Source organism: Choloepus didactylus, chromosome 2, assembly GCF_015220235.1.
Source record: "Choloepus didactylus isolate mChoDid1 chromosome 2, mChoDid1.pri, whole genome shotgun sequence".
Lineage (NCBI taxonomy): Eukaryota > Metazoa > Chordata > Mammalia > Pilosa > Megalonychidae > Choloepus > Choloepus didactylus.
In genome coordinates, this window is record NC_051308.1 from 117,196,359 (window position 1) to 117,268,447 (window position 72,089).

Below are 72,089 nucleotides of genomic sequence, written 5' to 3' on the forward strand. Positions count from 1 at the left end.
CACAAGATTTCTCCTTGACACTGATGTTTTCCTCATACCCCTGCACCCAATTGGTCAGAAATTCGTGTTTTCTTGTCTGCCAAGTGTAGACGTTGGTCCATAAAATCCTTCCCTTTCGTGATCTCTGCATTTGAGCAAATGACTCTTCTGACAAAGGCGGGGAGGTCAATTAAACTCGCAACCTTCGACTCGCTCAGAATTTGGGGCTTGAGAAAATTAATTTCAGATGCTGGGTTTGGTTCATCATTGCCGCTGCCACTCAGAATCGGCTCTTCCTTGTCTGTCATTGAGGCCCAGGAGCATGGCTGAGACCCCCTTGGTGCGGCTCCTCTCGTCGAATCAGGTAGCAGAGAAGCTTTGGGCAGGATTTTATTGCATTTGCCAGACACCGATGAGTCGCAGGTGGCGCGGGGTTCTAGGGCTCACACGGAGAGTTGCAGGTCCCGTGATGCTGCCTGCCCTTTCCGCTCCTGTAGGAGAAGGATAATTGCCCCCTTTGTCCTATCAAGGAGGGGCCCTAAAGGGTCCTGACCCGATAGAAAGGTGGTGAAACCTCTTACTCTGGGTGGTCAGGGTAGGCGGGAGAGAAGACACAAGAGAGAAGGAGTGGGGGATTGGGGGTGGGAAGAGTCGTGAAATTTTCTGATCTAAAGCTACCAGAAGTCCGCTTGGCCTTGAGCTGGGCGCTCCATCGCTGGGGAAGTTACCTTAGTCCAGTAGCGCCCAGGTCTCCAGTTTGAGCCAAAGCGGGACATGCCGAACCCCGCGATAGTTTCCAGTGAGCAGGCGGCCTGCGCCTTCTCCAGAGGGGGAGCCCTTGAACTTCGGGTGTGAATGAAGCACCGTAGCCACTGCACAAGAAAAGATAGTGTTTGAAGAATATGGCATAATCTTTCCCAAACTCTAACTTTACGTCAAAAAGAAAAGACATTAAAAACCTTTCAGCAAAAGGAAACTCTTCACCTTGGCCTTTTGCTGTGAGTCCTTAATGTAAACACCCCTCCAGACACTTTTTCAGAAAACCACTCTTACATCTTTATTAAAATTTGCACTCCGTGACATGTTGAGCAGTAAAATTTGGAAAAAAACAGAAAAAGAAAAAGAAAAGGAGTTTCAGAAGTTGTAAAAGGTAAAATAAAGTCGCCCTTCAGATAATATTGCATGACAGTTGGGGAAAAATAGAAGGATGGTGGGAACTGCATGGACTGTTCCTGGGTCCTCCACCAGGTGGTGGTGGTGATACCACTGGTTTATACGGGGCCTCATGTCTGTCTTCAAATGAATTCAACAGAGACCACCTAGGAGGGGCCTGGCCTCGCCTGTGTTGGATGTTTGATATTTTGAAACAGACAAATGCCCTAAGTTATTTGTGTTTGCTATGGTACCAGCTAAAACATACAGCTGTGATTAAAGATTGGACTTAAATTGAGTCAGACAGAACAAGTCAAGCAGGGTTGAGAGTTTATCCAAAGAGGATAGTAACAGGAAGGATGATGGTGGTGATGGTAAATGTACTAACTAGGCAGGGGTTAGGAATAAGTTAGGGGTGTTGTTTTATTGATCAACTGAAACATTCAAAACAGTGCTCTACTCTTTGGGAGATGCAGTTCTTGGATCTGATCATAAAGTGTTGATATAGAGAGTGGTGTGTGAAGCTGACAGGGAAATCACTGTGACATTGAGATTTAGCATTCATAACTCAGAGATGCCTACAAGGCATTTGGCTGGTAAATTAGGAGTTATGAGTTGGAAATGCAGGTTTGTAGTTGAGAAACGTATGTGGGGATAAATGTAGGTCTAGCTTGATGGAGAAGGTATGATGGCGAGAGATGGTTTATGTCTTGGATGTTGAGCAGGGGCTAGATAGAGCCAAAGCTATGCAAGGTCAAAATGATGGTTGAGTTCCTTATCAAGATCATGTTTATGACTCAGCCAGGCTTCTCAGCAAGAGAGGCATCATTGCATATACTCAATTCCTGTCTTTCAAAAAGTCATAATGGGGCGGGGCAAGATGGCAGACTGGTGAGCTGTAAGTTTTAGTTACTCCTCCAGGAAAGTAGGTAAAAAGCCAGGAACTGCGTGGACTGGACACCACAGAGCAATCTGACTTTGGGCATACTTCATACAACACTCATGAAAACGTGGAACTGCTGAGATCAGCGAAATCTGTAAGTTTTTGCGGCCAGGGGACCCGCGCCCCTCCCTGCCAGGCTCAGTCCCGTGGGAGGAGGGGCTGTCAGCTCCGGGAAGGAGAAGGGAGAAGTGCAGTGGCTGCTCTTATCGGAAACTCATTCTACTGATTCAAACTCCAACCATAGATAGACTGAGACCAGACACCAGAGAATCTGAGAGCAGCCAGCCCAGCAGAGAGGAGACAGGCATAGAAAAAAAACAACACGAAAAACTCCAAAATAAAAGCGGAAGTTTTTTGGAGTTCTGGTGAACATAGAAGGGGGAAGCGCAGAGCTCAAGCCCCAGCTCAGGCCCTGAGGCGCATATGCAAATCCCGAAGAAAAGCTGATCTCTCTGCCCTATGGACCTTTCCTTAATGACCCTGGTTGCTTCGTCTATTAGCATTTCAATAACCCATTAGATCTCTGAGGAGGGCCGTTTTTTTTTTTTTTTTTTTTTTTAAATCCTTTTTTCTTTTTCTAAAACAATTACTCTAAGAAGCCCAATACAGAAAGCTTCAAAGAATTGCAATTTGGGCACGTCAAGTCAAGAGCAGAACTAAGAGAGCTCTGAGACAAAAGGCAATAATCCAGTGGCTGAGAAAATTCAATAAACAACAAAACTTCCCAAGAAAAGGGGGGTGTCCGCTCACAGCCACCATCCTGGTGGACAGGAAACACTCCTGCCCATCGCCAGCCCCATAGCCCAGAGCTGCCCCAGACAACCCAGTGTGACGGAAGTGCTGCAAATAACAGGCACACACCACAAAACTGGGCGTGGACATTAGCCTTCCCTGCAACCTCAGCTGAATGTCCCAGAACTGGGAAGGTGGAGCAGTGTGAATTAACAAAGCCCCATTCAGCCATCATTTCAGCAGACTGAGAGCCTCCCTACACAGCCCAGCAGCCCAGAACTGCCCTGGGGGGACGGCACTCACCTGTGACATAGCACAGTCATCCCTTAACAGAGGACCCGGGGTGCACAGCCTGGAAGAGGGGCCCACTTGCAAGTCTCAGGAGCCATACGCCAATACCAAAGACTTGTGGGTCAGTGGCAGAGACAAACTGTGGCAGGACTGAACTGAAGGATTAGACTATTGCAGCACCTTTAAAACTCTAGGATCATCAGGGAGATTTGATTGTTAGGGCCACCCCCCCTCCCCGACTGCCCAGAAACACGACCCACATACAGGGCAGGCAACACCAACTACACACGCAAGCTTGGTACACCAATTGGGCCCCACAAGACTCACTCCCCCACTCACCAAAAAAGCTGAGCAGGGGAGAACTGGCTTGTGGAGAACAGGTGGCTCGTGGATGCCACCTGCTGGTTAGTTAGAGAAAGTCTACTCCACAAAGCTGTAGATCTGATAAATTAGAGATAAGGACTTCAGTAGGTCTACAAACCCTAAAAGAACCCTATCAAGTTCAGCAAATGCCACGAGGCCAAAAACAACAGAAAATTATAAAGCATATGAAAAAACCAGACGATATGGATAACCCAAGCCCAAGCACCCAAATCAAAAGACCAGAAGACACACAGCACCTAGAGCAGCTACTCAAAGAACTAAAGATGAACAATGAGACCATAGTACGGGATATGAAGGAAATCAAGAAGACCCTAGAAGAGCATAAAGAAGACATTGCAAGACTAAATAAAAAAATGGATGATCTTATGGAAATTAAAGAAACTGTTGACCAAATTAAAAAGATTCTGGACACTCATAGTACAACACTAGAGGAAGTTGAACAACGAATCAGTGACCTGGAAGATGACAGAATGGAAAATGAAAGCATAAAAGAAAGAATGGGGAAAAAAATTGAAAAAATCGAAATGGACCTCAGGGATATGATAGATAATATGAAACGTCCAAATATAAGACTCATTGGTGTCCCAGAAGGGGAAGAAAAGGGTAAAGGTCTAGGAAGAGTATTCAAAGAAATTGTTGGGGAAAACTTCCCAAATCTTCTAAACAACATAAATACACAAATCATAAATGCTCAGCGAACTCCAAATAGAATAAATCCAAATAAACCCACTCCGAGACATATACTGATCACACTGTCAAACATAGAAGAGAAGGAGCAAGTTCTGAAAGCAGCAAGAGAAAAGCAATTCACCACATACAAAGGAAACAGCATAAGACTAAGTAGTGACTACTCAGCAGCCACCATGGAGGCGAGAAGGCAGTGGCACGATATATTTAAAATTCTGAGTGAGAGGAATTTCCAGCCAAGAATACTCTATCCAGCAAAGCTCTCCTTCAAATTTGAGGGAGAGCTTAAATTTTTCACAGACAAAGAAATGCTGAGAGAATTTGCTAACAAGAGACCTGCCCTACTGGAGATACTAAAGGGAGCCCTACAGACAGAGAAACAAAGACAGGACAGAGAGACTTGGAGAAAGGTTCAGTACTAAAGAGATTCGGTATGGGTACAATAAAGGATATTAATAGAGAGAGGGAAAAACATGGCAAACATAAACCAAAGGATAAGATGGCCGATTCAAGAAATGCCTTCACGGTTTTAACGTTGAATGTAAATGGATTAAACTCCCCAATTAAAAGATATAGATTCGCAGAATGGATCAAAAAAAATGAACCATCAATATGTTGCATACAAGAGACTCATCTTAGACACAGGGACACAAAGAAACTGAAAGTGAAAGGATGGAAAAAAATATTTCATGCAAGCTACAGCCAAAAGAAAGCAGGTGTAGCAATATTAATCTCAGATAAAATAGACTTCAAATGCAGGGATGTTTTGAGAGACAAAGAAGGCCACTACATACTAATAAAAGGGGCAATTCAGCAAGAAGAAATAACAATCGTAAATGTCTATGCACCCAATCAAGGTGCCACAAAATACATGAGAGAAACACTGGCAAAACTAAAGGAAGCAATTGATGTTTCCACAATAATTGTGGGAGACTTCAACACATCACTCTCTCCTATAGATAGATCAACCAGACAGAAGACCAATAAGGAAATTGAAAACCTAAACATTCTGATAAATGAATTAGATTTAACAGACATCTACAGGACATTACATCCCAAATCACCAGGATACACATACTTTTCTAGTGCTCACGGAACTTTCTCCAGAATAGATCATATGCTGGGACACAAAACAAGCCTAAATAAATTTAAAAAGATTGAAATTATTCAAAGCACATTCTCTGACCACAATGGAATACAATTAGAAGTCAATAACCATCAGAGACTTAGAAAATTCACAAATACCTGGAGGTTAAACAACACACTCCTAAACAATCAGTGGGTTAAAGAAGAAATAGCAAGAGAAATTGCTAAATATATAGAGACGAATGAAAATGAGAACACAACATACCAAAACCTATGGGATGCAGCAAAAGCAGTGCTAAGGGGGAAATTTATAGCACTAAACGCATATATTAAAAAGGAAGAAAGAGCCAAAATCAAAGAACTAATGGATCAACTGAAGAAGCTAGAAAATGAACAGCAAACCAATCCCAAACCAAGTAGAAGAAAAGAAATAACAAGGATTAAAGCAGAAATAAATGACATAGAGAACAAAAAAACAATAGAGAGGATAAATATCACCAAAAGTTGGTTCTTTGAGAAGATCAACAAGATTGACAAGCCCCTAGCTAGACTGACAAAAACAAAAAGAGAGAAGACCCATATAAACAAAATAATGAATGAAAAAGGTGACATAACTGCAGATCCTGAAGAAATTAAAAAAATTATAAGAGGATATTATGAACAACTGTATGGCAACAAACTGGATAACATAGAAGAAATGGACAATTTCCTGGAAACATATGAACAACCTAGACTGACCAGAGAAGAAATAGAAGACCTCAACCAACCCATCACAAGCAAAGAGATCCAATCAGTCATCAAAAATCTTCCCACAAATAAATGCCCAGGGCCAGATGGCTTCACAGGGGAATTCTACCAAACTTTCCATAAAGAACTGACACCAATCTTACTCAAACTCTTTCAAAACATTGAAGAAAATGGAACACTACCTAACTCATTTTATGAAGCTAACATCAATCTAATACCAAAACCAGGCAAAGATTCTACAAAAAAGGAAAACTACCGGCCAATCTCCCTAATGAATATAGATGCAAAAATCCTCAACAAAATACTTGCAAATCGAATCCAAAGACACATTAAAAAAATCATACACCATGACCAAGTGGGGTTCATTCCAGGCATGCAAGGATGGTTCAACATAAGAAAAACAATCAATGTATTACAACACATTAAAAACTCGAAAGGGAAAAATCAATTGATCATCTCAATAGATGCTGAAAAAGCATTTGACAAAATCCAACATCCCTTTTTGATAAAAACACTTCAAAAGGTAGGAATTGAAGGAAACTTCCTCAACATGATAAAGAGCATATATGAAAAACCCACAGCCAGCATAGTACTCAATGGTGAGAGACTGAAAGCCTTCCCTCTAAGATCAGGAACAAGACAAGGATGCCCGCTGTCACCACTGTTATTCAACATTGTGCTGGAAGTGCTAGCCAGGGCAATCCGGCAAGACAAAGAAATAAAAGGCATCCAAATTGGAAAAGAAGAAGTAAAACTGTCATTGTTTGCAGATGATATGATCTTATATCTAGAAAACCCTGAGAAATCAACGATACACCTACTAGAGCTAATAAACAAATTTAGCAAAGTAGCGGGATACAAGATTAATGCACATAAGTCAGTAATGTTTCTATATGCTAGAAATGAACAAACGGAAGTGACACTCAAGAAAAAGATACCATTTTCAATAGCAACTAAAAAAATCAAGTACCTAGGAATAAACTTAACCAAAGATGTAAAAGACCTATACAAAGAAAACTACATAACTCTACTAAAAGAAATAGAAGGGGACCTTAAAAGATGGAAAAATATTCCATGTTCATGGATAGGAAGGCTAAATGTCATTAAGATGTCAATTCTACCCAAACTCATCTACAGATTCAATGCAATCCCAATCAAAATCCCAACAACCTACTTTGCAGACTTGGAAAAGCTAGTTATCAAATTTATTTGGAAAGGGAAGATGCCTCGAATTGCTAAAGACACTCTAAAAAAGAAAAACGAAGTGGGAGGACTTACACTCCCTGACTTTGAAGCTTATTATAAAGCCACAGTTGCCAAAACAGCATGGTACTGGCACAAAGATAGACATATAGATCAATGGAATCGAATTGAGAATTCAGAGATAGACCCTCAGATCTATGGCCGACTGATCTTTGATAAGGCCCCCAAAGTCACCGAACTGAGCCATAATGGTCTTTTCAACAAATGGGGCTGGGAGAGTTGGATATCCATATCCAAAAGAATGAAAGAGGACCCCTACCTCACCCCCTACACAAAAATTAACTCAAAATGGACCAAAGATCTCAATATAAAAGAAAGTACCATAAAACTCCTAGAAGATAATGTAGGAAAACATCTTCAAGACCTTGTATTAGGAGGCCACTTCCTAGACTTTACACCCAAAGCACAAGCAACAAAAGAGAAAATAGATAAATGGGAACTCCTCAAGCTTAGAAGTTTCTGCACCTCAAAGGAATTTCTCAAAAAGGTAAAGAGGCAGCCAACTCAATGGGAAAAAATTTTTGGAAACCATGTATCTGACAAAAGACTGATATCTTGCATATACAAAGAAATCCTACAACTCAATGACAATAGTACAGACGGCCCAATTATAAAATGGGAAAAGATATGAAAAGACAGTTCTCTGAAGAGGAAATACAAATGGCCAAGAAACACATGAAAAAATGTTCAGCTTCACTAGCTATTAGAGAGATGCAAATTAAGACCACAATGAGATACCATCTAACACCGGTTAGAATGGCTGCCATTAAACAAACAGGAAACTACAAATGCTGGAGGGGATGTGGAGAAATTGGAACACTTATTCATTGTTGGTGGGACTGTATAATGGTTCAGCCACTCTGGAAGTCAGTCTGGCAGTTCCTTAGAAAACTAGATATAGAGCTACCATTCGATCCAGCGATTGCACTTCTCGGTATATACCCGGAAGATCGGAAAGCAGTGACACGAACTGATATCTGCACGCCAATGTTCATAGCAGCATTATTCACAATTGCCAAGAGATGGAAACAACCCAAATGTCCTTCAACAGATGAGTGGATAAATAAAATGTGGTATATACACACGATGGAATACTACGCGGCAGTAAGAAGGAACGATCTGGTGAAACATATGACAACATGGATGAACCTTGAAGACATAATGCTGAGCGAAATAAGCCAGGCACAAAAAGAGAAATATTATATGCTACCACTAATGTGAACTTTGAAAAATGTAAAACAAATGGTTTATAATGTAGAATGTAGGGGAACTAGCAGTAGAGAGCAATTAAGGAAGGGGGAACAATAATCCAAGAAGAACAGATAAGCTATTTAACGTTCTGGGGATGCCCAGAAATGACTGTGGTCTGTTAATTTCTGATGGATGTAGTAGGAACAAGTTCACTGAAATGTTGCTATATTATGTAACTTTCTTGGGATAAAGTAGGAACATGTTGGAAGTTAAGCAGTTATCTTAGGTTAGTTGTCTTTTTCTTACTCCCTTGTTATGGTCTCTTTGAAATGTTCTTTTATTGTATGTTTGTTTTCTTTTTAACTTTTTTTTTCATACAGTTGATTTAAAAAAGAAGGGAAAGTTAAAAAAAAAAAAAGAAAAGAAAAAAGACAAACAAGGAAAAAAAAAAAAAAGATGTAGTGCCCCCTTGAGGAGCCTGTGGAGAATGCAGGGGTATTCGCCTACCCCACCTCCATGGTTGCTAACAAGACCACAGACATAGGGGACTGGTGGTTTGATGGGTTGAGCCCTCTACCATAAGTTTTACCCTTGGGAAGACGGTTGCTGCAAAGGAGAGGCTAGGCCTCCCTATATTTGTGCCTAAGAGTCTCCTCCTGAATGCCTCTTTGTTGCTCAGATGTGGCCCTCTCTCTCTGGCTAAGCCAACTTGAAAGGTGAAATCACTGCCCTCCCCTCTACGTGGGACCAGACACCCAGGGGAGTGAATCTCCCTGGCAACGTGGAATATGACTCCCGGGGAGGAATGTAGACCTGGCATCGTGGGATGGAGAACATCTTCTTGACCAAACGGGGGATGTGAAAGGAAATGAAATAAGCTTCAGTGGCAGAGAGATTCCAAAACGAGCCGAGAGATCACTCTGGTGGGCACTCTTACGCACACTTTAGACAACCCTTTTTAGGTTCTAAAGAATTGGGGTAGCTGGTGGTGGATACCTGAAACTATTAAACTACAACCCAGAACCCATGAATCTCGAAGACAGTTGCATAAAAATGTAGCTTATGAGGGGTGACAATGGGATTGGGAATGCCATAAGGACCAAACTCCACTTTGTCTAGTTTATCGATGGATGTGTAGAAAAGTAGGGGAAGGAAACAAACAGAGAAAGGTACCCAGTGTTCTTTTTTACTTCAATTGCTCTTTTTCACTCTAATTATTATTCTTGTTATTTTTGTGTGTGGGCTAATGAAGGTGTCAGGGATTGATTTAGGTGATGAATGTACAACTATGTAATGGTACTGTAAACAATCGAAAGTACAATTTGTTTTGTATGACTGCGTGGTATGTGAATATATCTCAATAAAATGATGATTAAAAAAAAAAAAAAAAAGCATGCACTTGATTGCAAAAACCTTGTGGCTGATCCCTCCCCCTTTATCCAGTCTATGGTTAGATGAGTAATATAATAAAGACAAGCATGTAGAACATAGGGTACCTACAGATAGACTGAAGCTGGAGAAGGGGGAGCGATTACCTAATATGTATAGAATTGTTACCGAGGTCGAACTTAAATGGTTGGGAATGGATAGACGTGATGTAGCTCCTTCTTGGGATTATAAGAAATAGTAATGGATTGTAGGTGAATTTGATTGAAAGTTGTTGTTCAAAGTCATGTATGTAAATAAGTTCTTGCATGAACCACTACAAAATAATAGAGGGATATATGGGAAAAACATAGCTATTGAAAACTTCGGACTATAGATAACAGTAATATTTTAATATTCTTTCATCAACAGTAAAAAATGTATTATACAAATACTGTGGGTCAGCAATAGAGGGGTGATAAGGGGTAGAGGAGGATTTGGGTTTTATTATTTTATTCTTATTTCTGTTTAGGAGTAATGAAAATGTTCTACAATCAATCATGGGGATGTATGTACAACTATGTGATGATACTGTGAGCCAGTGATTGCATACTTTGAATGGGTTGAGTGGTGTGTGAATATATCTCAATAAAATTGGAAAGTTATATGTATATACCTGCCAAGAATTAAAAACACTTTAAAAAAAAAAAAAAAAAGTCATAATGGTTCCAAGGAAGATTGGCTTTGACTTTGGTGAGCTAAAAGTTATTTCTGCCTCCAGTAATACCTACTACCTGCTCTGATTTCAACAGACCTTGCAGACCTACCACAGAATATGGATTCAGATACACTGCAAGGCTTCCAGAATGAACTCACCTGTTACATGTGCATGAAGTATTTCATAGCGACAGCTCTTGTAGACCCTATCTCTGCCTCTGCCAGGAGGACACCCAGGCTCCAATCTACTGTCCTGAGTGCAGGGAAACATCAAAGAAGCCAGACTTCAAAATCCATATCATCCTGAAGAAGCTGGCCCTCCTTGCCAGAAAGACCAGACCTTGCCACGAGGAGAGCTCTGAGGCACAGACCTGTAGGACACATAAGTAGGCAATGGAGTCTTCTGTGAGGTTAACAAGAACCTGCTTTGTGGGCTCTGCTCTGAGTCCCCCAAGCATGCGGGTCACACTCACAGACCACTGGAATGGGCTGCTGAGGAATACAGGGAGAAACTTCTAAAGAGAAAGGGCTCATTATGGAAAAAGACTCATGTAGCACACAAAAAAACTAAAGAAAAAAGCTAGCATAATCCAGGCATTTGAGGATTATTTAGCTTTAAAGAGGATGAGGATCAAAGATCAATATCAGGAGATGAGTTTATTTCTCCTTGAGGGGGAGCAACTCCATGTGGAGAGAGTTTTCAGGGAAGCAGAGGCACTTTTCCAACAACTCAAGGATAGTGAAGTAAAAATGACCAAACACATAGAAAGCCTGAGAGAAATATACAGAGAGATGTCTGAGAACTGCCACAAGCTTGACACAGAGCTGCTCCAGGACTTGGGAAGCCTACTGGAAAAGGCTGAGCTGGTGCAGATGCAGGAGTTGCAGCTGGTGTATACTGAGATGCCTTCACATTGCATCCTTGGGATCCTCAACATGTTGAAAAACTTCAAAGTGGATACAACTCCGGAGCAGGAAATGGCCAGTGATTAAATGAGCCTTTCTGATGTCCTTTGAAGTGTGATGTTTGGAGATGTCCAGCATGGTTGTCTCAGGAGCCCCAGAATGCAGAAAGTTTTGCAGCATGGTATATTAAGGCTTTATCTCTGGCAGGCGTTACTGGGAGTAGCTACAGTGCACTCCTTAGGTTGAGTGTTTGGAGTCTGTAAAGATTCCTAGATCAGAGAAACCATTCCCTCCTTATTATAAGAAAGCATTCCTTCTATTTTCTTTGAAGATGGACCATCATTATAGTCTCTCACCTAATTCCCCACAGTTAATTCAGTATGTAAAATGGCCTCTGGGCTTGGTTGGGGTATTTCTGGATTATGAGAATGGAACCCTGAGCTTCTATGATGTTGACAAGGTTCCTTCATGTACAGTTTCCTTTCTTCTTCCTCTTCTCCTATAAAGCCTTTTTCTGGCCTTGGTTTCCCATGAAAAGTTAGTTTTTATGACCATATATTTGGTGAATTCCCGCATCTGAGAATCTATTTCCTGTGACCATCTCATATGAGGCATTATCTTATATCTGAATGTATGGAATGTGTTTGAATGTATTTAAGTACATTGAAACAAAATGAAACATAATTACTGTATGTTTATTAAATCTGAAAACCATACTGAATGTAAACATTTGTTTATTAAATATCCCTTTTTTAATGTTAAAAAAAAAGTCATAATGACTCTAGTCTCAACATGTGGGGGATCGCTCCAGAGTCCTTTCTTCAGTTTTATTTCCCCAGAGGAATCTGAGGAAGGAACTCTCTCTGTATTTCAATTTCTTCAAAGGACCAACATGTTAATATTTCTTTAAAGCCATCAATAGTTCTTTAAACACTCTCCTCATATAACTGATGCATCAAAGCTATGCCTTATATGCATCTCAGAGTCACAAATGCAAAAACTCAATGCACCAGTGAGTCCAATTTAGGAAACAAGATTCTCTGTAACAATTAAACATTGATTGCAAACTTAATCTTAATGGATTTGTATATAATTATGATATGTTACATATCCACCCAAATGCTTTGAATACCGTAAAAAGCAGAGGCACAATATTGTTATCATGATGACAAGACTGATTTGTTAATTAGGTTCAAAAAATAGCTACAGAGATCTACTTCTAATTGACCAGAATTTGTTTCTCTGTTATCTCTATTTTGATTCTGGCCTTTTTCTTCTAATTCTGCTTCTGCTTCTTATTTCTTGCCTGGATTAGAATTTTACTTGCCAAACCTGGCAAGTTAGGGCACTTTCTCAGACCCACTAAGTAACACTTTGAGGTTGACAGTTGAAGATTTTGCGTCATAAACAAGGGAACTGGATGAATTTCTGATGTTCTCCTATAGGGGTTTTTCACGCAGTAGGAAAGAGCCTTTTTGCAGAGGTGTAGTTTGCACTGACAAAATAGGTATTTTACTAGGTTGAGTTGAGTGTCATCACTTTATACTGTTGCCTGATGGAAGTCTCCTTCTCAAGGCTTTGCTTTCAGGTCTGAGTTCTAGATGACACTTTGTAAGCCTACTCTGGAAGATTTTTCCATCCTTATAGCAAATCCTTGTAGTGATTTTTTCTGAAGCCAATCCTTGTACAAATCAGCCAGTAGTTTTTTTGGTTCAGTGATAGAATTGTTGGTTCAGTGATAGAATTGCCACTTCTGTGGTAGAATTGTCGCCTCCCTATGGGAAGATTCCCCACTAATGCAAGTAATCCCTTGTGGGGTGTTGTATTTCCCTAATGATTTAATGCCTCCCCTTCTTTTTAGTGGATTAGCAAGTACACAGCTGAGATAGTTTTCTGGTTCTCACTGCCAGGAGCAGAAACCAAGGAAAAAGCAAACTAAAACCCACAGAAATCATTAGAGGACCATTGTTTATCTTCTCTTTTGTCTATTTCTACTTTGTAAACTCTTGCTTTTATATTTAATTTCTGCTACTATCTGATTTTGTTTTTGTCATTCTTCTTGTAACCTTTTGACTGGGAGGCTTAGCTCAATAATGTTAGCCCTAATTTTCTAATATTCTCATTGAAAGCTGTATATTGTCCTCTAAGTACTGGTTTAGCAGCACCTTCTGCAGTAAACACAGTATTTCCATTTTGATACAGTTCAGAATATTTCCTAATTTCTATTTTCATCTCTTCTTTGATATAAAGATTCATAGAAGTGTTTCTGAAAGTCCAAATACATGGGATTTCCTTCTTATATTTTTGCAACTGAATTGTAGATGCTAGTTGATTCTCTTCGAATGTTATTTGTGTGCATCTGTATGGCCCTTCAGTGAATATGTTCTCTTCCAGGCTATCTCTGATATTGCCTCTGACAGGCATTTGGATGGGGGTTGTTCCAGTTTGCTAATGCTGCCATTATGCAAAATACCAGAAATGGATTGACTTTTATAAAGAGGGTTTATTTGGTTACAAAGTTACAGTCTGAAGGCCATGAAAATGTCCAAATGAAGGCATCAACACAAGTATACCCTCACTGAAGGAAGGCCAGTGGCATCTGGAAAACCTCTATTAGCTGGGAAGGCACGTGGCTAGCATCTGCTGATCCCAGGTTGTATTCCAGCCCCACTCTCAGCTCCTGCGTGTTCTTCAAAGTGTCTCTCTTGGCTGCAGCAGCTACTTCTGTCTGTGAACTCTTTTATAGGACTCCAGTGATTCAATTAAGACTCACCCCAAATGGGTGGGGTAACATCTCCATGGAAATTATCCAAAGATCTTGCCAAAAGTTGATTGAGTCACTTCTCCATGGAAACAATCAAAGGATTCCAACCTAATCAACACTGATACATCTGCCCCCACAAGATTGCATCAAAGAACATGACATTTTGGGGGACATAATACATCCAAACCAACACCGGGGTCATTACCAGATTGGGAACACCACACCAATCTGATGTCTTAAGGTTTCCCAACCTACCCAGGCTATGTGTACTTGAAGAGCAAATCCACTAGAGGTCAAGTCTGTGGCACAATTTCTCATGAACTTTTAAAGCTTCCCCTTTTCTTATTCTTTTTGTAAAGCCAAGGCTGCCTTGTCCAAAGAATCACAGTTTCTTACAAAGCTAAACATAGGCTTACCATGTGATCCAGCAATTGCATTCTTGGGTATTTAGTCAAATAAATTGTCAACTTGTGTTCATACAGAAACCAAGACTTAAATGTTTATAGCAGCTTTGTGCATAATTGGCAAAGAGTGGAAACAATCAAGATAGTTTTTCAATAGGTAGATGGATAAATAAACTATGGAAAATCCATACAATGCAATATTGTTAAGTGATAAAAAGAAATGTATATGCTAGGCAAATAAGGCAGTCTGAAAAAGCTATATACTGTGGATTCCAACTATATGACATTCTGGAAAGGGCAAAACTGTAGGGACAATAAAAAGATCCGTGGTTGTGAAGGGTGCAAAGGGGATGGGGAGGGATGAATAGGTACAACACAAGATATTTTGAGGCAGAAAAATTACTCTGAGTGATACTGTAATGGCGAAAAAGTGGCATTGTGCACTTGTCAAAACCTACAGAATTGTACAACACAGAGTGAATCTTAATATAAACTATGAACTTTAGTTAATAATAATGTATCAACATTGGTTCACCAATTGTATCAAATGTACCACAGTAATGCAACATCGATATAATAGGGAAATCAGTGTGTGTGTGTGCAGGGTGAATCTGAAAATCTGTTCCAGTTTGCTAATGCTGCCTTTGTTCCAGTTTACTAGTGGTGTTGTTATGCAAAATACCAGAAATGGATTGGCTTTTATAAAGGGGGTTTATTTGGTTACACAGTTACAGTCTTAAGGCCATAAAGTGTCCAAGGTAAGACATCAATAACCAGGTACCTTCACTGGAGGATGGCTGACGGCGTCCAGAAAACCTCTGTTAGCTGGGAAGGCACGTGGCTGGCATCTGCTTGCTCCTAGGTTGTGTTTCAAAATGGCATTCTCTAAAATGCCAGTGTCAGCTTCCAACGGCCGTCTTCAAAATTTGATTCTCAGCTGCAGCTCTGAAATCCTTCTATTTGTGAGCTTTTATAAGACTCCAGTGAACTAATCAAGGCCCATGCTGAATGAGTGGGGCCACACCTCCATGGAAATAATCTAATCACAGTTATTGCCCACAGTTAGGTGGCTCACATCTCCATGGAAACAACTAATCCAAAGATTCCAACCTAATCAACACTAATATGTCTGCCCGCACAAGATTGCATCAAAGAATATGGCTTTTTCTGGGGGACATAATATATACAAACTGGCACAGCCATTATGCAAAATACCAGAAATGGATTGGCTTAGTAAAGTGGGTTTTATTTGGTTACAGAGTCACAGTCCTAAGGCTATAAAACTGTCCAAACGAAGGCATCAACAATAGGGTACCTTCACTGAAGAAAGGTCAATGGCATCCAGAACACCTCTGTCGGCTGGGAAGTCACATGGCTGGCATCTTCTTCCTTTGCTCCCAGGTTGTGTTTCAAAATGGCATTCTCCAAATGGTTACTCTTGGGGCATTCTGTCCTCTCTTAGCTTCTCCAGAGCAAACTCTGGGCTAGCATCTCCAAAGTGTCAGCAGAAGGCTGCTTTCAACGGCCATCTCCAAAATATCTCTCTCAGCTGCAGCAGTCTGGGCCTGCGATGGCTCTTTTTAAAGGACTCCAGTAAGCTAATCAAGACCCATGCTAAACGGGCAAGGCCACACCTCCATGGAAAAAACCTAATCAAAAGTAACACTTACAGTTGGGTGAATCACATCTCCATGGAAATGACCTAATCCAAATATCCCACAAGATTGGATTAAAAGATCCTGGCTTTGTGGGGGATATAATATATCCAAACTGACATACTCTTTGTACTTTCTGCAGAAATTTTTTGTAAATTTAAAAGTGTTGTAAAAAGTATAGCCTGTTTTTTAAAATTATCCTAGATATAATCAGTTTTTCTTACATATGCTAAAAATATAATGTTTTTCTCCACTTTTGCACTTTTCTTGTAACTATGTACTTATTTTTCATTTTTATATAGTCAATAGTTTGCTTAAAAATCTCATCCACAATTAGTTCATGAAAATGTGTCAAAGGTCATTGCAAAGTGACCCCAAGAGAAGAAGCTTATATATAAGCCAATTTAAATACTTCTGTCATGATAGAGATGATGAAAATAGTCATTGATAGTAATTGTTAAATTGAATGAATAAAAAGAATGTCTTGGTAAAGACAGATTTTTTGTGAAAATAGATCAAGGTTATTTGGCTCCATCTAAAACTGATAATCACCTGGCCAGTGTTCTAATAATGATTGTTAAAAGTTTCTATAGGAACTTTTCAGGAATGCTAGTTTACCCAGGGGAGGTTGTGACAGCATCAGATCACAAAAGTTCTTTCCAAGCTCAGGTCTTATACAATTTCCTATCTCAAAATTATCCATTAATTACTTCTGATACTTAAATGTTTCAATTCATATTTACTTTGCTTAGAATTTATTAATGTTTTACTGCAAATGGCCACAAACCAAATGGAGGTTTTCAAAACCAGAAAGGAAATATATTGGTTGTCAGAAAAAAAAATGTCCAAAACTTGAAAAGAACAAGAGAGATCCCTGGGTTTCCTTTCCAGGGAGTGCTGGACATTGTTTAGTGCAGGGATTGGCAAACTTTTTCTGTAAAGGACTATGTGCTGGTTTGGATCTATTATGTACCCCAGAAAAGCCCATGTTCTTTTAATCTAATTTTGTAGGGGCAGACCTTGTGGGTTTGACCTTTTGATTAGGTTGTTTCCATGGAGATGGGACCCTGCCCATTCAAGGTGGGTCTTAATCCCCTGGCTGGAGTCCTCTGTGAGAGGATAAAAGGCAGAGATATTTTTGGAGAGAGTTGAGAGAAGTTAAGAAAGAAAACACCCCAGGAGAAGGAAGAAGAACCCACAGAAACTGAGATCAGAACCCAGGAGAAGAAGGGCAAGCAGACATTACCATGTGCCTTACCATGTGACAGAGGAACCCCAGATGCCATTGGCCTTTCCTCAGAGAAGGTATCTACCTCTTGATGCCTTAATTTGGACATTTTCATGGCCCTAGAACAGTAAATTTGCAACCTAATAAATCCCCATTGGAAAAATCAACCCATTTCTGGTATATTGCATTCTGACAGCTTTAGCAAACCAAAACAGGCTAGATAGTAAATATTTTAGGCTTTGTGGGATAAGAAGTAAAATCAAGGATATTATGTAGTTAGTCATATAACAAGAAAACAAATTTCCACAACATTTATATTGATGAAATACAAAATACATATTACTAATTTTGTAAACTCCTCAGGCAGTAATATCTTTTACATTAAGAACTGGAAACAGCTCTACTTACCTTGGCTCCCTAGGGTCTACCCTTCTTTCCTTCTGCAGACCATTTCCTCCCCACTTTCATCAAAAGAGATGCTCACAACGAAAGACCCAGCCCTCTCCCAGGGCACTTTGTGCACTTGTGAGGTTGGCCAGTCCACAGTTACCTAGGGAGTTGGCCTTTTCTGGTTGCTTCTCAGAATTGACTTAGAGATACTCCTTGGTGAGGCAGCCACGTATGGAAAGATGGTCATGAAGCCAGGGCAATGGACTAGATTACCCAGAGGAGATGGGTGGGGAGGTGCCCAGGATGAGAAAAGGGCCAAGAATGAGCCCTGGATATCTAACATCAAAAAGAACTCCAACAAACGCAGGGACCCAGAAAGACTAGGAGGGAAAATTCTTTCAAGCAGGACCTGGAATGGGTAGGGTGGAATGGGGTCCTGAACAGAGTTCCAAATCTTTTCCTTAAAACATGCTGCACCTGCAGTTTTCCCGTCTTAGTTGGTGGCAACCTCATCTTTTCATACTCTCAGGTGTTCTTGATGCTGGCCTTTCTCTCACACCCTACTTCTAATTAGTCAGGAAATCGTGTTTCCTCTTTCATTATTGGAGACTTTGATCTATGCAATTGTTCTCTTTCCTGTCTCTGAAATTTGGGCAAACCACCCTCCTGAGAAAGGAGAGGAAGATTTGTTCAACCCAAAACACTCAACTTACTGAGACCTCACCTTATGAGACCCTTAATCTCTGGTATGTGGGTTTGGATCATTTTTGTGACTTTTCTTTGGCTGAGACCCTCAAAGAATCATCCTTTTTCAGGCATGTCCTTGAAGGCAGGAGCAGGGCTGGTTCCATTCAGCATGGCTCCTCCCACCGATTCAAGAATCTAAAACCCTTCCCTTTAAGCCTGAAGAGAAGTCTCGGGGAGTGATTTACTGGTTTTCTGGATACCATGAGACCCAGGTGTGCACTGAGCCAAGGTGTTTGTGCCCACTCTCCACCCACCCACCCCGCTCCCACCACTGGCTGACTTCTGGGCTCCTTTTGTTCTCACTGGGCATCAGTATAGTCCCGGGTCAAATTGAGCTCCAGAGATGCCCAGGCAGAGAGAGGTCAGCAGTGGAAGGGCAGCTGCCCCCTTAGGTCTTGTCCAGTAAGCATTGAAAATGGTCCTGAAGTGACAGAAACTGAGAGATGGGGACAGATCAAATGGAAAGGAAGAAATCCCATGGAACTTCCTGATCTAAGGTTACCATGAGGTCAGCCTCCTCTGAAAACGGGTACCCTTTTCACTGGTGAAAGTGAGTCGATTGCCAGACTCCAGATGGACAAAACAAACAATGATGGCCTGACTACAAGTTGGTATGTAATCTCCCATCTTCCCCAGTTGGGTAGGTTTTGAACTTGTAGTACTTGAATGTCTCTCCCTAGCTTTCTGTGGATTCCAAGGATGCAATTGATAACTTTTTTAAAAATCTGCCTTTATTGAAGAAAGAGTGCTTTAAAATCTTATAGCAAAAGAAATGATTTCTGACTGGTTTGAACAAATGTAAGGTATGAGTGAAACATGAAAACCACCAGGAAAAGCAACATCTGTTGGGAATGTCACACATTGCAACTGCCCTTCAGCCATGTGGGTTTGATCCTCCAGTTGGGCCCATTTTACTTTCAGTGCATTGTTGGTGGAATGAAGATGACTCTAAAATGTACACAGATGGGTATTTTATTTTTCATAAATATACCATTTTTACAAATATGGGAAAGTGTAGTGAATTAAAATAAAATGGGATTTTTCACTATCATGATACAGCAGCATTTCAGACACTGTCATTAGTAGCATAAGGGATTTGCACTGTCGTAATGCCTCAGCATATTAGACCTTGGTGAGGCCCCTGTCATCTGCTTATACATGATGAGCAGCTCCCCCTCTCCTCTCCACATCCTACTCTGGCTCAAACCTCCATGAAAGTCAATTACAACTCCCCAATCCCCACTCTTGTCTGACCAACCACTATAGTACAACCCATATAGCATTATAAAGGCAGAGTCCCCTGTCCACTGGAACATTTGCTTGACACCTGCTTGATTGAGACTCTGCTCCTGATGTGTTTCTCCAGGTGACCCTGTGAGATATGCTGCTCCTCTCTGTGAGTACTGATAAACTTTTTTCATACACCTCTGATGTTACTCATCCTTGCTGCATCTGACTATTGACATAAATATCCCTACAACTCAGAAGAAATCATAATTAATTAATCATCAAACAAATTATTAAGTGTCATAAAATGGCCTTTAAATATTTTCTGTTTCCACTAAAGTACTTCCTTCCTGGATATGCCAATCCAGCCTCTTCTCTTTCTCCAAATCTGACACCCCCTGCCAAACACTACAATCGGTTTTCTGGCTCCAGTCTATGCTTCTCCCTCTATATTTCAGCATCTCCCCCATCTTCCTTCATATACAGAAAATGTCATTTGACATTAGGGACCCTTCATAGGACCCTATCTCCCTAGAATGAAGCAGAAAATTGTAAATAGCACTTTATGTTTCATGGTCAGAAATAATTAAAATGCCTGCAAAGTGAACTTTTTTTTCCAAGGAAAAATCCAAAGTCAATGCTGAATGCTGCAGACTTGTGCCTCTCCATTAGCCCTGCAACAAAGAGAGCTTATTCTCCCCAGAGGGTGCAATCTATGGACAGAAATCAGCCAGTAGTTGTAAGGGCATGGTACCATATTAAAGTGAGAGAGATTAAAAGACAGTATACCATGATCTGTATGGTAATTGTATAGGTATCTACATGTTTCAAAATTTATTAATCATCTATGTGTGTAAAAAGAACAAACCTGGAGGACTTCTAGTACCTGTGATAGATTGAATTATGTACCCCAACATAGAAATGTTCTTAATCTGCATTCCCACTGGTGTGAAATCTTTGTAAATAGGACCTCTTGAAGATGTTATTTTTAGTTAAGATGTGGCCCAACTGAATGAAAGGTCCTAATCCATATTACCAGAAACCTTATAAAAAGAAGAAACTTGAGCCATAAGTTGGAGAAGGCCACAAAAGAAGAAACCAGCAGTCAGTGGAAAAGCAGAATAGACATGAGAAGAGACTGCCTTGTGATTGGAGGCAGAGACAGAAGCCAAGGCACATGTTTTGGTTTGCTAAACTGATGAAATACAATATACCAGAAATGGGCTGGCTTTTACAATGGGGATTTATTAGCTTGCAAGCTTACAGGTCTTAGTCCATGAAAAATGTCTAAGTTAAGGTATAAATAGGATGACACCTTCTTCTTGAAGAAAGGCTGCTGGCAATCCAGACTTGTCTGTCACATGGCCAGGCACATGGCAATGTCTGCTGGTTCTTTTCTCCTGGGTTTCATTGCTTTCAGCTTCTGGCTTCTCCGTCTGTGGCTTCCTTTCTCAGCTTCTATGTCTTTTTCTCTCTGAACTTCCCTGGAACCTTTTTCTGTGTGCTTCTCTATGTCTTGTTTCCTCTTGTAAAGGACTCCAGTAAGAGGATTAAGATGCACCCTGTGGCACTCTTCAACTGAAATAAACTAATCAAAAGATCCCACCCACAATAGCTCTACACCAAAGGAGTGGATTAGAAGAACATGATCTTTTCTCTGGGTATATACAGCTTTCAACCATCACAGGATCCCAGGACAGTCAGCAACAGAATGCTACAGACTCCAGGAGAAAGCAAGCCTTTGCTAGTATCTTGATTTTTGGACTCCTCCTAGCCTCAAAACCATGAGTCAATACATTCTTATTGTTTAAGCCAATTCATTGTGTGGTGTGCCAGTTTGAATGTATTGTGTCCCCCAAACGCCATTATCTTTGATGTAATCTTGTGTGGGCAGACGTTATCAGTGTTGATTAGATTGTAATTCTTTGAGTGTTTCTTTGGAATGTGCCCCACCCAGCTGTGGGTGATGACTCTGATTGGATAATTTCCATGGAGGTGTTGCTCCGCCCATTCAGGGTGGGTCTAAGTTGAGTCACTGGAGCCATATAAATGAGCTGACAGACAGAAGGAACTCAGTGCAGCTGTGAGTGATGTTCTGAAGAGGAGCTACAGCCAAGAGGGACACTGAAGAAAGCACAGGAGCTACAGATGAGAGACAGTTAAAAGATGGCTGTTGAAAGCAGATTTGCTCCAGAGAAGCTGAGAGAGGACAAATATCCCAAGTGCAACTAAGAGCGACATTTTTGAGGAACTGCAGCCTAGAGAGGAACGTCCTGGGAGAAAGCCATTTTGAAACCAGAACTTTGGAGCAGACACAAGCCACCTGCCCTCCCAGCTAACAGAGGTTTTCTGGACACCAGACACCATTGGCCATCCTCTAGGGAAGGTACCCAATTGCTGATGTGTTACCTTGGACACTTGATTGCCTTAAGACTGTAACTGTGTAACCAAATAAACCCCTTTTTATAAAAGCCAATCCATCTCTGGTGTTTTGCATTCTGGCAGCATTAGCAAACTAGAACATGTGGTATGGTAAACTAAGACTCTACCTGATCTTTTTAAAAATTTTTATTGAGATTGTTCACATACCATACAATTATCAAAAGATCCAAAGTGTATAGTCAAATGCCCATGGTACCATCACACAGCTGTGCATCCATCACAATTAAATTTTTTTCAATTTTTAGAACATTTTCATTACTCCAGAAAAGAAATAAAGACAAAAAAAGGAAACTCAAATCCTTCCACACCCCTAACTACCCCCTCCATTATTGATTCATAGTTTTGATATAGTACATTTGTTACTGTTGATGAAAGAATGTTAAAATACTAATAACTGTAGTATATAGTTTGCAGCAATATGTATATATTTTTTCCTATATGCCCCTCCCTTATTAACTTCCAGTTATAGTGACATACATTTGTTCTAGTTCATGAGAGAGATTTCTAATATTTGTACAGTTAATCACAGACATTGTCCACCACAAGATTCACTGTTTTATAAATTCCCATCTTTTAACCTTCAACTTGCCTTCTGGTAACGTACATGACTCTGAGCTTACCCTTTCCACCACCTTCAGGCACCATTCAACACTGTTAGTTATTCTCACAGTGTGCTACCATCACCTCTGTCCATTTCCAAATGTTTAAGTTCACCCTAGTTGAACATTCTGCTCATAATAAGCAACCGCACCCCATTCTTTAGCCATGCTCTATATCCTGGTAACTTATATTTCACGTCTATGAGTTTACATATTATAATTAGTTCATATGAGTGAGATCCTGTGATATTTGTCCTTATGTGTTTGTCTTATTTCACTCAATATAGTGCCCTCTAGGTTTCTTTATCAGCCCATTTTTTTCTAGTATGGTTTTGTTTATACACCATACATTCCATCCTAAGTAAGCAATCATTGGTTCTCCGTATAGTCACATATTTATGTATTCAGCACCATCACCACTATCTATATAAGGACATCTCCACTTATTCCATAAAGAAGGAGGAAGAGTCAAAGAAGGAAGAAGGACGAAAGAGAAAGAAAAAAGAAAGAAAGAGAGAGAAAAAAAAAACATGACAGGTAGAAAGCAACAAAAGGAAAGATAACATTAAACTAAAGTAGAATAAAGAGTCAGACAATATCATCAATGCCAGGGGTCCCATATCCTTCCCCTGTGTCCCCCCCACCATATGCATTTAGCTTTGGTATATTGCCTTTGTTATATTAAAGGATGCATAATACAATGTTTCTGTTAATTATAGTCTATAGTTTGCATTGATTGTATTTCCTCCCCAATCCCACCCTATTTTTAACACCTTGCAATGTTGACATTCATTTGTTCTACCTCATGTAAAAACATATTTGTACCTTTGATTACAATCGTTGAGCACCCTAGGTTTCACTGAGTTATACAGTCCCAGTCTTTATCTTTTGTCTTTTGTTCTGATGTCCCACATGGTCCTAACCTTCCTCTTTCAATCATACTCACAGTCATCTTTGTTCAGTGTACTTACATTGCTATGCAACCACCTCCCAAAATTGTTTTCCAAGCCTCTCACTCTTGTCTTTTCCTTTTTGTCTTCAGTGCTTCCTTTAGTGTTTACTGTAGAGCAGGTATCTTGTTCACAAACTCTGTCATTGTCTGTTTGTCAGAGAATATTTTAAGCTCTCCCTCATATTGGAAGGACAGATTTGCTGGATATAGGATTCTTGGTCTGTGGTTTTTCCTTTTCAGTATCTTAAATATATCACCCCACTTCCTTCTTGCCTCCATGGTTTCTATTGAGAAATCCACACAAAGTCTTATCAAGCTTCTTTGGTATGTGATGGATTGTTTTTCTCTTGCTGCTTTCAGGATTCTCTCTTTATTTTTGACATTTGGTAATCTGATTATTAAGTGTCTTGGCATAGGCCTATTCAGATCTATTCCGTTTGGGGTATGCTGCACTTCTTGGGTCCTTGATTTTATGTCTTTCATAAGAGATGGAAAATTTTTATTGATTATTTCTTCTGTTATTGCTTCTGTCCCCTTTCCCTTCTCTTCTCCTTCTGGGACACCAATGACACATACATTCCTGCATTTCATGTTGTCCTTCAATTCCTGGAGACATTGCTCATATTTTTCCATTCTTTTCTCTATCTGTTCTTTTGTTTGTAAGCTTTCAGGTGTCTTGTTCTCCAGAGCCCAAGTGCCCTCTTCTGCCTCTTGAGATCTGGTGTTGTATGTCTCCACTGCATCCTTCATCTCCTGTGTTGTGCCCCCCATTTCCATAGACTCTGCTAGTTGTCCCTTCAAACTTTTGACTTCTACCTTATGTATGCCAAGTGTTTTCATTATACGCTTCATCTCTTTTGCCATATCTTCCCTAAACTTTTTGAACTGATTTAGCATTAGTTGTTTCAATTCCTGTATCTCAGTTGAAGTGTAAATTTGTTCCTTTGACTAGGGCATAACTTCATTTTTCTTGGTGTAATTTGTAGTTTTCTGTTATCTAGGCATCTGGTTTCCTTGTTTACCCCAGTTAAGCTTTCCCAGACTAGAATGGGCTCAGTTCTTGGAAGGATGCAATAGTATCCAGTTTCCCTGAGGTTGTCTTAGAAGATTGATACACCCTGTGAGGCCTCAAGTCACTGTGAATTTCTGCCCAGCAGGTAATTCCTGTCAGCCTGTAGCTCCCAACTGGAGTAAGGAGGTGTGGCCCATGGCTGTTTTCCTCCAGGCTCTGGGGTCTGGTTCTGAATGGAAGGTGGGTAGTAGAGCTTGGCACCATCTTCTTCGTCTTCAGGAAGATACACCCCCTAGGGAGAGCTCATTTACATTTGAATAGTCTCTCTGCCTGTGCTATCGCCACCCTTGTCTGGGTCAGAGCACTGGGAACTGAAAATGGCTGAGGCTTTTTCCACTGAGCCAAAAAAGGGACAGAAAGCCCCCTTCAGGGCCAGTCCGCAGCCACCCTCTGACTTTCCAAGGTCAGTTGTCACCAAAAGCCTCTGCTTGTTGGGGATTTGTATCTTGTATTGAGCAGTCCACATTTGTTAATTAAAACCCCAGTTGGAGCTCAACTGAGCTATATTTGCTTGCTTAGAGAGTGCTGCTCTCTAGTACCATGAGGCTTTGCAGTTCAGGCCATGATGGGAGGGGTCTCCTGGCTTGGATCTGCAGTTTTTACTTATAAATTTTATGCTGTGATCTCAGGTGTTCCTCCCAATTCAGGTTGGTGTATGATGAGTGGATGGTCACGTTTCTCCCCCCACAGTTATTCCAGATTATTTACTAGTCATTCCTGGTTGTTTATTAGTTGTTCCAGGGGAACAAACTAGCTTCCATCCTCTCTATGCTGCCATCTTATTCTGTATCTCCCTCCACCTGATTTTAAGACTTACTATGTGCTGTTGTAAATTAGATAGTGGGCAGTGGCATAAAGAAAATAACAATAGGTAAATTGAACTGAGTTGAGAGACCTAAAACCAACACACACTTATATCCTCAATGGTTTTTCATAAATACCTAAAGCAATCCAATGGGTAAAGGAAAGTCATTTCAATAAATGGTGCTGGAAAAACTGCATATTTGTATGAGGGGAAAAGAAAACTATCCCTATTTCACTATACTGACAAGAGTTAATTTTTGTGGATCATAAATGAAAGCATTAAAGCTAAGAATACAAAGTTTTTAGGAGAAATATTATGAGAATATCTTTGTGACTCAGTTGTAGGCAAAGGTTTCTTATTCAGGTAACAGAAAAATATCAGTATAAAAGAAATAATTATACATCAAACTTCTCTTCAGCGTCTTATCATGAATACAAATTTCCATACCTCTTTCTATGATATGCTAAGGGGAGTAGTGTCATCCTCAGTATAACTAAGGTGAAGATAAGACAGGACACTGACAGAAATTACACAGGCATCCTCCTACCTAATGCTTCATCCATAGCTAAAATTCCAAGGCATTTTGAAAGTTGATGAATAACTGTAATTGATTTCTGGGATGACCTAGTCAACTGGATCCAGAGAAGACTTCCCAGAGTGGCCCCCTTGATAGTGTCATGCCTAGCAGCTTATATAAGAAAAATGTACCAGTTAGTCCCAGACATTTGTTCCTCCTCCCTTTCCCTTTTTCTTTAGAAATGATGTTTTCTCAATGTTGGTTGAATAATAAAAATCTGTCTGCTCTCCCTCCTTCACAAGCATGCTGTTACTACTTTATATTATTTGCAGATAGTTTTAAAAGCCTGGTTATTTCTACAACAGCTTGCACATATTAGACACATCACTGGAGACAGTAGAATCCTGCATGTGACAGTACACCTTGTGCAGACCCGGAAGCTTGCAACTATTGGCTCACTTTCCCTTGGTTCTTCTGATGGATCTTATGAGCAGAAGTTTTTCTTTGTCTTTTACACACTGAAAGCTGAGTCTTGGACAAGTCTTCAGCAGCAGTGTGGGATTCTGGGTATGATTATATGAAATGGCCATCTACAGATGATCTCTGCTGTGTGATGGTTGACAGGGATCCATTCTCTCTTAAGTAGTAGGTGACTGGCAGTCTAGTTTGTGAGTCTTTTGATCATCTTTTTGTCTTGAGGATTTTGGTATTTCTAATAGTTAAAACTGCAACATCAAGAAGTTGTTCACATCTTGTTTCTCCAATATTAGGTAAAATCTTATGAGCCAAATGGTATTCAGTATTTGCAAAAGTGGAATATCCATAAGAAGAATGATCTCAATATACAATGGATCCCATCAGAACTCTTGAATTTAAAAATTGCTATATCAAAAGAGGATCATAGAACACAGAGAAAACTGAAAACTGAATTACTAGCAGTTTTCTTTGATTGGTATTCTAAAATTCTAAATGACAGAGTAATTCCAAATTAATGTCCTTTAAATGTTATCTAAATCAGGCTGAAAAAAGCTGGGAAAAGAAATAAGCAACTAAGTCAGTAAAACTATTCCTTCTGATAATTATACAAGCCAGGATTTAATAGTTTCCAGAATTTTAAGCAGTCCAGCACTTTATAAATAAGAAGCAATGACTTCCATGCATGGACATACACCTAGGAAAAGAGAATGACCTGAAAGACTCAAAAGGGTATCACAGAATTCCTCAGGTTTTCAGAAGAGTAGCACCTCCAAGAACCTATTGGTGTCATAGCTAAGAAACCATTGCCTAATCCAAGGCCACAAGGATGTACACCTATGTATTCTTCTAAGAGGTTTATGTATTGGCTATTACATTTAGTTCTATGATCAATTTTGAGTTATGTATGTAGTGTGAGGTAGGGAGCCAACTTAATTCTTTTCCAAGTGAATATCTATGTATCCCAGTACAATTGAATCATCATGCCACCCTTGTTGAAAATCAAATGACTGTAAATGTTAACACTTTATTTCTGAATTCTCTATTTTGTTCCATTGACCCATATGTCTATGCTTACGATAGTGTCTCACTGTCTTGATTACTGTAGCTTTATAGTAAGTTTTGAAATCAGGAAGTGTGAGTTCTCCAATTTTGTTCTTCTTTTTCAAGATTGCTTTGACTGCTCTGATTCCCTTACATTTCCAAATGGATTTTTGGAGCAGATTCTCAATTTCTGAAAAATAAATAAATACATGAAATAGTTCACTGGAATTTTGATAGAGATTGCATTGACTCTGGAGATCAACTGAGCGACTATTGCCATCTTATCAATATTAAGTCTTCTGTTCCATGAGCATGGGATGTCTTTCCATTTATTTAGACCTTCTTTACTTTGGTCAATGTTTCATAGTTTTCAGAGTGCAAGTCTGTGAATTTTTCAAACTTTTTTTCTGAATTTTTTGCAGAAATTGAGAAGCCGATCCTAAAATTCATTTGGAAATTAAATGGAACCAAAATAGCCAAAACAATCTTGAAAAAGAAGAAGTTGGAGAATTCATGCTTCCTGATTTCCAAACTTACTACAAAGCTACAGTAATCAAGACAGTGTGGGTATTGTCACAACGATACAGTTTTACTTCTTCTTTTCTTATCTGGTTGCCTTTTATTTCTTTTTCTTGCCTATTGTCCTAGCTAGAACCTCTCAGTATAATGTTGAATAGAACTGGCCAGTGATGGTTTTATAGCAAGCACCACATACCAGCACAGACCACACAGTTCAGTAACAGAATCGGAACAACCACTATTATTTAGTTTCCCCAAATAAACTAAAGTCCTATCAATGCAATCTCTCCTCTCTTTGCCCCTGGAATATGAGGAAATGATCCATTATTTAAAGTCCTGATCTAATGAAAATTTAAACTTAAAAATTTCCCCTTTCCAATCATCATTCTCATGGGGCCCAATTATGCTGGCCTTACTCCTTAGGGTAGATTCTTCATAGTTTGCTGCAGCATGAGCTCTCTGTCACAAGAGAAGGTTTACCTCTGTCAGTACTTCCTCAATCAGGTTAATCCACTCTCAAATCTCCCCTGTGAACCAGCCCCTCAGCCACAAGATCAAGAACAATGTATGAAACAATTAGTAGTTGTAGCCCCCAAGTTAGTGGTGGATTTGCAGCACTATTGGATGTCAGGTTATCTGAGAGACCAGACCGTAAAGTAAACACAAAAGAACCAAGAAAAATCATATTGGTTTCAGCTTTTCCAGGATGCCAGTAAAGTTGTAGCAGAGGTCTAGAGCCCAAAGGAGTTTGAACTCATTTGTGAAAATCTCCCAGTTAGAGGTTAATTTTTGTCAAAAAATAAAATGTTAAAAATATTAGGGAAGTAGGAATGTGAAATTGTGCAGCTGCTGTGGGAAACAGTCTGGCAGTTCCTCAAAATGTTATACATGGAAATACCACATGATTGGCAATCCCACTTCTAGGTACATACCTCAAAGAATTGAAAGCATGGACTTAGACAGATATTTGCATCCTGATGTTCACAGCAGCATTATATTCTCAGTAGCCAAAAGCTGGAAGCAACCCAAATGCCCATCAACAGATGAGTGGATAAACAAAATGTGGTATATACATACATTGTAATATTACTCAGCCTTAAAAATGAATGAAGTCCTGAAATGTGCCACATGAAGATGAACTTTAAAGACATCATGATGTTGAGTGAAAATAAGTCAAACACAAAGGTTCACATTTGTATAATTCTGCTAGAATGTGCAAATGCATAAAGACAGCAGAGTACAGTTTACAGGTGGCTGAGGAGTGGGAATGGGGAGTTAATCCATAATGGGTATAGGGTTTCTTTTTGAGGTGATGGAGAAGTTTGGGCAATGAATGGTGGTGAGGGTAGCACTACATTGTGAATGATATTAATCCCACTGAATGATATGCTTGAGAGTAGTTGAGATGGGAAAGTTTATGTTGTATATATGTTAACACAATTTAAAAAAGAACAACTAAAGAGACAATGGCAATTAAATGCAATACATGATTTTGGACAGGATCCAATAATGGAGGAGAAAAGGCCTACAAGGACATTGCTGGAATATATGAAAAACTTGGAGTATGACTGAAAGTGGTCTCTCAATGTTAAATTTCTTGAGTTTGATGACTGTACTTAATGCGGTTACATAAAAATATCCTTCTTAGGAAATGTACATGGAAATAATATGTGTTCGAGGAGCTTGATGTGTATAAATTACTTTCAAATGATTAAAAAATTGATAGATAGATTGATAGACAGATACATACATAGATAAACTGATACAGCAAATGCAGAAAAATGTTAAAATTGATGCATCTATGTATTTGGGGAGAGGTACGTGTTGGAGTTCTATGTATGTGTTTTGTATTATTTTTGCAACTGTCCTGTATGATTGAAATTATTTCAAACTGAAAAGTTAAGAAAAAAAATTGTAGAGAAATACAGTATAGTTGCAAAGTGCATGGAGAAAAGAATATTCTCATAACTGTTAGGAATATGAAGTGCTCCATCTTTGCAAGGCAATTAGGCAGAAATTAGGAAAATTAGAAATGAGCAAATACTTTGGTTTGGCAATTCCGTCTTCATCAATTTATCTTAGAGAAACACAGGAGTGATTACAGGGAAATTTTAACAATGTTATTTGTCCATTAATTAAAGATTGTTTAAATGAATAAACAATCCATCCATCCCATAGAAATATATCCAGTTATTTGTTATTTCTTTTCTTGTACTTGGTTTAGGATTGGTTTGCTGTTCATTTTCTAGCTTCTTCAGTTGATCCATTAGTTCTTTGATTTTGGCTCTTTCTTCCTTTTTAATATATGCGTTTAGTGCTATAAATTTCCCCCTTAGCACTGCTTTTGCTGCATCCCATAGGTTTTGGTATGTTGTGTTCTCATTTTCATTCGTCTCTATATATTTAGCAATTTCTCTTGCTATTTCTTCTTTAACCCACTGATTGTTTAGGAGTGTGTTGTTTAACCTCCAGGTATTTGTGAATTTTCTAAGTCTCTGATGGTTATTGACTTCTAATTGTATTCCATTGTGGTCAGAGAATGTGCTTTGAATAATTTCAATCTTTTTAAATTTATTGAGGCTTGTTTTATGTCCCAGCATATGATCTATTCTGGAGAAAGTTCCATGAGCACTAGAAAAGTATGTATCCTGGTGATTTGGGATGTAATGTCCTGTATATGTCTGTTAAATCTAATTCATTTATCAGATTGTTTAGGTTTTCAATTTCCGTATTGGTCTTCTGTCTGGTTGATCTGTCTATAGGAGAGAGTGATGTGTTGAAGTCTCCCACAATTATTGTGGAAACATCAATTGCTTCCTTTAGTTTTGCCAATGTTTCTCTCATGTATTTTGTGGCACCTTGATTGGGTGCATAGACATTTACGATTGTTATTTCTTCTTGCTGAATTGCCCCTTTTATTAGTATGTAGTGGCCTTCTTTGTCTCTCAAAACATCCCTGCATTTGAAGTCTATTTTATCTGAGATTAAGATGCTACACCCTGCTTTCTTTGGCTGTAGCTTGCATGAAATATTTTTTTCCATCCTTTCACTTTCAGTTTCTTTGTGTCCCCTGTGTCTAGATGAGTCTCTTGTATGCAACATATTGATGGTTCATTTTTTTTGATCCATTCTGCAAATCTATATCTTTTAATGGGGAGTTTAATCCATTACATTCAACGTTATAACCGGAAGGCATTTCTTGAATCAGCCATCTTATCCTTTGGTTTATGTTTGTCATATTTTTCCCCTCTCTCTATTAATATCCTTTATTGTACCCATACCGAATCTCTTTAGTACTGACCTTTCTCCAAGTCTCTCTGTCCTTTCTTTGTTTCTCTGTCTGTAGGGCTCCCTTTAGTATCTCCAGTAGGGCAGGTCTCTTGTTAGCAAATTCTCTCAGCATTTGTTTGTCTGTGAAAAATTTAAGCTCTCCCTCAAATTTTGAAGGAGAGCTTTGCTGGATAAAGTATTCTTGGCTGGAAATTTTTCTCACTCAGAATTTTAAATATATCGTGCCACTGCCTTCTTGCCTCCATGGTGGCTGCTGAGTAGTCACTACTTAGTCTTATGCTGTTTCCTTTGTATGTGGTGAATTGCTTTTCTCTTGCTGCTTTCAGAACTTGCTCCTTCTCTTTCTGTGTTTGACAGTGTGATCAGAATATGTCTCGGAGTGGTTTTTTTTTTTTGGATTTATTCTATTTGGAGTTCGCTGAGCATTTATGATTTGTGTATTTATGTTGTTTAGAAGATTTGGGAAGTTTCCCCAACAATTTCTTTGAATACTCTTCCTAGACCTTTACACTTTTCTTCCCCTTCTGGGACACCAATGAGTCTTATATTTGGACGTTTCATATTATCTATCATACCCTGAGGTCCATTTCGATTTTTTTCAATTTTTTTCCCCATTCTTTCTTTTATGCTTTCATTTTCCATTCTGTCATCTTCGAGGTCACTGATTCGTTGTTCAACTTCCTCTATTCTTGTACTATGAGTGTCCAGAATCTTTTTAATTTGGTCAACAGTTTCTTTAATTTCCATAAGATCATCCATTTTTTTATTTAGTCTTGCAATGTCTTCTTTATGCTCTTCTAGGGTCTTCTTGATTTCCTTTGTCTCCCGTACTATGGTCTCATTGTTCATCCTTAGTTCTTTGAGTAGCTGCTCTAGGTGCCGTGTCTCTTCTGATATTTTGATTTGGGTGCTTGGGCTTGGGTTATCCATATCGTCTGGTTTTTTCATATGCTTTATAATTTTCTGTTGTTTTTGGCCTCGTGGCATTTGCTGAACTTGATAGGGTTCTTTTAGGATTTGTAGACCAATTGAAGTCCTTATCTCTAATTTATCAGATCTACAGCTTCGTGGAGTATACTTTCTCTAACCAGCAGGTGGCGTCCACGAGCCACCTGTTCTCCACAAGCCAGTTCTCCCCTGCTTAGCCTTTTTGGTGAGTGGGGGAGTGAGTCTTGTGGGGTCCAATTGGTGTACCAAGCTTGCGTGTGTAGTTGGTGTTGCCTGCCCTGTGTATGGGGCGTGTTTCTGGGCAGTCAGGGAGGGGGGGGGTGGCTCTAACAATCAATCTCCCTGGTGATCCTAGAGTTTTAAAGCTGCTGCAATAGTCTAATCCTTCAGTTCAGTCCTGCCACAGTTTTGTCTCTGCCACTGACCCACAAGTCTTTGGTATTGGCGTATGGCTCCTGAGACTGCAAGTGGGCCCCTCTTCCAGGCCATGCACCCCGGGTCCTCTGTTGAGGGTATGACTGTGCTTATGTCACAGGTGAGTGCCGTCCCCCCCAGGGCAGTTCTGGTCTGCTGGTCTGTGTAGGGAGGCTCCCAGTCTGCTGAAATGATGCTGAATGGTGCCTTTGTTAATTCCTTCACACTGGCTTTACCCTACCTCCCAACTCTGGGACAATCAGCTGAGGGTTTGCAGGGAGGCTAATTGTCCACGCCCAGTTTTGTGGTGTGTGCCTGTTTATTTGAAGCACTTCCGTCACACTGGGTTGTCTGGGGCAGTTCTGGGCTAGGGGGCTGGCGATGGGCAGGAGTGTTTCCCTGTCAACCAGGATGATGGCTGTGAGCGGACACCCCTCCCTTTTCTTAGGAAGTTGTGGTGTTTTAGTGAATTTTCTCAGCCACTGGATTATTGCGTTTTGTCTCAGAGCTCCTTCCTAGTTCTGCTCTTGACTTGACCGGCCCCAAATTGCAAGTCTTTGAAGCTTTCTGTATTGGGTGCTTCTTAGAGTAATTGTTTTAGAAAAAGAAAAAAGGATTAAAAAAAAAAAAAAAAAAAAGGGCCCTCCTCAGAGATCTAATGGGTTATTGAAATGGTAAGAGACAAAGCAACCAGGGCCATTAAGGAAAGGTCCACAGGGCAGAGAGAGCAGCTTTGGTTCGGGATTTGCATATGCGCCCTCAGGGCCTGAGCTCTGCCTTCCCCTTCTATGTTCACCAGAACTCCAAAAATCCTCCACTTTTATTTTGGAGTTTTTCGTTGTTGTTTTTTTTCTATGCCTGTCTCCTCTCTGCTGGGCTGGCTGCTCTCAGATTCTCTGGTGTCTGGTCTCAGTCTATCTATGGTTGGAGTTTGGATCAGCAGAATGAGTTTCCGATAAGGGCTTGACCACTGCAGTTCTCCCTTCTCCTTCCCGGAGCTGACAGCCCCTCCTCCCACGGGGACTGAGCCTGGCAGGGAGGGGCGGCGGGTCCCCTGGCCGCAAAACTTACAGATTCGCTGATCTCAGCAGTTCCACGTTTTCATGAGTGTTGTATGAAGCGTGCCCAAAGTCAGATTGCTCTGTGGTGTGCAGTCCATGCAGTTCCTGGCTTTCTACCTACTTTCCTGGAGGAGTAACTAAAACATACAGCTCAGCAGTCTGCCATCTTGCCCCGCCTCCAGTTATTTGAAATGACAATATATAGATAATGATAATAGTGATTAAGAGGCCACTGATGATGATGATAATAATACTAACTAATGCTTTTTGAGCAATTAGTATGTTTCCGACACTGGATGCCATGCATCACCTTGCACAGCTCATTTGTACCTGGGACAACATATGTAGGAAGTACTCCTATAGACCATTTTACAAAACAGAAATGGAGGTACTGAACATTTGAATAATTTGTTCAAAGTTACATCAGGGACCACTCTGGCCAGAATTCTCAGGATCTGGTTAACTAGGCTCCCACACACACAAAAAATTATAGTTATTTGATGACTTTCAAAACATCTTTGAAGTATAGCTGTCAAACGTATGCAAAAGGATATCTCTGTATAAAGTCCACCATGTCTTTCGTTAGTACCTACTGCTTTCTTAAGTATAGGTGGCACTACCCCCTTATTAAAATATCAAAAAGATATATAGAAAATATGTATATAGAAAGTTTGTTTTGCTGGCAAGAGTATGAATAAAAAGACTTTCTCATTGAGCTAAATAACTAAATTGGATTGTAATTGGTATACTTCCTACTGAAGTCAAACTGAGGGTATGCAGAGATGCTTCCACTTCTGACAAAGGTAAAAGAACAAGGGACTTTCTGCCTTAACCACCCCCACCCCCAAAAAATGCATGAAATTATACAGCTTTCAAGACACTGTAAATCAGGCAATAAAAGACAGTAATCTTTGAGACACATGAAACAAATAAGCCTTATGATTGTCCCAGGTTACTGCCTTCAGAGAGTTTCCAGGCTGAGCACAAGCAGGGGAATCTGAAGAAGACTACCTAGATTGAGGAGATGAAGCTGAGTGTCTGGGGAGAGCCAGAGTTCACAGGACAAAAATCCAGTGAGGAGAGCTGGAAAGAGAGAGAATCCAGGAATAGATATATGGGGGAACTTCTGAGTATTCAGTAGATTACTGAGCAGGGCAGGCTGGTGAAGAAACTAACTGAGACCAAAGAAAGAAACATCTAAAAAGATTTGAACAAGGCTGGAGCTCACACAGCACAGGAAAGAAGGCCTGCTCCCACTAGCCAGACTGGAGTACTCATAATTCATGGGGCAGTTGGTGGAATACTCGGGAAAAGTTTTGTCTCAGTAGTGGAGAATAACCATCCTTAGACTGAGCACTACTCTTGACCCAGCTAAACAATCTTACAAACAAGACCCAAAAGGATCAAACTGAGTCCAAGTCACATAACTGCACCCCAGTGTCACTAACAAACTCAAGAGGATTTATGCAATTACCAAAATAGTCAGTAGCCAAGAAGAAAAATTCACAATGTCTGGCATGCAATCAATGAATACTAGGCATGCAAAGAGGCAGGAAAACAGGACCCATGATGAGGAGAATAATCAGTCAATTGAAACAGAACCAAGACTGCTACATTTTTAAATTATCAGCTCAAGACTTTAAAACAGGTATTATAACTGCATTCCATATGTTCAAAGAGTTAAGTACAGATTCAGAAGCTATAAAAATGGCCCCAAATCTGGCAAGACAAAGAAATAAAAGGCATCCAAATTGGAAAGGAGGAAGTAAAACTGTCATTATTTGCTGATGATATGATCTTATATTTGGAAAACCCTGAAAAATCAATGACACAGCTACTTGAGCTAATAAACAAATTTAGCCAAGTAGTGGGATACAAGATTAATGCACATAAGTCAGTAATGTTCCTATGCACTAGAAATGATCTAACTGAAGAGACACCCAAGAAAAAGATTACATTTTCAACAGCAACTAAAAAAATTGAGTACCTAGGAATAAACTTAGCCAAGAACGTAAAAGACCTATACATAGAAAACAACATGACTTTACTAAAAGAAATAGAAGGGGACCTAAAAAGATGTAAAAATATTCTGTGTTCATGGATAGGAAGGCTAAATGTCATTAAGATGTCTATTCTACCCAAACTCATCTACAACGTCAATGCAATTCCTATCAAAATTCCAAGAACCTACTTTACAGACTTGGAAAAGCCAGTTATCAAATTTATTTGGAAGGGAAAGATGCTTTGAATTCCTAAAACATTCTAAAAAAGAAAAACAAAGCAGGACTTACACTCCCTGACTTTGAAGTGTATTATAAAGCCACAGTAGTCAAAACAGCATGATATTGGCACAAAGACAGACATGTTGATCAATGGAATTGAATTGAGAATTCAGACATAGACCCCAGAACTGTGGGCGACTGATCTTTGATAAGGCCCCCAAAGCCACTGAGCTGGTACATAACAGTCTATTCAACAAATGGAGCTGGAAGAGCTGGATGTCCATATCCAAAAGAATGAAAGAGGACCCCTACCTCACACCCTACACAAAAATTAACTCAAAATGGATTAAAGAACTCAATATAAGAGACAATACCACAAAACTCTAGAAGATAATGTAGGAAAACATCTTCAAGACCTTGTATTAGGAGGTCACTTCTTAGAATTACAACCAAACCACAAGCAACAAAAGAAAAAATTGATAAATGGGAACTCCTCAAACTTAAAAGGTCCTGTACCTCAAGGAATTTGTCAAAAAGGTGAAGAGGCAGCCAACTCAATAAGAAAAAATATTTGGAAGACATATATCTGACAAAAGACTGATATCTTACATACATAAAAAAATCCTACAACTCAGTGACAATAGTACAGACAGCCCAATTATAAAATGGGCAAAAGAAATGAAGACATTTATCTGAAGAGGAAATACAAATGGCCAAAAAACACATGAAAAAATGTTAATCTTCAGTCGCTACTAGGGAGATGCAAATTAAGACTGCAATGAGATATCATCTCACACCAATTAGAATGGCTGCCATTAAACAAACAGGAAACTACAAACGCTGGAGAAGACGTGGAAAAATTGGAACTCTTATTCATTGTTGATGGGACTGTATAATGGTACAGCCCCTCTGGGAAGACAGTCTGGTGGTTCCTTAGAAAACTAGATACAGAGCTACCCTTCAATCCAGCAATTTCACTTCTTGGTATATACCCAGAAGATCTGAAAGCAATGACACAAACAGATATTTTCACACTGATGTTCATAGCAGCATTATTGACAATTGCCAAGAGATGGAAACAATCCCAATGTCCTTCAACAGATGAGTGGATACACAAAATGTGTTATATACACATGATGGAATACTACACAGCAGTAAGAAGGAACTAGGTCATGAAACATATGACAACCTGAATGAACCTTGAAGACATAATGCTGAGTGAAATAAGCCACATATAAAAAGAGAGATATTGTATGTTACCACTAATGTGAACACTGTGAAAAATGTAAAATAAATGTTTTACATTGTAGAATGTAGGGGACTTAGCAATAGACAACAAATAGTGAAGGGGGAATGATAATCTAATAAGAACAAATAAGTTATGGAGGGTAAACTTAATGTTATGAGAATGCTCAGGATTGGCTATGGTTTGTTAATTTATGGGTGTATGGTAGGAACAAGTTTGCAGAAATGTAGTTATTTTAGGTTATTTGTTTTTCTTATTCCTTTGTTGGGTTATATTCTGTTTATTTTCTTGGGGTAGGGTAAGAACATGTTGGAAGCAATGTAGTTATTTTGGGTTATTTGTTTTTTCTTACTCCTTTGCTTTGGTTTTGTTTGAAATGTTTTTTATTGTTTGTTTTTTAATTTTTTGATAAAGTTAAAAAACTGAATGAGCGTTAAAAAAGTAAATGTACAATGGGGGAGTAGGGTAATGGAATATTTTAGATGTTCTTTTTATTTTATTTTTTGGAGTAATGAAAATGTTCAAAGATTGATTGTGGTGATGAAAGCACAGCTGTATGATGTTACTATGAACAAATGATTATACACTTTGAAGGATTGCATGTTATGTGAATATACCTTAGTAAAATTGCATTTTTTAAAAAAAGGCCCAAATCAGACTTTAGAGATGAAAACTACAATGCCTGGTGTGAAAATTTCACTGAATGAGATTTACAGCATATTAGACATTGCAGAAGAAAAGATTAGGGAACAAAAAGCCGTGAGCAAATGAAAATGTCCAAAATGAAGCTCACAGACAAAAAAAGAAGTTTCAAAATGAAAAGAGCATCAGTGAAGTGTAGGAATACTTTAATCAGCCTAATATATGAATAAGTGGAGACCCTGGGGAAAAAAAAAACAGGAAAAAATATTGGATGGCTGAAAATTTTTCAGTCAAAATGAAAATTATAAATTCACTGATCCAAGAAGGTAAATGAACACCAAGCTCAAGAAACATGAAGAAAACCACACCTTAGCACATTCATAATCAAATTGTTCAAATCCAGTGAAAAAGAGAAAAATCATAAAGCAGCTGGAGGACAAAGACATGTTACCTACAGAATGTACTGGTTTAAGTAGTACCCCCCAAAATTCATATCCACCTACAACCTGGGAAATATGACCTTATTTGGAAATTCTGTGGCGTCTTTGCAGATGTAATTAGATAAGATGAGGTCATGATGGATTTCAGTGGGCCGTAGCCCAATTTGACTGATATAAGAAGAGGGAACTTTGGACACAGACAGGCACAGAGTAAAGACAGACATGCCAACATGGAGGTAGAGATTGCAGTTATACTGCCACAAACCAAAGAATGCCTTCCAGAAGCTGGAAGAGGAAAGGAAGGGTTCTCCCCTAGAGACTTTGGGGGGAGCAGGACCATGCCAGAATCTTGATTTCAGACTTCTAGCCTCCAGAACTATGAAAGAATAAATTTCTGTTGTTTTAAGTAACACAGTTTGTAAGGCAGCCCAAGGAAAAGAATACACAGAGGAACAGAGATAAGGAATACATCAGATTTCTCAATGGGTGCAATGCAAGTGAGTGGACAGTGGAACAGCATGTTTCAATACTACCCTAAGGAATGAAGAAAATGGCATCTATATGAGTAAATATGGATATGTATACCTTATTATTTAAATTTCTTTAAAAACACTTGTCCCTTTAAACAAAAAGAAGCAACAATGGATTATGGGGTATATAACTTGCATAAAAGTCAAATGCATGCACACACAGAGAGCGTAAAGGCTGATGGGGGGGAAACATTGAAGGCAGACTGGGATACATTAAAGAGGTACTCTATAAACCCTAATGCCAATCACTAAAATAATTTTGTTTAAGCTAACAAAGGCGATAAAATGGAATCATTACAAAGCATGTAAGCATTATGATGGAGACATTGCTCCTCCAGGTAGGACTCTACCCTATAGAAATACTTGCACATGAATGTGACTGCAGCATATTTGTAATCATAAAACCACAGGACCGACTTAATTACAAAAGTACATCGGGCTCATATGGTGTAGACCTGGTACCTTTTTGTGAAGTAGCAGCTGAGGAGACTCTGGCTCTCACTATGGCTGACAAAAAAACAAGGAAAGACTCAAGACTGAGAACAATGATCATATTACTTTGAAGGTGGCAGGGCAGCATGGTTCTGTGGTGCAATTTAAGATTAAAAGGCATACACCACTTAATAAACTAACCATTAGTTCCTGAAGTCCAGAAAGCTTTACTCTGGACATTTTTCAGGTCTAGGGTGTGCTACCACTAAATAGAAATAAAAAAATTGTTACCACATTAAACTGGACTAAATATGATAAATCAGTACATTTGAAAACAAGATGAAATTTAAATCAATATACAAATAAAATATTAAAATTAAAACATGACTCTGAACAGGTATTTTGATATTCTTATGGACAGTGAATCTTATTTTTGACCCAAATTAAAAAATACTGCACAATGAAGTATTATTCCCTAAGTATGCATTTTAACCTTTTCATTATCGCAAATGCAAACATCTGAAAAAAGCAGGATTGAAACGACTACCCTCGTCCTTCTCTTTTAATTTCAGGTATGCAATGTTTAGCTTTTTCGTCATTAGAAAACTGTCTTGAAACTTCTTAATGTTATCAGTAAACTTTTGATAGATCAAGACTTTTTCCTCTTTTTAAATATTTTTAAATTTATAAGTTGTGTATTAACTTTGAGTCTTGAAGCAATAGTCTAAAAAATAGGATTAAACTCTGCAGTTGCCTATAATCCAGCAAAAGATTTTACAACGTGAAGCTTAACTATAAATACGGCAATTGTTTCAAGCCTATTACACTAAAACCTCAAACAGATTTAAGGAATGCCACATGGTACTTTAAGTAACACACTGCTGGTGGGAGAAATATTATTACAGACACAGGTATTTTTCAAAATTTACAAAATAAAATAAGCTGTTTATATTTCTGTTTTAGTTCTTGCCCAGAAGATAGTATTTACTGATATTATACCACTGACAAAAGGATTTTTGAAGCTTTTGCTGATAATAAAGTTGTTTGTAATCTATAGTAATAATATCCCAAGTATTGTTTCCATTTTAGCATTGGTAAGCTTTAGTAATGTCCTATAGTTATGTTTGCCTTGAATAATGTGACAATTCTTAACATGAGATTTATCCAACAGCATTCGTCATCAAAGCTGGGATTAGTTTCTGACCAAATGTGAATAAAGGGGCACTTCCAGCTCCCCAGTCACAGGCCGAAGAATGACCTTCATTCTTTCAGATACATAAATAATCTACTTAAATTCCATGCTAATAGCAATGTAAAATTATTCCATGATTTGCAATATGGTGGTCTCCTGATGTTTGGTCTTCTGCATGTGCACCCTCTAGGCAGCTCCCCCCCACCCCATGACAAGTTCTGTCCAGGAGATAAGTGGTTTATGGAGGAAGCAAATGTGTAGAGCTAGAGAAGTTTGCAAGTTGTACCTGATGATTTCCACTATGACTCTATCAATTTAGTAATTTATCAGGTATGGGAGTTGGGATCAATAAATGAAAGTGTCATGACAATACTTCAGAAAACATTAAACACATGACAGACACTTATCAAGAGGCAATCTTTGAATAACTAGAATAAGCAGTCAGAAGAATTTGTTGAAGAAAACAGTTATAGATTATGCTCATCCTACTGAAGATTAGTGCATTTTAAAAAAGTTTTAAAATCTTTTATGCTTCCGTTTCAGCTGCACTTGATTCAAGTGTTGTTCACAGAGGTTTGTGTTGTTATAAATTAAACTTGCTGCGGCCTCAGCAGCCAAAGGCGCCAGGGAGATTGTCCATGTCCACAGAATAAATAGAGCAGTCTCTCTTGAGCGGAACAGTTAAATCTCACGCCAATCCGGGAGCGCATCCACTCCAGACCTTGGCATAACCCCTTCCCGTCAGGGCACAGCAGGACTGAATGTGCCAGGGGTGGGCCTTGATTGAGCTAAGGGCGAGGTATTTAGAGATATCAGCTGCTGTCATACAGCCTTTCATATCCTGTTTATTTGCAAAGATAAGGAGTGCAGCCTTCCACAAATCCTCGTGAGCTAGCATTCTGTATAATTCTTCTTTCATAATAGCCAGTCGCTCCCTGTCAGTGCTGTCAACAACAAGAATGATGAACTCCGTGTTTGAGTAATAGGTGTTTCACGAGGCTCGCAGGGACTCGTTGCCACTGATGTCCCATATCAGGAAATGAGTGTTCTTCACCACAGTTTCTTCAAAGTCGCTTCCTATGGTTGGAGAGGTATGAACCACTTCTTTCATTAAGAACTGATAAACAATGGTGGTTTTCCCTGCATTATCCACTCCCACTATGATTACTTTGTGTTCTTGGTTACAGAAGAGGCTCCATAGCTTCGCGAGGACGAGTCCCATCACGAGCCCGCCCGGGCCACGAGCCTCTGGCAGCAGGTGCCGCGGGGACCGAAGCGCGGCCTGGAACCAGACCGGCTGGGAGCCCGGCCCAAGGCAGATCAGATTCTGATTTGACAGGCAGCCAATCAATGAAATAGACACACCTGCACAGCTGGAATCGGAGGACGAAGATACAGTTGATGTGTTCTGGCAGCAGACAGGAGGTATCTATTAAAAAGCAGGCCTGCTACTTTGCTCCAGAACTCGGTTCTTGCAGACCAAGAGTATATTCTCAATTAGAAAAACCACAATTTGGGTCCACCACATTATGACAAGTATAGTACAGTTTTCTCTATTCTTTCATTTTACCCTTTCCCATTCCTTTATTGTTCATAAAGTAAAAAAGTAACTTGTGTATGTGCACAAGCATATTGTTTTTTTTCTTTTTTTCTTTTTTCTTTACTAAATGGCCAATGGTATGTTTTAATGAAGGTATCTCATCAAATGGAGATGGGATGGAGGAAAATACTGATTCTGTGAAAATACCCCTTTGTCCATTAGTGGCATGTTCATTCAGCTCTTCTCTGTAGATTCCAATAAGTTATGTTGCTCTCACCAACAGCATAAAGAATCCTTGCATACCTTGTTCTATTGGAGAATTTTAATAGTTTTCATTTTTCATTGTAAAACCAAGGAGAATTTTATACCTTTTTTGTACATAGCTTTTACATGTTGGGCAATCTGCTTTTAAGTAGGGATAAATTACTCTTAAAGAAATGAATCATAGATAGTTTTCCCTTCAAGTCAAGCATCTTGTTGTTTAAATAAACTTCTTTTTAAAAAAAAAAAAAGTACATGGGAAGGGTCAAAGAAATAACAGTGCAGGAGCTAGGAAGGCCTGCCCCTCAGGGAAGGAGGGGAGGTGGCCACCTGCTTGCCCCTGGATCTGGGGTCTCAGGCCTTGGGGTGCCATGTCCCCAGCAGGAGGGGCGTGGCAGGGGCCCTGGGGTCCCAATCTAGGGACCAGGGGAGCCTGGCACCTCCCTTCTCCTGGGGGATGGGCTGTGGGCATTTTGCCCAAGGAATTTTCCTTCCCCTGTAGAAGAAACAACAGCTCAGAGGAGTTCCTCCTGTATGTTATGTAAATGCTTATGCACTGAGCTTGTCTCAGCTTGAACAGGCTTCTAAGGTGCTGTATATCAATGTGATACTGCATCAAATGCTGGGTTCTCTGCCCAGTGCACATAAGAGCTAATCTATGACACGGGGTTTCAAAAGGGATAAAGAGATTATTGCTGTTATACAAAGTTAGGAGAACAGATGGCCTATCGGCCTAAAATCTGTCTCCCAAGTCTAAGCAGTTAGTTTAGGGTTTTTATGTATTCAGACAAGGGGAGGTAGAGTTATTACTGTTATAATAACAAGTATAAAAAACTATGGTTAAAAAAAAGAACACACACACAAAAAAAGAAAAACTATGGTACCATGTGAAGGGATGGAACTAACCTAGAACTAAGCTAAAATAACCAATACAATAGCAAGTATAAACACGGTAGTCAGCAGTTAGTTAATTCTGGGCTGACTCAACTTCCTTCACTAATAAACATTAGTGCACTGTTTTTGTGATCATAAGACTCTAGAGTTGTAAAACAGGATAGGGGAGTACAAGCTGGACCAGTCACAGGTTTTTACAATCACAAGATAGAGGTTATAAAGTTATACAATCATTATCAAAGATCAAGGCATCTGGATTACAATTCAGTGGGTTTCAGTAATTTCAGGTTTTTCTTTTTGGCTACTCTACAATATACTAGAAGGTAAGAAAAGGACATCAATATAATGATTTGGCCACCCTAATTATTTGTTAATTCTTAATTTCTCAGTTACAGAAGCCCTAAGAGCATGGTCTGAAGCGGGTTCACGTTCCTTAGGGGAAGCTCAGTGCCTCCACAAGTATGCTTTCTCAGGAAGGAGTGCTCTTGAGTAGCTGCAGAATCACTTTTTGCCCCTTCATGGAGTCTGGGGGGACACTTTGTTGCATGTTGCCTCATCAGCCTTCCTTTAATCAGTTTCTGTCCTTCCAAAAATTGCAAGTGTACTTGTTTAAGAAGTGTCACACTTCTAGGTTTGACTTTTGGGGGGATCCAGAGACCCAAGCATGAGGTCTGGGTTCCTAGATGCCAAACTTATTATGATGGGTCTGTTTTCGAGTGGGGTACTAAGGACACAAGTCAGTCATCTTCAGAACAAAGAGCAGAAGATGTCCAGCTTATTGGAGTGCAGTACCCTACCAAAATCCTGGTGATAATTGAAGCATATGAGGGTGAAAAGCCACTTCCTGTACTGGATAAGATCAAGTTCCTTGTACTAGAAGGTGTCAACATGAGTGAACTAATCAAAATAGTTGCATGACAGCTAACAGCTGAATACTAATCAAGCCATCTATTTATTGGTGAATGGACATCTCATGGTGAGCCTTTCCACATCGATTTCTGAAGAGTATGTAAGTGACAAGGATGAAGATGGATTCCTGTATATGGTTTTAGCCTCTCAGGAACATTTGGAATGAAATTATCTGTGTAAGGCCAGCAAAATGCACTTATTCTAGAATTTTTTCAACCCTTACCAGTGGAAAAAAGAGGGAGGTTACCAACTGAAATTGAATCAGTTCATCTAATCACAGGTCATCAAAACCGTAGTGGTCCCAGCTAGGAGTTTCAGGAAGTTGTTTTTGCATTTCAAAAGCAGCTTTGGAAAACTGTATTTTTTTAATCTAGGTCACCTTGTTTTCAAGTTTTAAGTTTTAAAATAAAATTCTTTGCATTTTAAGTTGATCTTCAAATAATAAGTAGATCTTCAAGTTATTTCAATGCTCTTGTTTCCCCGGTAGAAACTTGCAATTCAAGCAATAACTGAAGGGCATTCAGGGAGACATTAAGTATTCTCTTTAGTTTCATAAAACCTGCCAACTTCTCATAGAAGGGTTTCCATTCAACTAGAGAAATCTCTGTACATGGATCTCTAAGTATACCATTGCCAAGCATAAGCCCTCAGAAAACCATTTGCCATGATAGTTTGTACAAAGCAAATCACATGGGGGTGTATAAAAACAACTCTGAACTGCCCTTCAAGGTTCCTGACTCTGAATGGGAGTTACACCAAGTCATGTCTCCTGCAGCATTAGGAAGTTTGATCAACACCAAGGTGCTTCTTCGTTGGGCTCCAGGGGAAAATAGAGTGGCATTACTTGCTTTAGATGGTTTTGCTTTGGATGTTCTCTAAGAAACTAGTGCTTGATCTGGTAAATAGACAAGCAGATGTATTAGTTTCATTCCTTAGGACATTGGTTGCAACTTTGTAATCCTAAAACTCAGAAGCATTAAAATTAAACTCAGAAGCATTAAAATTTAGATACACTCCCTTCTAATTTTTGGCTTATAGCTAGCTATAGATGATTCACGTTTCCTGCTAAATGCCCAAATGAAATGTGTTACTAAAGATTTCTCGCATTTTTAAGAGTACTTATCAATTCTAGGTGAAACAACCATCAAAATTTCCCCACTCTTAAGTGCATGTCAGTTGTGAAGAAAATGTAGCAAAAGGAGGCCTAGCAAATATTAATGTCAAGAATTAAACATCTTCCGAGGTCAACATAGAATAAATGACTTGATACTCCCTGCTGAAAAGAAAAGAAATAATAATACAATCAGACCGTGGTCAAAAACAATGCATAGTCAGTAAGCATGACTGATCTTCCAAGCATTTCCACGTTTCCCGTTTGCTAAAATGTCCCTTGTAGGAAGGTCTGAGAGGTCACAGCGTCGCAACAGGGCTACTCTCCCGTTGACGCAAGGTGTAAGTAAGCAAGGTGCCTTAAGTTTAAAGAGATGATCCGTAAACCGTCCCTGGGTGGGCTCGAACCACCAACCTTTCGGTTAACAGCCGAACGCGCTGACCGATTGCGCCACAGAGACATGATTACTGCACGTTTTCCATCACAGTGATGCTCTAACAACCACTAACAACTAGATGGTGCCACTCGTTTCTGCAGAACTGTGCCGGCTCCAAGATCTCAAGAAACAGACGGGTTAGGGCCACGCGTCGTGTTGTTCGACACATTTGACACCTCTGCGTTGAATGGTTCCGAAGATACAACAGCAGTCGAATGGCCTTCGCGCCGCCTTGCTCCTCGTGGGACTCAGAAGCCAGAGCCACCCGGAGACTCCCGTGTAGGCGACCACCACCCCCCCTCACCCCGAGCCGAATGGGACCCAAAGGAAGCTGGACGTCCAGTGGGATCCTGCGAAGGCTCACCCCATGTTTTGCTCCTTTTCACCGAACCGCCTGCGCCGCTTGATTTCCCGGGTCAGCCCAGCTTTGGGCGGAGGCAGAGTAGGAGGCGGAGTCAATAGGGGAAAACTGAAAGAGCGCGAAAGAAAGCAAGGGGAGCCGTGGACGGGAACAAGGAGACCTCCCAGCAGGCCTGTGGTGAGGCGAGGCCGGATCTTGGGGAGAAGGAACAGGTTGGAGAGGGAGAAACGGAGAGAAGAAATGAAAGAGGGAAAAACACGAAAATCTGTAGCGGTCCAAGAACAAAACAGGAGTTTGCATTTTTCACATCAATACTATGAAAGAAAACAAGTCATCCACTGGTCGGTGGCGTGCCGTGATCGTATAGTGGTTAGTACTCTGCGTTGTGGCCGCAGCAACCTCGGTTCGAATCCGAGTCACGGCAGATTGGTGTTCATTTCATACGTCAGTGGAGTCTATGCGTCTGTGGATTTTGCATTTAATTCCTCCACTGGCTGCTCCCTTTATCCTGAGAATCCTGTAAAAGGGAAATTGTGGCCATGACTGAGCCGCCTCACATTTAGCTTTGTCGGTTTCTTCCAGTGATAAAATGGTGTAATCTTTTTCTGATAGAAATCTGTTCACGTAGCATTTTTTTGCCTTTTTTTTTTTTTCTTTTTAATGAGAACCGAGTTTTCCTGCGTTTACATTAAAATCTAAACACCATGCTGCTAGGCAGAACTCCCCACCCCCAACACACACACAACCCAGCTCTAGCAAATATTCCACAAGCTCCCTGCACCCACAAAGGTGACTGCATGGAGTCCACTGTTAGCTGACCTGACGGCTTGAGCAAGAACAAAAAATTTCCACAACGTAATAATCTCCCTGCTTAAACTCTAGACCTTGAACAAACCAGTCCTCTGATGTCAACGCCTCACTTCTCTATCTTACCCGCCAATAATTATTCCTCCAACCCCCCTCCCAAAAGCTATAAAATTATACTCCCGCCTTTGTTCCCGGCTGTCGCCATTTTTTTGGCTTCAGCCAGCCTGCGCATAAGTAAAACTTTCTCGGATGGAGTTTTGGTTTCCTCTCTTCCCAGCCAAAAAACCTAACACATGCCATGGTCTACTCGGGTTTGTCTTCACCCCTGTCCCCCAGATTTTATGCTAACAGTAACTTATTCAAGTTTAATTCACACAGAGCAAAATGCACAAATCTTTAGTGTACAGCGTATTGAACTTTGAAGAATGTGAACATCACCGAGATCAAGTTATAGAAAATTCCATCATCCCAGAGGTTCTTACAGGACCTTTCCAGGCAATCGCCACTCTGCCTTGCTTAATCATTATTCTGCTGTCCATCACCCTAGATTGGCGTTGCCTCCTCTGGAAATTCACATGAATATACGTACACTGCTTCGTATCTCCGCTCCATCCAACCCCATCCCACCCCACCGCACAACCTGCCCCCCCCCCCGGAACATTTTTTTTTGGAGCTATATCCATTTAGTTGCGCTTATCGTGACTTAAATTTGGTGTTGTTGATGAGTATTATTCCAGTGTGTGAAAACATTACAGTCAATGGATGATTGGGTGATTTTTAGTTATGACTACTGTGAAGAAGGCCTCTATGAGTATTCCTGTATGACTCTTTTTGTGGACCAGTGCGTTCATTTGCCAGGAGTGTATACCAAGTACAGGAATTGCTGGGTCATGAGGTGGGTGTAATTTCAACTTCAGCAGAAAGTGCCAACCGCTTTCTAGAATGGTTTCTCACCAACAACACGAGTCACGGTGGCTCCACATTCTTGTCAGTAGTTGGTGTTCTCTCATTGTGACAGAACACAGTGTTATCTCATTGTGGTTTTAAATTTGTGTTTCTCTAATGAGTAATGATGTTGGGCATATTTTCTCATGCCTTTTGGTCATTGAGAAATCCTCCTCTGTGAAGAAAGCCTATTCAAGCATTTTGTCCACTTTTAATTCCTTTTTATTAGTGGGTTCTGAAAGTTCTCTATAGATTCAAGATTTGAGTCATGTTTCAGATAAGCTCATTGCAAATAGCTATTCCTAGTCTGTGGCTAGAACTTTCACTTTCTTATGGTAATTTTGGATGAGCAGAAGCTTTTAAACATGATGAAATCTTTGATGGTCAGGTTCATGTGTCAACTTGGCCACGTGATGGTATCCAGGTGTCTGGTCAAACAAGCACTGGCCTAACCATTATTGCAAGGACATTTGTGGCTGGTTAATAAACCAGGAGGCTGGCTTATTAAATCATCAGTCAATTGGCTGCACCTGTGATGAAGTGTGTGTCTTTTGCAATCAGAGAATTCAATCAGCTGGTTTTAATCCAATCAGTTGACAACTTTTAAGGGAGTAAGATAGAGAACCTTCACTTCTTCTGCTAGCCAGCATCTCTAGAGGAGTTCATCGAACACCTTCTTCAGAGTTGCCAGTTTCCTGCCTGCCCTATAAAATTTGGACTCATGCATACTGCCCTATGGAATTTGGATTCATGCATCCCCACAGTTTCGTGAGACACTTTTATAAAATCTTATATTTACAGATATATCTTGTTGGCTCTGTTTCCCTAGAGAACCCTAACTAATACAAAATCCAATTTGTCTTCCTCTTTTCTTTTCTAGATTTAAATTCTTAAAAAATTTAAGCAGAAGACCTTTTGGGTTATCTAAGAAATCTTTCTACCCCAGGATTGTGCATGTATCCATGTATTCTCCTAAATTACTTTCTAGAACATAAGAAGTATTTGTTTTCATTTTCAAAGCCTTTGAAATCTCATCTTCATCTCCTGACCCCAGAAAGCTTGGCAGCTACCCATGTTCTGGCCTCCCTTATGCAGTGAAAAGGAATAGTTGCCTGCTCTAATCTTTGACAGCTACAGGCCCTGTGCCTCCCAACATCACCACCCCCACCCCCACCCTTCTCACTCACTCCCCTTCTCTTGCCTTCTCTGCAGTTTGAGAGACCCAGAAAAACTTGAATCAGAAAGCCAGAGAAACTCGGTCGAATCTGTGCTCAGGAACACAACTTCTGGGTTGAAAATCTTGTTCAGGCCTGGTATGGACTTGGCTAAGTATGGTAAAATGTATGTGCCTTCACATTTTCTTCTGTAAGGTAGGCTGATAAGAGCAGCTTCACACTGTTGCTAACAGATGTGCCTGGAGGTAGTAAGTGCTCAATCAATAATGTTCTCAGTAAAATCATCAAAATCATTGTCCTTGTCCTCTGCATTGCTTATTGATAACCACTGTCCTGACTTTGAATGAAAATTAGTTGTGCTGCTTCTAGAACTCCATGTAAATGGAATCATAGCATATGTACTCTTTTGTGTCCATCTTCTTTCTCTCTGCATAATGTCGCTGGTTGTTTATCCATGTTTTTGAGTATATCAGATGTTCATTCCATTTTTATTGCTGACCAGTATTCCATTGCATGGATACACCAGAGCTTCTTTGCTATTCACCTGATAATGGACATGTGGGTTATTTCCAGTCTTGGATATTGTGAATAAATCTGCCCTAAACATTCATTCCAAATGTGGTTTTGTGGACATATGTTTTCATTTCTCTTGGGGAAAAAATGCCTACATAAAAATTGCTGGCATTTCATAAAAGCTGCCAAAACTTTTCACAGATTAGATGTACCTGTTTGCATTTCTACTAACAATGTGTGAGAGTTGTGGTTGTTCCACATCTTCACCAAAATTGGGTGTTTTCAGTCTCTATACTTTGAGCCATTCTACTGGGAGTAGTGGTGTCTCAATGTGGTTTTAATATCCATTTCCCTGACAAATGCTAATATCAAGCACTCTTTACTTTTCTTTTTATGAGGCCATTGGTGTTTCTTTCTTTCTGAAGAAGTGTCTCTTCAAGTCTTTTAACTGTTTAAAGAAATTGGGTTGTTTGATATTTCTATCATCAGGTTAAAGGAGCTCATCATACAGATTTGTAGTTAGAGGTGTTTGGTGAATGTTTTCTCCCTATGTGTGGCTTTTCTTTTCACATTTTTAGTGGTGTCTTTTGATAAGATATTTTTAATGTCAATGACTAATTTATCACTTCTCTCTTTTATACGTATAGTTTGTGACCTGTCTAATAAGCCTTTGCCTACCACCACGTCACAAAGATACTCTCAAAACACTTTACAGCTTTAACACATATTAATTTGGTCTACGGTGTGCCTTAAATCAACTTTTGTGTGTAGTGTGAGGTAGCAATATAGGCCTGTTTGAGCCGCGTGTGTCGCGAGTTGAATCGATCCCTGTGCGATTATCAGGAGAGTCGTTTGCACAGGTTCGGACTGTACACATCCATCAGTGGTGCTTAATAGAACCACTCCTTCAGCCTCCTCCCCTAAGTGGTCCACAGTCCTGGCTCCCGAGACCATCTTTCCAGGTGTTGCCGCGAAGGTGTTGTCTGTAGGTTAATTCTGAGCTGCAGCCAGGAGATCCTCTTTGCACCCAGACTTTTACCCACACGGGCAGACCGCTCGGTGAGTCGCGTGTGGCCTTGCTTTTTGGAGAAAGCAGAAAGAAAATAGCTTTTGGGGACGATTCTTGGAGGGGAGGGTGGCACCTGGAACGTAGGTGGGCGGAGGCCTCCCAGTGCTCAGTGCGCTGCTTTCTGTTGCTAGAAAGAATGACTCGAAATTTGTGGGCCCGGTTCCCTGGTAGTCTAGTGGCTAGGATTCGGCGCTTTCACCGCCGGGACCTGGGTTCGATTTCCGATCAGGGAAGTCTTTTTGAACCTGGGAGCGCGGTATTGGCGAGCGTGGGAGGGAGGAGAGCCGCTGGGTGAGGTCCTCGAGGGCTGCATGTAGTCCTATGTACACTTTAGCGAGGCGTGAGCTGCGCAGAATTGTAAAAGTGTCATCCGTGCCGTGAGCAGAAGATAGGCGTAAAAATTAACACCAAAAGATCAAAACGGTGGTATGTGTCAGAGTATAACCCCACAACCAGAAAAGGATGGTATAGTTCATCTGCGTCTATACTCCCCTACCCCACTAGGCACTGCGCACGTCTTCTCTTTTCCATTCAATCCTCCCAAGAGTGGTGGAGATAAAATATTCTGTCCGTTGTAACCCTAGAGGAGATCGAGACACCCTAGAGGAGATCGAGACCCAGCGAAGTGAAATTGAGTGACCCAACAGAGGCAGCCTGTGCAATAGGCAGATGAGCCAGCGCAGTGGTTGCGCGTCTGCGGCCACTGCTTCAAGGCCGCAGAGTTGACCATTCCGTGGGCTGTCGTTGGAACCTGGGTCTCGAATGATTTTGCCAAGAGCGGTTTGGAAGGATGGCGGCGGGCAGGTGGCGGGAGGTTGGTGACCATGCCTGTACAGCGAAGAGAGAGGACGGCTGCAGTGTGAGGGAGGCGTGCATAGGCATGCTTACTTGGCAGGAGAGATACCGTAATAACGAAAAGTGGTTTTCCCAGGGCGAGGCTGATCCACTGCACTCGGGACCTACTGACCCGTGTGATTCCCCTACATGGGGGAAACTCGAGTACATAATTTGTGTTGGTGAGGAGTTGTGTGCGCGCTTTCTCCCGGAACTCGGTCCTTTTCCTGTCTTGGGGCTGCGAGGTGGTTGCTTGTTGCTTTATCCTTCTCTGTCCGCCTTACACAAGCTTTGACGTTTCCTGCTTGGTCGCATCCAACGCTCGAAGCTCAGCCTTTGCCAGCTCAAAACCGGACAACACTCAGTGTTCATTCCTCTGCCTGTCTTCCGTCCCCATCTCCCCTCACCCTAAGGCTTTGGGCCCAAGCCTTGGCAGGCTGGCTCAATTCCTCTCCCCACCCACCCGCCCCGGCCCAGGCCCGTCACACCCACCACTCCACCATACGCATCCTCTCCCACCTGCTTCACCCTCCAACCAGTAGCCCCCGTGCAGGAGAGCAGAGAGTCCAGCTCTGCATGAAGTTTCCACCTCAGGGCAGCGGCGATGATGCTCGTGGAGGGACCCGGCGAGTTTTGGTTGAGCGTGCGGGAGAAAGGGCCTTAAACTGGGCCTGCCTGGTGGGAAGGCATGGGAGATATGGCCAGAGTCTCGTCGGGGATCTGAACTTCTTCCAGGAAGAAGGAAGCATGGTGGCCTTAGGTCTCAGGGAGGCTCTGGAGAGGGAGCATCCGCCTTCCAGCTGGGTTATGTAGGTGTTTGGGACTTCTCACCTGGCTACTTTCTCCTCCTCTTCCTCTATTCTCTGAGTCCCTACGAAATGCGGCCCACGGATACTTCCCCTTCCTCTCCGGGGCTTTGCGAAGCCTCTTCTCATCTGGCGCTTGGAGCACACCAGACCTCCGGGGATAAACGAAAGATTCCCGCGTGAGGAGAGACCGCGTCCAAAGTAACTCTGACTGGGAATCGAACCTGGTTCTCGGCGCTTCACCGCGGAATCCTAGCCACTAGGCCACCAGGGAAACGCTCAGTTTATTTCTGAGTAGCTACTTCTGGCACCAGATACTAGCGCACAGGGAAGCAACCCCACTGCCTACCCTCCTGGTGCCACCTGCCACTCCAGGAATCGTCCCCGAAAGCTATTTCCTTTTGGCGTTCACCAAAAGGCGAGGCCGCACGCGACGCACCGAGCCCTCTGCGGGGCCACCGTCATCCCGGTGAGGGTAAAAGTCAGGATGCGAAGTGAATTTCCCGGCTGCAGCTCAGAACTTACCTACAGATAGGCCTTTGCGAGGCGGCAGCGGGTGTCTCCAACTTAAAAATAAATAAATAAAATAAATTTAAAAAAAAAAAGTGAGACGGATGCAGAAACGGAGACAGACTGAATGGAAAACTCCTCCTTCTCTGGACCTTCTCCCTACAACCTGCCTCACTGCAGATTTTCCAGCTTAGGTGATGGAAACTCCATGTTATGCTCAGTCCAAGAAACGAAGAGTTCTCTTTCACGCTGGTATTTTCCTCAGACCCAATATCCAATTAGTCAGCAATTCATGTTTTCTAGTCAGTCAAGTGTGGACACTGATCTACACACACCAGGGTTTCTCAACCTGGGCACTATTGATAGTTTCAGATCAGACAATTCTTTGTTGGAGGGCATTGTAGGATGTTTAGCAACATGACTGGCCTCTGCTGCCTTGATTCCAGTAGAATGACCCCCAACACCACTCGCAAGCCTGCCCAATTCATGACCACCAAAAACGGCTCCTGACGTTTCTTCTCCCTTTTTGGAGCCTCACACCTCTTTGGCTTCAATATAGAGATACTTTAGAGGCCATTTTATTCCTCTACCTCAGGAATCACAGAGCAGCAGATGAGCGTTGCCAGGGGAAGACTATGCTTAGATTTTGTTCCCTTCTCCCTTACCCCACTCCACAGAACCTGCAACCATCCTGGCTCCTCCCAGTCCTTCCAGCGGAAAGTTAGGTCCTGGATCAACCTGAGCTCTGGTGACACCGGATGGGGAGAGACACATAAGGAAAACCACATGCCCCCTTCAGTCCTGTTGGAGAGGAACCTCAAAGAGTCTTGATGCGATACGAAGATGGAGAATACACTCTTGTCGGGCGTGAGGTAGTGGGAGAGAGATCAAAGAAAAGAGAAAAAATCCTATGAGCTTTCCAGATCTAAAGTTACCAAGAAGTCGACCTCCTCTGGAACTGGGTCCTCTGGTGACTGATGAAGGTGAGTTGCTACCAAGATCCAGTTTGCCAAAGTACACAAAGCAGATAACCATGGCCTGGCTACCAGTGAGTAGGCAATCCCTAGACTTCCTAGTCTCTTCTCTTGCTCCAAAATCTGACATCCACTGCAGGGCCCTAAAATCATTGTTCTGATTCTAGCCTAGTCTCCCCCCACTCCTATCTCAGGCTTTCCTGCATCTTCTTTCGAAAAAGTCAGCTCTCCTTCAGCCTACAATTTGCAACATCATGCCCAACAAGCAGCTTAGCGATTTAGAGACCCTCTGTAGGACTCTCTCTCCCTCCAAAGGAGAGGATATTGTAAATGACTCAAAGCTTTGTGCATTTCACAGGTAGCCATAACTAAAGAAAACTTCCTAAGATCAAAGATTGGAAATGAGACTTTTTTTTTTCAGGAAAAATCCAGATGTGCTGCTGAGTTTTGAAGACATTTTGATTCTTCATCAGTTCTGCAGACAACAGGAGATTTATTCTCCCCATAGAATACAATAGAGGTTTTTGTTTGTTTGTTTGTTTGTTTGTTTGTCACAGAGGGGCAACCAGTATGTGTGCAGGCATGTGTCCCACTCTGAAATGAGAGGGACTAAGTGATAGCACACCTTCCTTTGTGGGATGGTTACACGTGTTTTTACATATTTCAAATTTTATCGAGCTAAAAGAAAAAGAAGAACAAAATGGGTGACTTGTAATACCTGAGTTTTAAGACTTACTATAAGCTGTGAGAGACAATGGTGCATCCTAGATGCATCAGGCCACACAAGTTGAGAAATGGACTGAGTTCAGAGGCACATAATTGACCAACTGCTTTTCAATAAAAGCAGTTCAATGGAGAAAGGAAATAGCTTCAATAAATGGTGCTGAAACAACTGGGTATACACATTGGGGGAATAGTAAATCTTTATTTCTGCCTCACACTACACACAAAACTTTAGTTGAGGTACATCATAGACTAAAAAAAAAAACAGACATTAAAGCTAAAAAGAATTTTGAAATATCTTTGTGACTCAGAAGGTAAACTATAAAAGAAAGAAGTGATACATTAGACTCGTCAACATTAAAAATATCTTCCTATCAAAAGACACCGTTAAGAAAGTGAAACCACAAGCCACATAAAGAGAGAATATTCTCAAAACACATCTGACTAGGAGCCTTTATCTATTATGTATAATGAGCTCCTCTGATATAGTAAATAAAAATATGAAACCACCTAAATTCTTTAAATGGTAAAGACAAGAGCTATTTCAGAAAGAAAGATTCACAAAAGCCATTTGTGAACTGAACATCAAAGAGTGTTCAGTATCATCAGTTGTCAGGGAAATAAATGGATATTAAAACCACTTGGAGACAGGAACTTCCAGGCAAGATGGTGGAGTCAGGAGCCGGGAACTCACTTCTTCTCCCAAACAGGGAGTGGACAGGTAGGAACTGTCTGAAACAACTGTTCTGAGGCTCCAGAGACCAGGAGAGCACTACACAGCATCCAGGGAAGAGGGAAAAAGAAGCTGAGAAACTGGTTATGAACTGTGATTGGCTGGCATCACTCAGAGGCTGCTGCAGGCTTACATGCCCCACCCTGGAGGCAGTTGCCTCAGGTTCCATCTGTGGTATGGAGAGGGATGTGAAAATCCTATTCCTCAAGAAGGGGAGGGGGACATCTCTGAGCATTGATGACAGCTTTTGATTGATGAATTACTATGGAAGTGTCAGTGCTCTGTGCTGCTGTTTTCAAACCCATTGATTCAACCCCATCCCAGGCAGGGGTGGAGGCTTATAGCCACAGTACCTCCCCAGTTTGCTGAAGAGCACCATCTACTGGGCAGTCTTGGAAAGTACAGCTTTGGGGAATTGTCAAGAAGCTTCTGGCATCTTTCCTGATCCTTTTCCCAGGGCACTTTGGAGCAGGTCTGTGCTCCCTTCCTGGGTCCCCAGTTCTATTTTGGCTTGGGAATCCTGACTTGGAAAAGTCCACCCCAGGTGACGCTCCTCCCAGAATTTGTCCTCCAGGCAAAAGTAGCCAGAGGCAATGGAAGGAGTGTAAAACAAACAAACAAAAAACAAAAAAACTATAGAGACAGAACAAAAACAGAACAGATCAAGATTCCCAGAGAAGGAACGGAGGAGGGGAAGATTTCTCCTGAGGGTGAGACAATTGTACACATAGTGAAATCTTAAAAATTGTACTGCATATCCAGGGCGATAATAAGATGAAGAAGAGCTGGAAAAAATCTTATCTGTTAAACATGGGAAATTCTAAAGGTCTAGAATAAGGTGAACCAAGTGTCAAAGAAGAGCTTTAACACAAAGCCAATCAAGAATAAAACCCTAGGGAAGGGAGAAAGAAACTGACCTTCAGAGCAAACTCATCAAGATAATCAGATGCCTAGACATCAGCAAAAAATTACAAGCCGCACTAAGAAACAGGAAGATATGGCCCAGTCAAAAGAACAAATTAAATCTTCAGAGGAGACACAGAATTTGAAACAACTAATCAATGATGTTCAAACAAATTTCCTCAATCAATTCAAGGAGATGAAGGAAAACATGGCTAAAGAGATAAAGGATATTTAGAAGACAATGGATGAGCATAAAAACTTGAAAGTATAAAAAGAAACATAACAGAAATTATGGGAAAGAAAGGCACAATAAAAGAGATCAAAAAATACACTAGAGGCATACAACAGCAGGTTTGAACAAGCAAAAGAAAGAACCAGCACACTAGAAGACAGGACAACCAAAATCTTACAGACAGAAGAACCGATAGACAAAAGATAGGACAAAATTAAGCAGAGTCTCAGGGATTTGAATGACAGCAGGAAGCACACACACATACACATAATGGGTGTCCCAGAAGGAGAAGAGAAGGTAAAAGGAGCAGAAGGAATATTTGAGGAAATAATGACCAAAAAAATCCCAATGCTTATGAAAGACATAAATATACATGCCCAAGAAGCACAATCTACTCCATACAGAATAATCCTAATAAACCTACTCCAAGACACATACTAATCAGAATGTCAAATGCTAAAGATAGAGAATCCTGAAAGTAGCAAGAGAAAGTGGTTTGTCATGCACAAGGGAACCATATTAAGAGTAAGTGCTGATTTCTCATCAGAAACCATGGAGGCAAGAAGACAGTGGTAAAATGTGCCTTGCCATGTGACAGAGGAGTGCAGGATCACTGGCAGCCAGTCACAGGAAGAAGTGGGAAATAAAAAGTAGCATCCAGGGTGGACAGAAGAGAAAGCGACACCAATGCCTTGGGCTGGCTACAGAATGTTCCAGCATCTTTGCCTCATTTGTCAGGTTCCATTGGCTTCTTGCTCCCAGTTCCTCCCCATGGCTTTCTATCTCTGTCTAAATTTCTTCTGCTGTTAAAGACTCTGGTAATTGTTACGGTGCCCGCGAGTTAAAGTATGAGACAGCCAAACAGAATTTAAAGAGCCTTTTATTAGCCAGCTAGCAGGCGGCTGCTGTCTCTCACTCCACACAGGGAGTTCAGCAAGCAGCCCCCACCTGTGTGCGCTGGGGCCTTATATAGACAGAAACCGTATCCTAGAAATGCAAGCAAGCAAGCTATTCTAACAGAAGCAGAGTTGGCGGTTTAGCTCTTGATCACAAAAAACAATTACACAAAGAGTTTCACTTGGAACTGGAGCAGTTATTGATCATAAAAAACAATTTCACAAAAACAATTTCACAAAGAGTTTCACTTGGAGCTGGAGCAGCTATTGATCATAAAAGGGTTACAAAAAGTTTCACTTGGACCTGGAGCAGTTATTGTTAAACGGGTTACGCTTGGCTGATGCGTGCAACCACAGCTTTGCCTCCCCTAAACAGTAAAGTTTTGCTTCCTTTAACTGGTACAGGCCCAGTCTCACTCCCCCCTCCCCATGGCCTAATGCCATTTACACAACACTGTTGCTTTTCAGATGTTTTAGGATTAAGGGAAAGGGACCCCACTTCAGTAATCAGGCTTAATAACCAACCTCATTCAGTTGGATTGCACCTTAGTGAAAAATAAAGCAAGAGGCCGTATTTACAATGGGTTCACACCCACAGGAATGTGGTTTAAGATTAAGAACATGTTATAATTTAATGTACCACACTCCTTATTTCCTTCCTGTGTTATCTCCTCAATTTTAGTTGGAAAAGCACAAGGTAAAAAATGAATGGTTGAATTTGTTTTCAAAAAATTTCAAAAAAAACATACAAATAATTCTTGACAGAAGACAGAAGTTAAGAAAGAAAGATAAAGTTAACTTGCAAAGAGATTTTTTAGGAGAGAAGAAAAAATTTGAGGACATACTGGATGGCATCCATTTTCACATCAAAATAAGTGGTTTTTCAACTGGGTTGGAGAGGTGTGAAGACATGACTGAAGAATATTGGAAGACAAGCTAACATTATTCAACTGGACATTAACAAGAAGTCATTAATTCATTGTGTAAGGGTTAAAATGTATTGAGCAACCCAAGTTAGAAGCATACATTTTAATGGGCCCAGTTATCTGCAAGCACCTACTGGTTTGTTGAAATCTGGGATTTGTCTGAAATAACTTGTTTACTTTGTTTCTGATTACAAAATCAATGTGTCCTTACTGCAAGAAATTTCGAATATGCAAGTGAAAGCAATAAAAATGTTAATACTAAGAAATAACTACTCTTACCATTATGATATATATTCTTTAAGATTTTTTCTAGGCATGAATGTAAATATTATTAAGACAAGATATCTGTTTTTCTTTCAACATAAATAATGGCATGTCCAGTGTCAAAAAATTAGAAAATACTGAAGCATATTGTGCCGGTTTGAATATATTGTGTCCCCCAAACACCATTATCTTTGATGTAATCTTGTGTGGGCAGACATTATCAGTGTTGATTAGATTGTAATTCTTTGAATGTTTCTTTGGAATGTGCCTCACCCAGCTGTGGGTGATGACTCTGACTGGGTAATTTCCATGGAGGTGTTGCTCCGCCCATTTGGGGTGGGTCTAAGTTGATCAGTGGAGCCATATAAATGAGCTGACATAACAGAAGGAACTCAGTGCAGCTGAGTGATGTTTTGAAGAGGAGCTACAGCCAAGAGAGACACTTTGAAAAACGCACTGGAACTAAGCAGGGAGCTTCAACTTACTGAGACATTTTGGAGACGGCCTTTGAAAGCAGACTTTTGCTCCGGAGAAGCTAAGAGAGGACAAACACCCAAGAGCAACCGAGAGTGACATTTTGGAGAGAAGCTGAAGCCTAGAGAGGAACATCCTGGGAGAAAGCCATTTTGAAACCAGAACTCTGGAGCAGATGCCAGCCACATGCCTTCCCAGCTAACAGAGGTTTTCCGGATACCATTGGCCATCTTTCAGTGAAGTTACTTGATTGTTGATGCATTACCTTGGACACTTTATAGCCTTAAGACTGTAACTGAGGAACCAAACAAACCCCCTTTTATAAAAGCCAATCCATTTCTGGTGTTTTGCATTCTGGCAGCATTAGCAAACTAGAACACATATAGAACAAAACATAAAATTCTCATAATAAAATACCTACATTTTCTCAAATAAAAATAAGATCATGGTGCATGTTCTACTTTGTAATCTGCTCTTTTCATTTAAAGATATCATGTAATATTACAAAATATCATCTATTCCCTGTTCCAGTGGTTCTCAACCAGATGCAACTTGCCCCAGGGGACATTTGGCAATATTTGGAGACATTTTTGGTTGTCATAACTGGGGACAAGAATGCTGGATAAATATCCTACAATGCACAAGGCATTTTAGAATTTTCCATCTAAAAATGTCAATAGTGCTGATATTTAGAAACCCTGCCCTATTCTATGAGTTCTTCCCATTCTTTCTCAAACATTAGTGCTCCATCTGACTCAAACCCAAGACCAAAGAACACACCAGGCAAAAAGTTCCCCATGAATTTTAATAGGGACTTATTTACAGAAGGATTTTTCCCAATGGTGGCTGGTTGGAAAAGGAAGTCAATGAACTGTGCAAACAAGAGGAAGAGGAGGTCAGCAGAGCCTCACTAGATTTGGTTACAAAGAAGCCTCAGCTGAGTCTCATGAAAGTTGATTACCAACAGAGATTAGGCTTAATGACCTTCAATGTCTCTGCTCTGGTCATGTGGGTCTGCTGTGTGCCCAAATCTCTGGGCTTGCCACAATAATGAACTGGGATATTTCAGTTGCAGCAGTAAATTGTTAGTATCCCTAAAATTCCTAATCCATTGCACAAACACTGGCAAGAAAACCCTCTTCTCCCAACCTAAGAATCAGGCTTTTGCAAGAGAAACTGATGGGTAGAAGTGGCAAATATCCCCAAACCTCCTAGCCCACATTTACTTACTCTAATTAATGCCTAGGTTCATGGGAAAACCAATAGTTCTGCAACATCTGAGGTGTTCTCAAACATGAAAACTTGCACTGACAAATACAGCTGATACACACACAAAAAAACCCTTTTATTGTTCCCTCTTTTAACTCCTCTCAGAATTCCACCACATCTTCACTATCTGTAATGCCCATCCATTCCAAAATTAGTGTGAAGACCCACCTCCTTATATAGCCATGGCATGATAGTAAAGTTTGGGGTTCTTTGACATCACTTTATTGGACTTGTGCTGTCCTTCCTCAGCGATAACCATAATAGTAGGGGATTTTCTTGCAAATGTGTGTCAATCATATTATGTATCAGGGACCCAAACTTTGCAAAGAACTACAAGTTTACTTTTCATTGGATCTTGTAAATATTAGTTAGAGGTAAATTAACCTAGCTCTTAGTTTGTAAAATGCAAGATCATTCTTTCATTTGAGTGCATTTATTTCTAAAAGTCGATAAGCCCCCATTTTTGTTTTTTTAATTCAATTTTATTGAGATATATTCACATACCATGCAGTCATACAAAGTGTACATTCAATTGTTCTTAGTACCATTATACAGTTGTGTGTTCATCACCAAAATTAATTTTTGAGCATTTTCATTACCACACATGCAAAAATAATAAGAATAAAAATTAAAGTGAAAAAGAACAATTAAAGTAAAAAAGAACACTGGATGCCTTTTTTTTTTTTTTTTTTTTTGCCCCCATTTTTCTACTCATCCATACAGACAATGGACAAAGGGTAGTGTGGTCCACATGGCTTTCCCAATCACATTGTCACCCCTCATAAGCTACATTTTATACAATTGTCTTCAAGATTCAAGGGTTCCGGGTTGTAGTTTGATAGTTTCAGGCATTTTTTGCTAGCTATTCCAACTTATTAGAACCTAAAAAGGGTTGTCTCTATTGTGCTTAAGAGTGCCCACCAGCATGACCTCTCGACTCCTTTTGGAATCTCTCTGCCACTGAAGCTTATTTCATTTCCTTTCACATCCCCTTTTTGGTCAAGAAGATGTTCTCTATGCCACAACGCTGAGTCTAGATTCCTTTCTGGGAGTCATATTCCACATTGCCAGGGAAATTTACTCCCCTGGGTGTCAGATCCCATGTAGTGGGGAGGGCAGTGATTTCACCTGCCAAGTTGGCTTAGCTAGAGAGAGAGGGCCACGTTTAAGCAACAAAGAGGCATTCAGGAGGAGACTCTTAGGCACGGTAATAGGCAGGCCTAGCCTCTCTTTTGCAGCAACTGTCTTTCCAAGGGCAAGTCCCATGATAGAGGGCTCAGCCCATCAAACCACCAGTCCTCTATGTCTGGGAGCACATCAGCAACCATGGAGGTGGGGAAGCCCAACACCCCTGCATTCTACACCAGCTACTCAAGGGGACTCTGCATATTTTTTTCATGTTTTTTAATTAACTATTAACTATATCAAAACAATTTTTTAAAGCATACAATAAAAAACCACATCAAACAAACCACAACAATGGAGTAAGAAAAAGACAACTAACCTAAAATAACTACTTTACTTCCAACATGTTCCTACTCTACCTCATGAAAATAACCTAATATAGCAACATTTCTGTGAACTTGTTCCTACCATACCCACCAGAAATTACAAACCATAGTCATTCCTGAGAATTCTCAGAATGTTAAATTTACCCACAATAGCTTAGTTGTTCTTATTGGGTTATCTTTCCCCCTTCACTAATTGTTCTCTATCACTAGTTCTCCTGCATTCTACATTATAAACCATTTATTTTACATTTTTCAATGTTCACATTACTGGTGGCATATAATATTTCTCTTTTTGTGCCTGGCTTATTTCACTCAACATTATGTCTTCAAGGTTCATCCATGTTGTCATATGTTTCACATCATCATTCCTTCTTACTGCCACATAGTATTCCATTGTGTATATACCACATTTTATTTATCCACTCATCTGTTGAAGGACATTTGGGTTGTTTTCATCTCTTGGCAATTTTGAGTAATGCTCCTATGAACATTGGCATGCAGATATCTGTTTGTGTCACTGCTCTCAGAGCTTCCGGGTATTTACTGAGAAGTGCAATTGCTGGATTGAAGGGTAACGCTATATCTGGTTTTCTAAGGAACTGCCAGACTGACTTCCAGAGTGGCTGAACGATTATACAGCCCCACCAACAATGAATAAGAGTTCCAATTTCTCCACATCCTCTTCAGCATTTGTAGTTTCCTGTTTGTTTAAAGGCAGACATTCTAATTCGTGTGAGATGGTATCTTGTTTTGGTCTTAATTTGCATCTCTCTAATAGCTAGTGAAGCTGAACATTTCTTCATGTGTTTCTTGTCCATTTGTATTTCCTCTTCAGAGAACTCTCTTTTCATATCTTTTGCCCATTTTATAATTGGGCTGTCTTTACTATTGTCATTGAGTTGTAGGATTTCTTTATATATGCAAAAATATCAGTCTTTTGTCAGATACATGGTTTCCAAATATTTTTTCCAATTCAGTTGGCTGCCTCTTCACCCTTTTGACAAATTCCTTTGAGGTACAGAAACTTCTAAACTTGAGAAGTTCCCATTTATCTATTTTTTCTTTTGTTGCTTGTGCTTTGTGTAAGTTCTAGGAAGTGGCCACCTAATACAAAGTCTTGAAGCTGTTTCCCTACATTATCTTCTAGAAGTTTTATGGTACTGTCTTTTTTTTTTTTTATTAAATTCAGTTTTATTGAAATACATTCACACACCATACAATCATCCGTGATATACAATCCACTGTCCACAGTATGATAACATAGTTATGCGTTCATCACCACAATCTATCTCTGAACATTTTCCTTACATCAGAAAGAACCAGAACAAGAATAAAAAATAAAAGTGAAAAAAGAACACCCAAATCATCCCCCCATCCCACCCCATTTGTCCTTTAGTTTTTATCCCCATTCCTCCACTCATCCATACACTAAATAAAGGGGGTGTGATCCACAAGGTCTTCACAATCACACTGTCACCCCTTGTAATCTACATTATTATATAATTGTCTTCAGGAGTCCAGACTGCTGGGTTGGAGTTTGGTAGCTTCAGGTATTTACTTCTAGCTATTCCAATAAATTAAAGCCTAAGAGGTGTTATCTATATAGTGCATAAGAATGTCCACCAGAGTGACCTCTCGACTCCATTTGGAATCTCTCAGCTACTGAAACTATTTCGTCTCATTTTGCATGCCCCTTTTGGTCAAGATATGGTACTGTCTTTTATATTGAGGTCTCTGATCCATTTGAGTTATCTTTTGTGTAGGGTGTGAGGTAGGGGTCCTCTTTAATTCTTTGGGATATGGATATCCTATTCTCCCAGCCCCATTTGTTGAAAAGACTGTTAGGTCCCAATTCAGTGGCTTTGGGGGAGTTATCAAAGATCAGTAGGCCATAGAACTGGGGATCTATCTCTGAATTCTCAACTTGATTCCATTGATAAATACATCTATGTTTGTGCCAGTACCATGCTGTTTTAACAACTGTGGCTTTATAATATGCTTTAAAGCCAGGGAGTGTAAGTCCTCCCATTTCATTTTGATTTTTTAGAGTGTGTTTAGCAATTTGAGGCATCTTCCCTTTCCAAATAAATTTGATAACTAGCTTTTCCAAGTCTGCAAAGTAGGTTGTTGGAATTTTGATTGGAATTGCATTGAATCTGTAGATGAGTTTGGGTAGAATTGACATCTTAATGACATTTAGCCTTCCCATCCGTGAACATGGAATATTTTTCCATCTTTTAAGGTCCCTTCTATTTCTTTTAGTAGAGTTATGTAGTTTTCTTCATATAGGTCTTTTACATCTTTGGTTAAGTTTATTCCTAGGTATTTGATTTTTTTTTAGTTGCTATTGAAAATGGTATCTTTTTCTTGAGTGTCTCTTCACTTTGCTCATTTCTAGCATGTAGAAACATTACTAAGTTATGTGCATTAATCTTGTATCCTGCTACTTTGCTAAATTTGTTTATTAGCCCTAGTAGCTGTATCATCAATTTCTCAGGGTTTTCCAGATATAAGATCATATCATCTGCAAACAATAACAGTTTTACTCCTTCCTTTCAAATTTGGTTGCCTTTTTTTAGTTTGTCTTGCCAGATTGCCCTGGCTAGCACTTCCAGCACAATGTGGAATAACAGTGGTGACAATAGGCATCGTTGTCTCATTCCTAATCTTACAGGGAAGGCTTTCAGTCTCTCACCATTGAGTACTATGCTGGCTGTGAGTATATATGCTCTTTATCATATTGAGGAACTTTCCTTCAATTCCTACTTTTTGAAGTGTTTTTATCAAAAAGGGATGCTGGATTTTGTCGAATGCTTTTTCAGCATCTATTGAGATGATCATTTGATTTTTCTCTTTTGATTTGTTAATGTGTTGTATTACATTGATTGATTTTCTTATGTTGAACCATCCTTGATGCCTGGAATGAACCCCACTTGATCATGGTGTACGACTTTTTTAAAGTGTCTTTGGATTCAATTTGCAAGTATTTCATTGAGGATTTTTGCATGTATATTCATTGGGGAGATTGGCCTATGGTTTTCCTTTTCTGTGGCATCTTTGCCTGGTTTTGGTATTAGATTGATGTTAGCTTCATAAAATGTGTTAGGTGGTGTTCCATTTTCTTCAGTGTTTTGAAAGAGTTTAAGTAAGATTGGTGTCAGTTCTTTTTGGAAAGTTTGGTAGAATTCCCATGAAGCCATCTGACCCAGGGTATTTATTTTTGGGAAGTTTTTTGATGACTGATTGGATCTCTTTGCTTGTGATTGGTTGGTTGAGGTCTTCTATCTCCTGTCTGGTCAGTCTAGGTTGTTCATATGTTTCCAGGAAATTGTCCATTTCCTCTACATTATCCAGTTTGTTGGCGTACAGTTGTTCATCGTATGCTCTTATAATTTTTTAATTTTCTTTGGGATCCACAGTAATGTCACCTTTCTCATTCATTATTTTGTTTATTTGTGTCCTCTCTTTTTGATTTTGTCAGTCTAGCTAGGGGCTTGTCAATTTTGTTGAACTTCTCAAAGAACAAACTTTTGGTGTCATTTTTTCTCTCTCTTTTTTTGTTCTCTATTTCATTTATTTCTGCTTTTATCCTTGTTATTTCTTTTTTTCTACTTAGTTTAGGATTGGTTTGCTGTTCATTTTCTAGCTTCTTCAGTTCCTCCATTAGTTCTTTGATTTTAGTTCTTTCTTCCTTTTTGATGTATGCATTTTAGTGCTATAAATTTTCCCCTCAGTACCACTCTTGCTGCATCCTATAGGTTTTGATATGTTGTGTTCTTATTTTCATTTGTCTCTATATATTTAGCAATTTCTCTTACTATTTCTTCTTTAACCCACTGACTGTTTAGGAGTGTGTTGTTTAACCTCCAGGTATTTGTGAATTTTCTAAGTCTGATGGTTATTGACTTCTAATTGTATTCTACTGTGGTCAGAGAATGTGCTTTGAATAATTTCAGTTTTTTAAAATTTATTGAGGCTTGTTTTATGCCCCAGCATATGATCTATTCTGGAGAAAGTTCCATGAGCACTAAAGAAGAATGTGTATCCTGGTGATTTGGGAAGTAATGTTCTATATATGTCTGCTAAATCCAATTCATTTATCCGGTTGTTCAGGTTTTCAATTTCCTTGTTGCTCTTCTGTCTGGTTGATCTATCTGTAGGAGAGAGTGATGTGTTGAAATCTCCCACAATTATTGTGAAAACATCAGTTGCTTCCTTTAGTTTTGCCAGTGTTTGTCTCATGTATTTTGTGGCACCTCAATTGGGTGCATAAACATTTATGATTGTTATTTCTTCTTGTTGAATTGCCCCTTTTATTAGTATGTAGTGGCCTTCGTCTCTCATAATATCCTTGCATTTAAAGTCTATTTTATCTGAGATTAATGTTGCTACTCCTGCTTTCTTTTTGCTGCAGCTTGCATGAAAGATTTTTTTCCATCCTTTCACTTTCAATTTCTTTGTGTCCCTGTGTCTAAGATGAGTCTCTTGCATGCAACATATTGATAATTCATATTTTTTATCCATTCTGCCAATCTGTATCTTTTAATTGGGGAGTTTAATCCATTTACATTCAACATTGTTACTGTGGAGGTATTTCTTGAATCAGCCATCCTATACTTTGGTTTATGTTTGTCAGATATATTTTTCCTCCTCTCTCTTAATGTCCTTTAATATATCCATACTGAGTCTCCTTAGTACTGAAACTTTCTCCATATCTCTCTCTCTTTTCTTTGTTTCTCTGTCAGTAGGGCTCACTTTAGTATCTCAAGTAGGGCAGGTCTCTTGTTAGCAAATTCTCTCAGCATTTGTTTGTCTGTGAAAAATTTAAGCTCTCCCTCAAATTTGAAGGAGAGCTTTGCTGGATAAAGAATTGTTGGTTGGTAATTTTTCTCTCTCAGAATTTTAAATATGTCATGCCACTGCCTTCTCATCTCCATGGTGGCTGCTGAGTAGTCACTACTTAGTTTTATGCTGTTTCCTTTGTATGTGGTGAATTGCTTTTCTCTTGCTGCTTTCAGAACTTGCTCCTTCTCTTCAATATTTGACAATCTGATCAGAATATGTCTCAGAGTGGGTTTATTTGGATTTATTCTATTTGGAGTTTGCTGGGCATTTATGATTTGTGCATTTATGTTGTTTAGAAGTTTTGGGAAGTCTTCCCCAACAATTTCTTTGAATAGTCTTCCTAGGCCTTTACCCTTCTCTTGCCCTTCTGGAACACCAGTGAGTCTCATATTTGGACATTTTATTTTATCTATCACATCCCTGAAATTTTTTCAGTTTTTTCCCCATTCTTTCTTTTGTTCTTTCATTTTCAATTCTGTCATCCTCGAGGTCACTGATTGACTTTTCAGCTTCCTCTAGTCTCGTACTATGAGTATACAGAATCTTTTTAATTTGGTTGACAGTTTCTTTTATTTCCATAAGATCATCTATTTTTTTATTTACTCTTGTAATTTCTTCTTTATGCACTTCTAGTGTCTTCTTCATGTCCTTTATATTCTGTGCCATGCTCTCATTGTTTGTCTTTAGTTCTTTGATTAATTGCTCCAAGTACTCTGTCTCTTTTGATCTTTTGATTTGGGTGTTTGGATTTGGGTTATCCATATTGTCTGTTTTTTTTTTTTTTCATATGTTTTAAAATTTTCTGTTGTTTTTGGCCTCTTGGCATTTGCTTAACTTGATAGGGTTCTTTTAGGATATGTAGGCTAATTCAAAGACTAATCTCTAATTTGTCAGATCTACAGCTTTGTGGAGTACACTTTCTCTGACCAGCAGATGGCATCCGTGAGCCACCTATTCCCCTCAAGCCAGTTCTCCCCAACTTTGTCTTTGTGGTGAGTGGGGTTCTGAGTCTGTGGGGGTCCAACTGGTGCACCAAGTTTGCATGTGTAGTTGGTGCTGCATGCCCTGAATGTGGGGCATGTGTCTGAGCAGTTAGGGAGGGAGGGCAGCTTTAATAATCAAATCTGCCAGGTGTTCCTGGAAATTTAAAAGCTGTTGCAATAGTCTAATCCTTCAGTTTAGTCTCACCACAGTTTGTCTCTGCCACTGACCCACAAGTCCTTGGTATTGGCATATGGTCCCTGGGACTTGTGAGTGGGTCCTGCTTCCAAGCTGTGCCCTTCTAGGGCCTCTGCTACATCACGGGTAAGCACCATCCCCCAACGGAAGTTGTGGGCTGCAGGGCCATGTAGGGGCATTCCCAGCCTGCTGTAAGGATGGCTGAGTGGGGCATGTTAACTTCCCCCTTTTCACACAACTCTGCCTTCCCAGCTGCAGGACAATTAACTGCAGGTGCATGAAAGGCTATTGCCCATGCCAGATATTGTGGTGTGTGAATGTGTTGCTGGCAACACTTCCCATCACACTGGGTTGTCTGGGGCAGCTCTGGGCTGTGGCACTGGTGCCGGGCAGGAGGGTTCCCAGCTCACCAGGAAGATGGCTGTAAGGGGACAACCCCCTTTTCTTGGGAACTTAAAGTTTTCAGGGAATTTTCTCAGCCACAAGACTTACTGCTTTGTCCCTCAGAGACATTCTAGCTCTGGTCTTGCCTGGGCCCAAACTGCAAGTCCTTGAGGCTTTCTGTAATGGGCTTCTTAGAGTAATTGTTTTAGAAAAAGATAAAAAGATAAAAAAAAAATAAAAAAGAGGGCCCTCCTTGCAGATCTAATGGACTACTGAAATGCTAAGAGACAAAGAGTTTAGGGCCATTAAGGAACAATCAAGAAAGCAGAGAAACTGGCTTTTTAAACAAGGGTCCTCACCCTCTGGATTTGCATATGCACCTGATTCTGTTTGAGCCCTGCCCTTTTCTGTTTTACATTCACTGGAATGCCAAAAAGTCTCTGTTTTTATTTATTTATTTATTTATTTATTTATTTATTTATTTATTTATTTTTGCTGTTTTTGCTAGCCCTATCTCCTCTCCACTGGGCTGACTGCTCCCAGATTCTCTGGTGTCTGGTCTCAGTCTGTCTGAGTTTGAAGTTTTTGATCAGCCATCTGAGTTTTCAGTCAGAGCTGCAACTGTAGCTTCTTCCTGGTTCCCAGCACCAACAGCCCCTCCTCCCATGGGACTGAGCCTGGCAGGGAGGGCACAGGTCCCATGGCTGTGAGAACTTACAGATTTTGCTGATCTCAGCTGTTCCACACATTCATGAGTATTGTATGAAGTATGCCCAAAGTCAAATTGTTCTGCAGTGTCTGGTCCATGCAGTTTCTGCCTTCCTACCTACTGCCCTGGAGGAGTAACTAAAACTCACACATCATCACTCTACCACCTTGTCCCACCTCCCACCCCCACTTTTATTTCATTTTATTTCTCATCAATTTAAAGGATGGACTAGAATTCTATTATATGAATGGATTATAATTTAAACAAGCTTATGGATATTCTAGCTTTTCATTATTTTTTAAAAAACATCCTGATAAGCATGCACATCTGTACATTTTTAATAATGCACGATTATATCTTTAGGATAAATTTATAGAGTAAAATTACCTGCTTGAAAGGAATGAACTTTTTAAGGTTTGAAATAATTTACAGTATACTGATAACAATATACAGCATAATTGTAACAATATACAGCTCCACTAAAAGTGCATAAAATCCCTGCTTCCCCCATCCTTTCTTACTCTGAGTTTCATCAGTGTTTTAAATCTTTGCAAATCTGTTATGTAAAAATAAATATTTGATTGCTGGTGTGGGAAATAAAACAACCAAAGGAGAAAATGGTTGAAGTAATTACTGCCTTTATAGTAATAACATTGAATGTTAATGGATTCAACTCCCCCAATCAAAACACACAGATTGGCAGAATGGATTAAAAAAAAGTATGACCCAAACATATGCTTTCTATAAGAGACTCTTAGACACAAAGACACAAATAAGTTGAAAGTGAAAGGTTGGAAAAAATATTCCACTCAAAAGTAACCAAAAAAGAACTGGGGTAGCTATACTAATCCCAGACAAAATAGATATTAAATACAAAACTGTTATGAAAGACAAAGAAGGACACTATGTGTTCTGGTTTGCTGAAGCTGCCATTATGCAAAATATCAGAAATGGATTGGCTTTTATAAAGGGGATTTATTCAGTTACAAATTTACAGTTCTAAGGCCATAAAAGTGTCCAAACTATGGCATCAACAAGAGGATATCTTCACTGAAGGAAGGCCAATGGCATCCAGAACACCTCTGTCAGCTGGGAAGGCAAGTAACTGGCATCTGCTGGTCTTTTGCTCCCAGGTTGCATTTCAAAATGGCCTTCTCCAAAATGTCTTTGGCCTTCTGTCTCTCTTAGCTTCTCTCAGCTCTCTGCTTGGTTCTCCTGGGGCATTTCTCTCCAAGCATCAGGGAGTCCTCTCTTAGCTTCTCCAGGGCAAACTCTGGACTTCATCTCTTGGCTTAGAATCTCCAAATGTCCTTCTGTCTGCATCTCCAAGTGTCTCCAAGCATCAGGGTCTGTGTCAGTGTTCCAGTTTGCTAATGCTGCTGGAATGCAAAACACCAGAAATGGATCAGCTTTTATAAAGGGAGTTTATTTGGTTGCAAAGTTGCAGTCATAAGGCCATAAAGTGTCCAAGGTAAGTCATCAACAATTGGGTACCTTCCCTGGAGGATGGCCAATGGTGTCCAGAACACCTCTGTTAGCTGGGAAGTCACGTGGCTGGCATCTGCTCCAGAGTTCTGGTTTCAAAATGGCTTTCTCCCAGGATGTTCCTCTCTAGGCTGCAGTTCCTCAAAAATGCCACTCTTGGGGCATTTTTCCTCTCTTAGCTTCTCTGGAGCAAAAGTCTGCTTTCAACTGCCATCTTCAAACTGTTTCTCATCTGCAGCTCCTCTCTCGGCTCCTATGCATTCTTCAAAGTGTCCCTCCTGGCTGTAGCAATATATAGTGAGTTTATATAGTGCTCTAGTAAACTAATCAAGGCCCATGCTGAATGGGCAGGGCCACACCTCCACAGAAATTATCCAATCATAGTCATCACCCACAGTTGTGTGGTTTGCATCTCCATGGAAACACTCAAAGAATTACAATCTAATCAACACTAATACATTTGCCCTCACAAGATTACATCAAAGATAATGGCATTTTGGGAGACATAGTACATTCAAACTGGCATAGTCAGCTCTTAGATTCTCCCAGGGGCAAACTCTGGATTACATAACTTAGTTTCTCCCCAAAATGTCTTTCTCAGCTTTTCTAAGCTTCTCCTCTCTGAGCCTTCTTAAAGGACTCCAGTGATATAATAAAGACCCAACCCAAATGGGCAGAGTAACAGCTCCATAGAAATAGTTTAATCAAAGGTCTCACCCACAGTTGGGTGAGTCACATCCCCAGGGAAACACTCAGTCAAAAGTTTCCACCCAAAAAGATTGGGTTAAAAGATCATGGCTCTTCTAGGGTCCATAACAGTTTCAAACTGGCACACTACATATTTATAAAAGAGGGAATACACAAGAAGAAGTAACAATCATAAACATTTATGCCCCTAACCATGGTGCCCCAAAATACACAAGGCATACACTGGCAAAACTGAAAGGAGAAATAGAAGGTTCTACAATAATATTTGGAGACTTCAATACACCACTTCCATCAATAGATAGAACATCTTGATGGGATCAATAAAGAAACAGAGAATATGAATAATATGATAAAAGAACTGGAGCTAACAAACATACACAGAACTTTGCATCCCCAAACAGCAAGATATACATTCTACTCAAGGGATCATGGATCATTCTCCAGGATAGACCACACATTGGGTCAGAAAAACAAGTATCAACAAATTTAAATCAATAGAAATTATGCAAAGCACTTTCTCTGACCATAATGGAATGAAGCTGTAAATCAATAACAAGCAGACAATTAGAAAATTCACAAATATATGGAAGCTAAACAACATGCTCTTAAACAATCAGTGGGTCAAAGAAGAAATTACAAGAGAAATCAGTAAATATCTTGAGTCAAATGAAAAGGAGAACACAACATATCAAAACTTATGGAATGCAGCAAAGATAGTGCTGAGAAGGTAATTTATAGCCCTAAATGACTACATTTAAAAAGAAGAAAGAGCTAGAATCAAAGACCTAACTGCACACCTGGAAGAACTAGAAAAAGGGCAACAAACTAATCCAAAAGCAAGCAGAAGGAAAGAAATAACAAAAATTAAAACAGAAATAAATGAAATTGAGAATTAAAAACACTAGAGAGAATTGACAAAACCAAAAGTTGGTTTTTGAGATCAATAAAATCAACAAACCCTTAGCTAGACAACAATGAAAAAAGAGAGAAGATGCAAATAAAT

At 40.1% G+C, this 72,089-nt stretch overlaps 3 non-coding genes and 1 pseudogene across 3 annotated transcripts; 2 read left to right on the plus strand and 2 right to left on the minus strand.

Moving 5' to 3' along the window:
• Positions 1 to 422: 422 nt before the first annotated feature.
• LOC119513091 lies at positions 423 to 41,922 on the minus strand (annotated as a pseudogene).
• A 3,879-nt stretch (positions 41,923 to 45,801) lies between these two features.
• On the minus strand, positions 45,802 to 45,875 carry TRNAN-GUU. The gene has a single exon. It is a non-coding gene; the product is annotated as a tRNA-Asn (tRNA).
• Positions 45,876 to 46,564: 689 nt separating this feature from the next.
• TRNAH-GUG lies at positions 46,565 to 46,636 on the plus strand. The gene has a single exon. It is a non-coding gene; the product is annotated as a tRNA-His (tRNA).
• A 4,965-nt stretch (positions 46,637 to 51,601) lies between these two features.
• On the plus strand, positions 51,602 to 51,765 carry LOC119528317. The gene has a single exon (XR_005215625.1). It is a non-coding gene; the product is annotated as a U1 spliceosomal RNA (small nuclear RNA).
• The last annotated feature ends 20,324 nt before the right edge of the window (positions 51,766 to 72,089 follow it).